The sequence below is a fragment of the Anguilla anguilla genome, chromosome 15, assembly GCF_013347855.1.
Source record: "Anguilla anguilla isolate fAngAng1 chromosome 15, fAngAng1.pri, whole genome shotgun sequence".
NCBI lineage: Eukaryota > Metazoa > Chordata > Actinopteri > Anguilliformes > Anguillidae > Anguilla > Anguilla anguilla.
In genome coordinates this window covers 19,985,538-20,057,626 of record NC_049215.1, presented here as the reverse complement: position 1 = coordinate 20,057,626, position 72,089 = coordinate 19,985,538, and the positions used below count along the sequence as shown (strand labels likewise).

Here is a 72,089-nt window from a genome sequence, read left to right as displayed (position 1 = left end):
TGTAAAGAACAGAAAGAAAAACACAAACTTTCAGTGCAGGACTAAAACCCTTAAATGTTTAATATGTGTGCTCTTTAATAAAAAAAATAATAAAAAAACATAACTTAGTAATTATTATATATCTCCTGTATCTACCTTTTCAGTCGATAAAATGATGAAACTTTTTAATGGATTGATCATTGCAAATTGCCAGCTTTACTTGACAGGCAGACCAAATATGATGATTAATAACTAACCCTAACAATATTAATGGATTCATTTACCAAGTCATCGATTAATCACCGCAGGCCAAATAGTTTGTCATTTTATATGATTATGTGGGAACAATAACGACACAGCACAGTTAATGTGACCTGCTGGACCTGAATGGAATAACAATAACCTTGATGAAAAGGATAACGGCTCCTGACTGAAATTCTCCACAGTGGCTGGCCATATGGCCGTGCTTCGCTTCAGAATACATTAAACAGATGATGGCTTTCTCATCACTTTCTTTTCATTTAGGTCATTCCCAAAGTCACTCTTTGCACAAAAAAAAACAGATTGTGCAAAGGAGAAACAGCACTCCACTACTTCCCAATGAAGGGCAAGTTACTGAACCCTGATTAAAATTATAATTGTTGTGTAAAATAAAACTGGACGGTACAAAACTTGCTTTGTTTCACATGGCATTTGGGCTTACTGTTGCTTTTGCATGCGACTTAGAGAAGATAACCCATGTAACTTTCTCAGGGAAACAGACCCAGTTTTTTCTTTTTCACTCTTTTCGAGGAAGGTAATTTTATTTATTGATTATTATCGCACATTTTAGATTTATGGCATGCCTAAAGAATGAGTGTGAGAGTATAAACACGCAGAAGACAGACTTGTCTGTGTGATATATTGGGTTCCCGGGTATCATAATAAATAACAAATGTGGCCAGAGAAACGCAGGAGGATAATAAAGTTCCATTTGTGTGGCGACCGGGGTTGGGTTTCTGTGCGTCAGTCGCAGATGAGGGACCGGCGTGCCAGCTCCGAACGCCTCGCGCTCTCATCATCCTGCACCTGCCCCGGGAACTCTGCGTTTATGAAACACTTACTTCTGCCTTCCTCTTTAATTGAAACGTAGTGACATCTGGACGCAATCGGAGAAGAGAGACGTGCTATTCAATACATCCGTCAGGGCCTAATTTATGGCGAACGATGCACCTCAGACGTTGCGTTCAATAACGGTGGGGTCCTGCCCGTGCGTCATTCATCAAAGAGCGCATTTTGGAAACATCAAGCAATGTCGGTGCCTGAAACGTGACGGCTTTTGCATGCTTTCCATCAATCTCACTTCTTTGCACATTCTCAGCGTTCTTCAGAATGCAGGAGGGCACAGTGCTCACAGCAGCTGATTTCCATGCTTCATTCGTTCATACTCAGATAAACTTGAGCGCTCAAGTTCAAACTGAAGTCTCAGCTATTCAATGTTTGGACACCATGACTGCACACAGTCGGGCATCTCAGCTTTCCTTCCACCTGAAGAGTGTCGCTTATCGCATGTCAGTAAATCACACTGATAGATTCCTAGCTTGTGAGACAGTATCACATTATAAATAACAGACAAATTTTTTTGAAACTGTAAAAAATTATTCTTAGAGAAGGTCACCATCTGATTTTCTTTTTCTTCCTTTTGAACAGCAGCACAGGCAGGACTGCCCATTTGGTTTCCACCACAAATACTGATGATTAAAACATAAATCATTTGAATAAAAATCTAATTACCTGAATGAACGGAAAGATTGTGTCAAGCCACTTGAGTTAGCGAAGCCATTGTAGTTTTCATCAGGACAAATGAGGCACTAAACATCACTCAGTTGCAGGATGAACATTGTGCCAAGTAGAGCTCAAGCAGCTCATTTTAACCAAACTGGGCCTCTGGCTGCAGGAACATCAGTAGACTTACACGGTCACCAGCAAACAGGTTGAAAGTAAGGAGCATGCCTACTCTCACTGACATCACTCATGCTGAAATGTAGGGTTCTGGAAATGTAGGCTTGTGCATGGCAGTGTAGTTTTCAGATGGAAGTCTCCTATGAGTGTAGTACTGCACATAGCTGAGAGTCCAGACTGTGTTTTTTACTTTGTGCAATAAGAGTAATTTTGATGGTCCATTTCATAATAATGGACTGGTAGTGGACATTAATGATTAAACTCATGCATTCATCGTGCAAACATTACTGGATATGGGGATCGTATAGTATACTTTAAACTTGAGCCTGTGAACAAGCATTATATCTGGCAGCTAAAACATTCTACTTTGAGCAAAACAATCTGATCACACAAAGGTGAAAAAAAGAAAAGCATGTTCAAGGCCTTTATGGGGGACATGAAACACTCAGTAAAATGACTCTGGTTCATTTGCTTTTTACAATTGTGTAAGATCTGGCCTTGCATTCAGATCTAAAATCGACCCATAGTCGTCATGAATGGTAAGGACCAACTATCAGGTGATTGTTTGTAACCACATGTCTTAATTAAAGAAAAGGGCAACAAACAGCGTATTGCACATGTATATACTTCAGAATGGTATGTACTTTATTTAAGTACTTAAAAACCTACTGTTTTTATTCTTATAAGTCGATGTGTCATATACATCATATAACACATAAATGTCACAGTGACCTGAAAATAATGATGTGTGGAAATGCAGAAAATGGCACATGAAAACATCCAATAAAACCACAAAACATTCAACTATATAAACTGCAAAGCTCTCAATTGCAGTCCCAGACAAATGCACTTCAAACTGGCTAGCTAAACTAAGAGTTTGGCAAGGACCTTTGTGGTTGAAATTTTGAATGAAGTTTCAGGTTCTGAAAGCCTGACATCTAGGATGTTTATGTTTCTCTTTGAAAGTAAAAGACATTTTAAGGCTGCTCTCCTGTGGAAACATTGCCCAGTATGCATGTTGGTCTGCTACAGTATAAACCATGATGTAAAAGAAGGAGTCCTGCTTTGTGGCCAGGAAGGTTATGGGCACCGTCCCTCAGAATACGGTGTTCATATGGAGTAGATATGATGTACGATTAATGAATGCTCTCTAGTGTGTGCCACAGACAGCAGTTACACTATTTGAAATGTGATTACGAATGTATTTTCTGTTTCAGACACCAATAGTAATTTTAAAACAGCAATCCTTTCCAATCACGTTTTTGCCATGTTCATAAGCTTTACAGATGATGAATCATAGTGCTGCTAATGAATCCAGGACAGGGTGAACCCATTCAGACAATCCCATTTGTCCAACCATGTTATATGTCCAATAATACTTTAAAATTTCCATTTTTAGGGTCATGTCTTTTGAACAGCCATTGTTAAGCTCTTCAATCAAACCCAGCAGACTTTGGAAAGAAGCCCCAGATATGATGTATAAAAAAGGTTTGAATGATCACCGACACCGAGGCGACGATTCATTTATTTTAATTGCTCTCCACCTGCTATAATAACCAGAATTTAAATGGAGGAATTTCCATTTTCAATTACCCCTCTGGGTATGTGGAGGATAACACTGGCCTATGTTTGACAATGAGGGCAGTTTAATCTGAAATTAACAATTTGATTTCCCGTGTAGTGAAAGTGTATGAGGAGTGTAATTTCCCTCTTAACAATGATACCAGAGTCGAATTAAGTGTCCCTAAAACTTACATGAAAATCATTCCATTTTTTCCCCACCAATGAAGGCTCTTCTATTCCAATATCTTCCTACCAGCATGCATTTTGTTTCCAACAACTCACTCAGTTTGTATATAAACCATATACATGTTCTCTACATCCATGTAAACTGAACACTGAACAGTGAAATTGACTTTTAAGCATCTGTTAACAAACCTCAATGTCCTGTCATTAAGGATAACATTGTTGTTATTACCTCATAAAAAAACAACTGTGTTCTGAACAAAAACCATCACTAGAAATAAATTATATTCCCTCACCTATTGAAGGCCACCCAGAAGGGGTGTGGGTGGGGTGGGGGGTGGTGTGTTCCTTCTTGACGTAATTCACAGGTTATCGCAGCTCAAGTCAATAAATCTCCTGCTGTTTGTATTCATTCCACTTTTGTTGTCACCCATGAACCTTGCCTATTACTTGTGGATGACAATCCTGGGACTAGCCAATCGGCAAAATAAGTAAAATGACACAATACCCAGGAGCTGTAGATTATGAACAGCTTTGGGGTATATTGATTTTGGGGCCACAGCTGTTGCTATGTCAACAGATAGGTATGCCTTTTCCCATTAATACAGAAGACATGGACACGAGTGTGGAATAGTTTGTTCCATCACATTTTAGTAGACTGGGGAAAAGAAATAAGATCTGAAATGAATACGAGATTAAAATGTTTTTAATTTAATTAAAAAAAGTATCATTTATTATTTCTGGAAAAAATTGCATGGAATTAGATGTTTTAAATAATAAACACATTTGTATTGGAAGCTCATGATCAAAACTTGGATCATAAGTGGACTTACAATATGAACAAACAACAGTCTGGGAAGAACGTTGCAAATATGATATCTATTATCTGAACTATTTAATAACTATATAAGAAGCTCATTTCCCTTGTATGGTAACACAGATTAGCCTAGATAAGTTCTTAGAGGTTCACTGTTGCTCATGTTATTTTTCTCAGAGCTGAAGGACATTTTGATGTAGAAGCACACAGTCAGTCAGTCTAGCAGTAGTCTCCACAGCCTCCACTGCAGTTATGGCTAACAGCCCAATCTTTATTCAGAGTGGGAGATTAGTCAATTATGCACTCTAATGTCCCTCTCACTCACGGTAAATGAGCTGACCATACTGATGCACAGACCGATTGAGCTCACATCCTGTAAAGAGAGTATTCATCATCAGGTTGCATTTCAAATGTTTTCTATCCATGTAAAAAAGGAAACATATGACCTCAGAGGACTTAGAATAACACATAGACAAGGAGCTAACTGGGTGATTTAACCATTAAGTTTTCTCCTGTTGTAATTTTTGTGATTAAGGATGTATTACCCATCTTCCATCATTAATTTTGCTGTTTTTAAATCCATCAAGAGATGACATACGGGCCAGGAGTAGGGATTATTCCATTAAGCACTAAGACAAAATAAACATAAAATCTCTTTGTAAATGGTATATATACATGTGCAATGGAGAGAAAAATGCCATATTAGGGGTATGAAGCTTGTGACATAAACCAATGCTGAGAACACTCAAGAACAATACCAAATTTTTGAGTGCAGTAAAGCAGGTAATTTAAAGAAAATGTTTCTTCGTGTGATATTTGCTGCCTGAACTTACTGGGAGCAAATATCACAATATCACACTATTAAACTCAAACACCTTGTTTAAAAAGACACCTAATGTAAAAATCAGACTTTTGTGCTTGGATACTCTGTAGCCTATATTATACATGCTTTGATGGCATTCATCAGTTCATGTGCAATGGTGTGTTTTACTGTCATTGTTGCATCCAATAAAATAAATTGATTGAAATAGTTGATATTCAAATATAGGATCTGATAACATCATACAAAGAAATACATGGCAGGCTCATGAGTACATATGTATTCTACATATAAGGTTTAGAAATCTAATATGTGTGAGTCCTGCTGTGTATTCGATTGTATGATGCTATCAGTGTAGTCAGATTTGCTTGCCTTGACGCTGAAATTTTATGCAGCCTTCATATGCACAACACATTTGTTTCTTTCTGCTCTTAACAGAGAAATTAATGAAGAATGAATACTTTCTGTTGTACTTTTTAACAGATTTCTGGTTGGGAAAACAGCTTGCAGACGCTGCAAATTGTTTCAGAAACCAATCTTAACAGAGAGAGGTCCTGCAGTTAAATTTACAGTGTTTTTACCAAGTACAAGTGCAGACAAAAGCTTTAATGCCTGCATGCTGAGGCTTTTATGGAAACACTTTTCTCAAAAAAAAAAACATTCCTTTTTGATTCTTAAATAAATAATGTCTCACATCATTAAAACAGTCAGTGTAGAAAAACAGGTTTATTTTAGTAGAGGACTTAAAAACTGTGAGGTGACCTAATGGAAAACAACATAAAAATATAAAACTCCGAAAGATCATAGAAAAGTGTGGCACAATGTAAGCATGCTTCCATCCTAAATCACTACCATCTCTCTCAGAAAAAAACTGAACAATGCTCCCCCTCAAAAAACATACAAATCCTCTCTTACATCAATTCTTGTCTACGTCAATTTTAAGTCATCGTGTATTGTTTTTCTATATTCTGCGGTGTATTTTTATATACCGTGATAAATACTTGGCTATGGACATTGGTGTTTTTGCTTAGGCTGACTTTGTTATTTAGTCTCATATCTCAGAGAGCACAAAAAAACTCTAAGCTGGGCCTACTTTTGCACCCTTTTCTGCACTGGGTGACCACTGCTCCACATGTGCCATTGTTTTGAAGTCTGCCATGGAAACCTGAATGCAATTATTCCCCATCATTTGGTCTGAATAATGACTGATTTATGCATGGGTTGTGTTTTCAATTGAACGAACGTAATTCAAATAATGCAGGCGAAAGAAAAAGAATAAAATCCCATGACCAACAAATCAGCTTTACCCTACATTTTCACTAATTATAAATTAGATTTGGTTTGCTAAGAACAAACATGATGAATGACTTCTGGTCTAATGAAGAAAAAGCACGAAATAGAATTTCATGGTCCTTTAAACGGAAAAGAATGTTACACAAAACATGAAAAAGATAAAAATGCTTACTTTTGGTGATGTTTTTTCAGTTAGCTAAGAGGAAATTCCTGTGATAATATATCTAATTAAACTCAAATGAAACCTAAAACAAATGCAATTTTATTATTAGCAGAAGGTTCCCAACAATTTCTTTTCTACAAAGGAAGGAATTGAGAGCCATTACATAAATGATCAAATAACTGTTAAATTCAGCATGTTTGATGGAAGCTATTAAATACATATGTCATCAGGTTTGATGTTTTTAATTCAATAATTTACCAATGAGCAAAAGTTAGAGCAGAAATATAACCAGAAATTTCTTAAATTAGTGGTTTTACCTAATTACCTAAACATTTGTCCCAGCCACATTAAACAAGACCCAGTGGGAGGGAAACTCTTGCCCGTCAAAGAAAAAGGCGGGTCCTCAGTGGTAGAGAAAATAAAGACATAAAATGTTTAATCTGCCGGTGCCGCAGGTCGTTAAACGCGCTGGCTGCTTGGCGTTCGGCGCTCTGCTGTGCCGGATAACAGCCTTGCGCGGGAGCAGCGGGTCTCGCCTCCTGACGAGACAAGCAGCTGCGGTCTCTCGCCAGCTCGAGTTTTCAGATTAGCATTACGTGACTTCGGCTCATATCGGGGAAAATAATTAATGGGGTCATAAATAAATGATTGTGTCAAGTTAGAACTGTTTGAGTTTGATACGTAACACCATGTGAATGATTTGAACATGGCTTGGTGGCTGATCAGTGTTTGCACGACGACTGCAGGCAAACAGTCAGCAGAGGAGAGCGAACGGATGACCGCGTGAGAGTGCAGCCGCAGGGCTCCAGGTGGCGACGTTGTCGCGGCGGTCCTGTCGACCCCAACCACCCCCCCCTCCCCCATGATTGTTCCTGCATGGAGACAACAATGGCTCCAGAGAAGTGGAGAGACAGGCTGGTTGGTACAGTAAGCTTTGGGGAATTCAGCCTCAGCACGGGCTGGCTGTTTGACTTGGTCAATCTCCCTTTCTCTTTCTCTCAGTAAAAACCAGTAAAAACTGCCTGTCCATCTCTCTCTCTCTCTCTCTCTCTTTTTTGAGGGTGGATACCATTTGAGACTAGCACCTGGCAATTTAATAAATCCAATCTGTTGCACAACACATTTCCACATTTCACAATAAACCATAAGAATAACACACTTAGAATATTAACTACTATATAATAAGAACCAAAATGATTGCACACCCACTTCAGAGCATATTGATTTTCTTTGGCCTTACGTATTACTTCAATTCTATTTCAAGGTAAGGCTGAAAGAGAAAAAAAAAGAAAGAAAAAAACTCAAAATGGACACCAGTTTCACTGGTGTGAATTCTAGTTTTAGCATTAAGGCTTGGCGGGAGCCACAGCTTACATGTCATAGTAATGGTGGGTAACAGTGGCCTCAGGCATTCTGACACCTGCCTGGCTCCGCCTCTCTCCAGTCTGAGGGTGTTGATGGGACAGTGGTGGTGTGAAGCCAGCAATGACACCTTCCCCACCTCCCTGCACCTTTGTCATGTAGCCCTGGGGATGACCTGGTTTCCATACTGTACAAATGGGGACCCTGGTAACATTTGTCGAAAAAAAAGTACAATGGGAAGATTTTAAAATAACTTAAAAATTAAATTTTAAATAACTGTCGATCTCATTTTCTCCACTGTTTGATTTATTGTACATAGTTATAAATTATGATGAAAGGTTTTGAAAACAAGATTGAAAAGGAGGTTAAATGTAATGATTACTTTGAGTATTATGCTTCTAATACATTTGGTGATATTTTGATTTACTTATTTTTTATTTGTTTTTTGTGTGACAGACACAGTTTCAGAGTCCTATCTGTCACCCAGCAGGATGGAGATCATTCCAGATCATTCCAGATTCCACATCTTTCTTCTCCATGCTTGAGACCTTTTCCCTTGGACCTCGCTGTCGGAAGATGGTCTCTGGACCAAAACATTTGGGGGAAAATGTCACTGCATTGGAAAAACAGCTGCCTGAGTGTAAAAGAGTCAAGGCATTATTTATGGGAGTCACTTCAATGGGAAATCCAAGATGAACAACTGTGGCAGCTGTGACATCAAAATGTCACAGCCGTGGGCTTCTTCGGCTGCAACTCGGAATTCTCTGGGATCGGTTTCCCCTCGCGGAAGCCAGCCCCCATCCGTCTCCAAAACGCGGACAGACGTAACAGCACCCTTGTGCATCCAGTGTTGGACAGGGGACCCCAGGAGGGGTGCGGTGCACTTTACCAGATTCCCGATCTCATCCTGGAGGAGGCGGGAGGTTGGCTGCCCACAGAGGGAGGAGAAGAGCAAGCCAAGGGCACAGTGGGGGGTTGGGGTCAGAACACGAATACAGAGAAACCCAATCACATCCGTTGATCGAAGCTGTGCAGATCATTCCCAGCTACTGACCGATTCACAGAAGCATTACATTTTTCCACTCATAAAGATAGCGAGCCCTTGGAATACTGAAATGATTTGTGATCAAAAATAATAAGCAGATACGGTCATTCTCAGTAATCATTATTTTCATTTTTTATTATGCACATCGGTTTGCAGATAATGTTCGGAGACATTCCAATTGATTGGTTTACCAAGACTGTGTCAGAAGCTTTGGGAGGTCATATGACATGTTGGCGTCAGCATTGTAGTCATTGTCAGGGCACTGCATTGGCCCTCAGTGTTGGCATGGCAGAAACCCTGGGGTGTCCTGCATGTCTCCCAGGGATGTATTGAGGGTCCTCTGAGCCTCTGCAAACCCATCAAGCACTGCTCAGCAAGCATTGTTATTCCCCTCACTCTCTTCTGGCTGAGAAAGTTGTCAAATTGTTGTGTCACTTCCGAATTGTCTTTCCCTTCCCTGTTAGGCGCAGTGGAAGCAATCCGTCATTTCTCAGCTCCCTGGAACACAAGCTGATCCCATCGTTTTCTTCTTTATTCCCCTCAGAACCCACCGCACTTGTGTTATTCCTCTTGGAAAAGGAATGTCTAACATACAGATTCTTCACCCTGTCCTGTTTTCCTACTTCTACTGCAAAAACCAAAAAAGATCTTTTTTATCCTCCAGACTCCATTTCAAAGGGCGTTCACAAGAAAGGTATTTGACATTTCATTCACCAAAAGTAGGATGTAAGCCGATTGCATATAAATTGCCTTCAGTATGTAGATGGAGTGTATCTCTTTTCATGCAATTATCACTGAGTAAGTAATGTGGTGTGGAGGGTTTGTCCTCATGATTGATGCTCAGCCCTGCCACTCATGCTATGATCTCTCACCTCATGGCTTTGCTGGCATGAGGGCCATTTTGCATCAAGAAAATATGTCCACAAAGTCCACAAAATCATGTGAAAAATGAATATGAAAATTATGAGGATAAAAACACATTAATAAAACTTGGTTAGGGAGGAGCACCTTTCTCAAATAGACTTTGTCATTTGAGAGTTCAACAGGGCTTAATGAAAAGTTTTTTTTTCCATCTCTTCATAAATAATACAATATCCTTGCATGGGTATCTTTTCTCATCATGTTAGTTATTAGCAACTTTAACAGGGTGGCTTTCGATACAGATGTGGGACTGGGGTCATTTACCCCACCCCATTTACATGTGGTGGATGTTGCAGCTGGAAAAACCGTCAGTCCAGCGATATCTAGAAACTGAGTCACAGCTGAGTTCCCAACTTCTCTTTAGTGGGACATCCTGTACTAGTACTGCACCCTCCTTATGCTTGTCCTGGGAACCAGGTCCTGCTAATGACGACTGGAAATAAATCAATATTAAGGAAACAGGATTTCCGAAATGATGAGGTTCAGATACTGTGTCATTGTTAACAGTAAATCATGCGATCCAAGTGATTACAACAGAGAAGCTGAAGGATTTTTTAAATTTTATTATTTATTTATTTGTTTTGCAGTTTATGGGCCTGTTTCCTGTGTGAGGGGAAAATAATCATTTCTGTAAGGTACACCTTGTACATGCCTTGCAGTCGTTTTTACACATGGAATTCTGTACAAAAGAGACAATTTTATCCAGGAACAAATCCTGGATTGGAAAAATGATTGTATCTCTGATGTAACTTGCTGTTTGTGCCATGGAAACCAATGCGCTTTGCTATTCTCCTCCCAAAAATTGTTTTACTCACTTTCATTCTCACATCAGAAATCCTGTGAAAAATATCTGTGCTTTTGTCCTGGATAGTTTCCTTGTATCATATACACAACCTTAAAAAGCAATATACCTGAGTTATTCATAATTTGATAGCTGAAAACTGCATTGAATGCACTTAGTCCTCAGGAATAAAGGTTCTTCTTCTGTGAAGGTTAAGACTCATTTAAGCAAATTTGCAAATTGTATTTTAAAAAAAGCATATTTCTACAAATTGTGTTTCTAGGCATTAATAGTTGCTTATAGTTGAATTCCCACTGAAATAGCTTTTGCTCAGAACCGGGACACATGAGAATGCCATTAAATGTTTCTTGTTTCTTTTTTGATTTTCAGTTTTGTCAAGCAGTCCAATGATTCAAGAGGGATACAGTATGTTTTTGCAAGACACATATAAACTTAATTTCTATCATTGACAATGATACGTAAAATGTATTTTAAAGTTTGAAATATTGCTTCAAAACAAGAAAAACAATTATTCATAAGCTGAAATCATTGCTTTGTTAATTATTAATCATAGATTTTATTAATATTCTTTGGATGCCAAAGCCATTTGTAATTTTGAATGAATATGAATATTTTCATAAAATCATGTTCAGTATGAGTTAGGTTTACGATACATTGCAATACTTGCTGTTCATATATGTGCACACACTAGAAACTAGCAATTCACTAACAGAAGCTCAAAATTTCTAGGACATTGCATTTGAATTGCATTACATTACATTTGTTTAGCAAATGCTCTGATCCAGAGAGTTGTGTAAAACCAAGTACATCACAGAGTGTAGTAGTACTATAGAGGGATAATAATGGCCATAACTTTGTATAATACATGCTGAGTAGGCCTATGGTAAATTAAACTGGAAAACATTCTAATTGTTCAAAGTATTTAATGTATTTAACCAATCCATATTCAAACTGTTCTACACATTTTTCAGGGGGATCTGGGCCAGGTGGCTGGTTTATAGATAACATCTTTCTTGGAATTGGACATATCATTCTCCCGCAGCTCCATCTGCTGTTGCATCTTGGTAACAATTTTCATTTTATATTGTCAGAGAGACAGTACTCTCAGATTTTTAGAAGATATACTGCATTTCTGGGGTTCAAACAGCATAGTCTTATTGCCAGAAATTATTTTTCAATATGTGTAGAACAACACAATTCATGCAGTGAAGTTTAACAATGCATTTGGCAGTCAGACATCACACAAAAAAGAGACAAATATGTAATTCATTAAACTGAAGTTTGACGAGGTGTTTTGATCTGTATGACAGATTTGGATGTATGCAGAATTGTTTGCATTCTGAGAAGTGTACGGACGTTTTACTTAACTTAGCAGTCCAAGACAAATTTCCCCATGGGGACAATAAAATTGATCTTATAGCCTATGAACCTATGGAACATGCAGCTAACCTATTGTACTTTATTATCATTATTAATATACTAGCTAATATGTAATGGACATTCAGAGAACAATCTACAATATGGATTATTCTTCGCTTTATTTAGAAGTTATTTTAATTAATAATCATAACCATGCACAACGACAGATCCAGTCTGTAAATGTCTTATATTGAGCCACAATGTATTTTATTTATTGTATGAATAGGTCAGTGCATGGAAATTCCTTACGAAATACCGTGTGTAATTCTGCATCAGACCACAGACAGCGCAGTCCATTTTGATACACTGTTTCCAAGAGCGTCTTGTCTTTGTCCACTACCGCTGACGCAATCACGGCTGCAGCCATAGCAGCAAGCTGGGACGGTGTAAACAAAGCGATAATATTTAGCTAGCTTGGCTAGCTAGCTTCATTGGTAGAATCCTGTCCAATACTTTAAATATGTTTTTACTGAACAAACATAATTAACGGATTTCTTGTATTTTTATTGATCCGATTTTATCTACATTTGCCGATTTTTTGGGAATATAACAAAATGACATGGTCGCTATGTGTTTAGATAGATAAGGTTATCTGGCAAATAAATCACAGCGAGATGTGCTAGATAATTAGCCAGCGAGCTGCATTACCAGGGGACTTTTCTAGCTAAGTTACCGAATAACGGTAGCGTGGATTATTTACGTTGTCCTCAAACACGGAGTGCATAATGTATAGTTCTGAAATTAAACATATCTACTTTTAGCCTGTTGATTAATGAGTGTTTGGTTCTAGCTAACGGTTGCTAGCTAGCTAACATTACTTAAGCTTTCTAGCTAGCTAACGGTTTCTGTAATGTAGCCATAGACTATATATGCTTCCAGAAGGCGTTGACAAATGTATTCTTTTAATGTTACTGTGTAACCTCGCCGTTTTGTTTATTTAAGAAAAATAAGCTTTTTTTTTTTTTTTTTTTTTTGCTTCTAGACTATCTAGTTTATGACTTATGAATTTATTCTGCCAGTTAACTAACTCGGTAACGTTCGCTTGATAGCAAGGCTAACATGCATGGGGACAGAGTGGGAATGTCAAAACCTGCTGGGAAGCAGATAGTATAACTTAGCTGGGTAGTTGCTTTGCCTATGATCAATCTCCTAACATATGAGTTTGAAGTGCAATGTTCAGCCTGATGGCGAACTGCTGCAACTGGTTGAAACGTTGGCGAGAGCCTTCAAGGTGAGTTTTATTATTATTACATTCATTGTTATTATGTTGTTTTTGTTGAAAACATAAATTGTCAAACTTACTATCTTAACCATTTTTAGTTTTTTTTTTTTTTTTGGGGGGGGGGGGGGGGGGGGGGGACTAAATACTGTGGGATGTAAGTGATTTCATTTCAGCATACCTGTCATAGTTATCTGCAATCCCATCTGTGTTGCCCCTGCAGATTAACTGCTGTTTAAATTAATAATCAGCCTTATCTTATTAAACACCCACATGGTTCAGTGCCCTCCTTACATTTTGTGTGGTTCTTTTTAATTATTGAACTTGTTGTTAGCAGTGTATTGAATGCTATTTGAGGTTCTTGCTGAACAATTGTTGTAACAATATGATGTGACAAAGGAATTGAGTTCTGTGTTTCTGTGGTAGACAGGTGTCAGTGCAGGATGACAGGGTTACAGTTAATTTACCAAATATTGCTGCATGATTATGATAATCATAATGTAGAGTGTCGGATAGATTATGCTGTTATGATGACGGCATGTGCAAGTTTGCGTTGTGTCAGACTGGAGTGGTGTGATTGTGACAGACAGTATAAAAGTCATGTGATGTGCATAGTTAAGTAGTCAAGCCAGGCTCAGCTAAGCTGTGTCATGGTAGACATGGTCACTGTGCTGATGTGACTGTGATGATGGGCTGGTAATAAGATGAGGAAGAAAAGCTGATGGTAATGGTGGCCTGCATTGCTGCTGCACGGCTGCCTCAGCTGCTTCAACTGCAGCGGTAATCTGCAGTCATCCGCAGCTGTCGCTCCATATGTCCCTGGCATCCTGAGCACAGAGAGGCAGGCCTGAGGCTCTCCTGCACAGAGCAATGCCTTGCAAGACCGTAAATGTCCCGCGAGTCACAATGCACTGTGGAGCTCCTGCGTGGTTCTAACCGCTCGCTCAGCCAGTAAATTTGGCTTGATAACGTGTGAAAATGATGCTGATATTCATCCTTCCAATGAATGAGGGGGGAAAGAAACGGTGTGATTACATCGAGCCCTGATTTACAGGAGCTTTTTAGAAATCCCCGCTAATCCAGGATGAAGGGCAGGGCCTGTGGTGCAGGTGTGGCTGGGGGTAGGTGGACGCCGCGGTCTGGTTGAGGCTAGCGATAGAGCAGCAGGGTCGGTTAGCATCGCAGCCCTCCTCCAGCTCTGATGAAGACCTCCTGGCTCCAGAGAACCGTCACCTGGATCGTGCGGTTAATGTCACTGCGGCGGAAATGCCGGAGTTAAGTATCATTTCTTCTGAGGCCATTTTGTTTGTGTGCCTTTCTGTTTGTGTGTGTGTGTGTGTGTGTGTGTGTGTGCGTCGGCCTGGTAATTGGATGGAGTGTTATTTTTCCCATTAAGCTCAAATTCAGTAAGGAAGTGCTTCTAGTGTGTGCTCTGATTTTGCAGTTTGAAGGGCTGTGTTGACCTTATCTCACTGTGTACCTTATGTAGGCTTATTTCATTAAGCCTTGCCCCAATGCTGATAAGAGTTTTCATCCTGAACAGCCACGCTACTTGGTGATGGACGTCCAGATTCTAACTGATTCAACTTTGTTATTTTGTTTTAGAGACATATACTATTGCAATAATATTTGCAGCAGCTGTTGCTTGAAGATGTATTTTATTTAACTCCCCCTCCCCACCACCACACACTAGACACACTGTGGGACGAGTAGTTTTGACAGCTATTTGCAACATTACAAATAGAATCAATGCAACAGACACTAGTACATCATCCACACACCATGGTTCCTAAGGGTTTCCCCCTGTGAGATATGATTCAGAGAGACAATTCAATACTTGTAGGTGTTTAAGGACATGTGCTGAATGTCACTAGGCCGTGTAAGATTTTTAATGAATTCAAGTCAGAATGGAAGATAAAATGATTGCCTCACAGTTATACAGTAACCTATATTGTTTCATCAGTAATAATTGACCAACAAACAGCTTTCATATCTTGCCAGAACTGTTCTCAACTGCCCTCATTTTCCATCAGATTTTTATTAAAAATGTACAATAATGATGTATGATTACAACTCAAGTGGTTAACAAATAACAAATGGTTGTAGTTATTGTGTTTTTTAATTTTCTTTAAAGTGGGCTGATTTTTGGTACCACTTGTATGATCTATTTTGTGTATCTATATCATGTTTATTTCCCTCCCCCATCTGTATACTATGTAATTTAAAATAACATGTCTGATTTGTTCCTGTAAGTGAGATAGTATTTGTTTCAAATTCAAATGAACTATACCAGATAATTGAACTCTAAATAGGCTACCTTGTAATGAACTGCTATTTGTTGCGCAAAGAATTGGGCATTAATTCACCCCAGGCCCCAGTACGATAGAAAGGAAATGGGCTGACAGACATAATGTTTTTAGAGTTTAAAGTCATTAGGCTGCTCTTTCAGTCTGCGTGGCTTATTCATTTTAAGGACTGCTTGTACAAAATGTTTATTTTTGGTTTCTTCTCAAGCTCCCTTTGAGCCAGTTTCTGGGTTCATGCCTCGCCACACTTATAAACTCATTTTCACCGATCCTGGCTGACTGAAAAGACCACAGAGAAACACTTTTCAGACATTATCGGAACAATACCGTGAAAAATAGTGGCTATTTTCTGGATAATTCAGTGAGGTCATGACTCAAAAGTTTTGTATTAAATACATTTTAAATGTAATTGGCTATAAGCTGACTCATTGCAGCTCTGTTAACAACCAAAGACTAGCATCATGTTTACCTGTTTTGTAGAATTTTATGCATATATCATAATATAGCCAAGAGGTACAAATCTTTGGTGCCAAAATCTAGTAGGTCTGCTCTAGTAGTTCTCAGAATACTAATTAAGGAAGTCCAAATTGGTGCTTATGATTATTTTCTTGTACTACTTAATTTTGGGACATGAGAGAACATGTAAATGCTCTGGGTTGGTGTAGCTCCATAACAGGTGAGACTGAAAAGATCTTCTAGGAGCTGCAGGAGCTGCAGGTGTGTGAGCTGGCAGGCAGGGACACACTCCAGCTGCACAATCTCAGTACCTGGAAGCAGATCATTCTCAGCTGTACCAGTTGGAACTGAAACAGCACTGAGGACCTGAACACCTGTGTTGGACTGTTATCGGAGTGTGTACGGAGTTTTGGGTCAATTAACAGATGCTGACTGTGGCTGAGTCTCACAGTCTGTGTGTATCCTGTGTATTGGCCAGCCAGGAGCAGCCTTTTCCTTGACTGAGCCGCTCTTCCTGCTAATAGAGCAGTGTCTATTGTGAGGGCAGCCCAACTACATATGTAGGCCTCAGTAATCTGCACAGTTACATTAGTGCATATTATGTACACATTGTTTATCTACTTCTGTAAAATATCAGGCTATATATGTGCATAGTATGTATCCAATTCCTCATGGACACATATGTTTCTAGCTTTGTAAGCTTCTCTTGAGTTGTAAGGACCCATACACCTCTAGAGAAACCTTCAAAGCTACATACTTACTATCCACATACATAGCCTGATATTTTACTGAAGCAGATTTCAAACTTTGCTAGAATGGCAGTACCCCATCTGGGATTTGAATCTACAGGCCAAGTTCTTCTACGATGATACTACACCATCCTCAAGAGAGACCCTAACTGTTTTTTCTCCTCTTAACTGGCACACAGATCAAATCCGAAGTTTGATCAGATGATGAAAACATCTGTGCCATATCGGTGGCAGTGATGGATGCAGTCCAATATTGCTTTTCCACTAGAGTGCAGTTTATGTTTAAATTCCTGCCGATTAAATAAAAGCAAATGTTTTATGACATTTGGAGTACCCAACGGAAACGGTTCTGCACTGATCAGCACACAATCTGCGGCAGTATTTGGATCAGGGATGAAATCAAAAACAAAGAAGGGGAATCTTGAATTCTGATGTGCCAGCAATTGTAACTCATTTTCACAACATTGGTATATTTCCTGAGTTTTAATGCAGCTGTATTATAGTTTGCATTGGTGTTACCTTATTTTGTCTTAGTTCTTATGTTCTTTTTTTTTTTTTTTTTTTTTTTTTTTGCATTTTTAGGAAAGTAACTCTGGTGATGGTGGGACTGGACAACGCAGGGAAAAGCGCCACAGTCAGAGGGATTCAGGGAGGTGAGCTTTTCCCCACTCTCAGCTCTGCATGTCAGCTGCAGCTGCATTAACCTGCATGAAGCATGCACACACAGCGTTACTGTCAGAAAGGCTTGCTACACGGGGCTCCATTCCTCCATTTCAGCCAGTGTCTTATGGGAGGGATGGGGGATGCTTTGAATCGCATTCAAGGACTTTTAAACAGTGGGAAACTGTTAAACTACAGAAAAATATATAGCTACATATTTTTTGTGTGCGTGCGTGCGCATCCATTTGTGTTTGTGTGTGTGTTATTTTGAAGGCTTAATTTGATTTAGTTGTCAATTCAATAAAATAACTTTGTAACGCTGCCTGTGAGATAAGTGGTCCAGCTAACAAGCTTATGCCTCCAGGCAGCTGAAGGTCTAATCTGTAAAGTGGTAATCAGTAAATGTTTGCATTTGAGTTGTTTTTAGCAGGCGGCAGTAACATTTTCTCGTTATCATTTTTAATATATAATAAAGCAAGGGCAACTTCTCAGACATTTTCAAACATTCATTGGTTGATTTGTTTGCAGGCCAGCAGACTAGTTTGTATGGCTTTCACCCATTAAAATTACTCTGGAATATACCTGTTATCATGAAATTTGATAACTTTTAAGAACCATTCTTGTAAAACTTATTTTATATTATTTGATGGGATATTTATATTTTTTGGTTTTATGAAGTATACACATCCTATCTCTTACTAAATTTTTTGGTTAACAATTTTTTTTAATGCATCTAGAAAACCCAGAGGATGTGGCCCCCACTGTTGGATTTTCCAAGGTGGACCTGAAGCAGGGGAAGTTCGAGGTGACCATCTTCGACCTGGGCGGGGGGAAAAAGATCCGGGGCATCTGGAAGAACTACTACTCCGAGTCGTACGGTGTGGTGTTTGTGGTGGACTCGAGCGACGTGCAGCGAATCCAGGAGACCAAGGACATCATGGCCGAGGTCCTGCGCCACCCCCGCATTGCCGGGAAGCCCGTGTTGGTGTGAGTAGCAGAACAGGCCCTGTGCCCGTGCTCAAACTGCACCGCTGTGGCCATTATTACCACATCTCTACTGAACCTGGGGTTAATGTGGCACATCATTGTTAAAAATAAAAAATACCTATTTCTCTCTGTTATTTGATCTAAATATTTTGCTTGGAGAAAGGGAACAGATTAACAGAATGGTTCGTAAGGGGACAGTGTATAGTTCCTGTGTACTCCCTTTTTAATACACTGGGTGGTGTTATTGCCTCTTGGAACAGCTGCAGTTGAACTTTGTTTGAATTGCACATTTAGTGGGGAGAACAGAAATATGAGCAGAAGTTGGATGAAGTTTCTGGTTGGTATATCATCTTTCTTTTTTATCCGTGTTCCATTCGCCATGTTCCTTTCTTTCTGTCCTGGCATAGCATTATTTTCTTTAGGACCATAGGAAAATGAACCAATGTAGTTATGAGTAAGTCAATGTCTGAAACCATTTCCTGTACTTCTGGGGAATGGAATGTGCTGTATAATATAATTTGCTTGAATATGCTGTAGCTAAATCTGATAGCTATTTGTTTGCTAATAGTTTCAGGTTATAAAAGGGTCAGACAAAGTGTGGAGCAGTAGATCTGGGTAGGCACTGTTGGCTTACTTACTCCACTCTACAATATTGTTGACCCACCCTTTGTTTGACTATAGATTCAGTACTTTGACCTGGAGCACATTCTCGGTCTCCATGATACTCACCACTCTTTCCTTTTTCCGTCAAACAAGTGTTTCCAGTGTCTGATGTGAACTCTCAGCCACACCCATGTCTTTGCACTGTTTGCTCTGACATCAGACGCCTGGTGACTCACTAACACACATCCTCAAACATGGGCTAAACGTCTCACTGGGCGTTAATGAGAGAACCTTCCTTGTTCTACCAGCATAACCCACTGTACAGCTTACAACTGTGTGTATTGGTGGGGAAGTTGGACAGTTATAGCTATGAATTGAACAGAAATTAAATCGGTATGCCTCTATATTTAATATGCTTCAGCTGTAGTAGTTACATTGCAAGTAGGGCACCTGAATAGATATTTTGTTGTTCCACTGCAATTTATGTAAGCACTGTAAGGGATGGCTCATTATTTTGTTACAGAAGTTGTTTTCTTAAAATAATTTGTTGAAATTTATGGCTTTAGGATCACTTGCACACAACGCTGAAGGCAAATTAATTCCTCATCTTGCTCAGTAACATGTTCTGTATTTTGATACTGAAAGGCTTCATATGGTACTACTCTTTAGAGCATTTTCTCTTCGTTCTGAGACAGAAACATATTGAACTCAGGAAAGTTAAAAATATATTAATAGCATTTATGTAAAAATGTTAGATTAAAAATAAATGAAGAGTTTACCACACTATACAGTTTACATCTTTTTAAGCATGCACTTATTTTCCAGCACAAATAAGCCTAATATCGACTGTCATTTTCAGGCAGTTTGCAGTAGAAGTTTTTCTCACTTCTTTCCAATTTAAAAACATTTACTTTATGATAAATAAATAAATACAGAATTTGAAGGGTGTGAAAGTACTTTTAAAAAATAAAAAAAATTAAAGAAAAAAGATTTGTTTTGATAGTTTTTTTTTGCTGTGAAGCACTTTGTAGCTTTTTTTTGGGTAAGTGCTATTTAAATAAAATGTATTGGTATTCTAAACAGTACACAGCTCACTGCAATTATCGTTATAATGTGAGGAAGTTAACGTGCAACCGTGAGATGGTTAGCGTGCTAACGTTAAGAAGCTAGCGCTCTCCTTCAGCATGGCTCAGTCAGCACGCTAACCCTCAGCTGCGCTACTCTATCGGGGCTTGCCGTGCCCTTGTCTCTTATCTGTGCCAGACTGATGTCCAGGCCCCTGCAGTATGTGGTGGGAGAAGAGCCCTCTCAGTGTCTCTCATTCTGTTGCCTGACCGCTGTGTCAACTCTGCGCCAAGCCTTACACAGCTCACTGTGCCAGAAAAAGATCATTATTTTTTTTTCTTTTCATGGCCACATCTTTTTTTTCCAAGGACAGCAACAGCAGCACAGTCTCCTGATGGGGTTCTTCCGCTTGTATCTGGCGGCCATTTTGAACTTCTCGCAGGTGACCGTCACGTAGTCCTGCGTCTTTTCCACGTTGGCCTGGATGTTCTCGATGTGCTTCCCCTGCTCCTCGACCATCATGTGGATTTCCAGGAACAGGTCCCGCAGGTCCTTCATGTTGCTCTCCAGGCTGAGGAGCTCCTTGTGCCGCTGCTCGATCTCGGACAGCTGGGCGCGCGTGATCTTGGCCTCGTGCAGCACGTTCTCGTTGAAGACCTCCCACTGGCCCTGCGCCATCATCTCGTCCACCTCCTCCTCGGACACCTCGCGGCCGGACACCTCCAGCTGGCGGATGATGAACTGCTTGCACTTGTCCTGCTTGCTGACCAGGGTGTCGTTGTACTGGCGCATGACCTGCTGGAAGTGGCGGAGGAGGGCGGTGTGCTGGGCACGCTGGATGCGGACGGCCGCCGCCGCCGGGCCGCCCCCGGCCTCGGCGCTCTTCACCTGCTTGGAGAGCGCCTCCAGCCGCTTGTGGATGCTCTCGGCCCGCAGCTTGATGTCGCGCGTGATGCTGCTGTCCTTCTTCATGACGCTGAAGCGCCGCATGGTGGCCACCAGGCTCTTCTGCTGCTGGCTGAACGCCCGCACCTCGTTTTCCAGCTCCTCGATGGCCTCGCGGATGCGCTGCACCTCCGACAGGAAGTTGTCCAGGACCGGCTCCTCCTCGAAGACCACGGCCTGCGGGAGCGCGAGGGCGTCGTCCTCCCCTCCATCCCCTTCCGTGCTTAAAGGGCCGCTGTGCGGTTCCTCGCTGGCCGCCTTCGCTCTCTGCCTCAGCTCCTCCAGTCGGTCTTTCATGGTCTCAGGCAGCTAAAGGGACGGGGACCCGTAGTCTCAGCAGGAAAGGTGACTGGCTCTCTTTCTTCCTTCAGCCACGTTTGAAATGGACACCGCTGCACTCCAATATATCCTGAGATAAAGTAAAGGTATCTTTAGCTCATAATTGAAGTAGAAAGCACACAGATTCAAATTACTTCAATGATTTCAGCCCTCTAATTTCATTACCCAATGATTTGTTACTTGTAAATCGAATCATACAGGTGAATGCATTGAGTTTGTGATCATAGCTGATCATTTTGGATGACTGATCACATGGCCCCATGGTCCCCGCCCCCGTTATTCATGTTGACAGTCTTATGTAAATATGTACTTTGGTGTGGTGGCTTGAAGTGACAACCTAGAAAACACTTACATTCAACAGCCTTATGCAAAACTATATCTATAAATATTTTCATAGTGAGTTAAAGACAGTATTTTCTTTTTTCTTTGAGCGTTTAGCAGTTTATTGTTTTCCCAGTCTGATTTATCAGTGGGTGTAATGTGAGATACAGTGAATTTCCTGAACATGAATGCATGTTTGTTCCCCCTTTGTTTACTTCCCTTGTTTGAGTTTTATGAACAGAAATAGATTTGTCAGGTTTTTCTGTTCTGCACAATGAACTGATTTCCATGGTGTGGTCCATTTCTCCCCACTCCTTTTTAATGATGGCTCATGCTGGTTCTGAATTACGAGCTGCCTTCATCATTTCACATTAAAGATTATACTTTATATTTGTTTAAACATTATAATTTCAGGATGGCTGGGAATTCAGTGTTCAAATAGACATTTTTACTGAAGATGAAGTTAAAATATGTAGAGGTGATTGTACTGCTGCCATCGTACATACAGAATTTCTGTGGGAATAACAACATTGAGATATTTTGGTGTAGCTAGAATGCTTACTCATTTAAATCTAGACTGAATGCAGATATGAGTTGAAAAGAATCATGTCCAAGTAAGGCAAAATGGAGCAAAGGGCTTAATGGAGACAGGCATCTTCTTTAATAGCCGGAAATGTAGACCAAAACAGGAAGGGTAGCGTACCATAGCATAGCGTCTGGGACTAGCAACGAGTTATGGCCCCTGAAAGATTTGCAGATGAATATCAGAGAAGCTAAATATTTATAGAAATTCCTTTTAAATACTTTTTGAATTTTCTGCCAACAGGAATCATTTATTGCCTGCCTGAAAATAGAGACTGCATGGTGTATAGAGAATGTTTGGTGTATAAGACTTGTCGGCATATATCACGTTTTCACTGTTGAAGGTAGTATGCTGATACATTTAAATCTTTAGGCTCATCATAACTTGAGAGAAAAAAAAAATGCACCGAGTGCATTGACTTCAAGATACAAAGGAACGATTTATTTTTTGACAGACAGGCACCACCTACAGCGTTGTGGGTGGATTCTAGCATGGAATCCAGCTTGCTTTTCATACATTTGTTTTTAACTGCCACTTGTTTCATGTTATTCTTGAGAATCGTTTTTCTGCACTGAACTCCAAAGTTTCAGTGTATTTTTTCTGTTAACACTGCCAGTGGGCTGAAATGCACTAAAGAATGTTGACTTGCCGTTTTGTCTAGAGCAGACAGCCAGTCTGGTGCTCAGAACCCTCAGCCTTTTTATTTCACTGACAAGAAGGAAGTTACTGACAAAAGGCTTTCCAGTAAAAGGTGTTTATCATGCATTCACTCTCAGTTTATATATTATTTCCATTTGCTTTTAGAATTTATACGTAGAATGATCTCACCTTTCTGTTCTGTTCTCCAATTTATTTATTTTTTTAAATAATCACATAAGACTCTTCATGGAGTGTTTCTTTTTCCTTCTATCTGACTTGCTGTTGGAAGCCCCATTAAAGATGTGCTGTTTCCCAAACACCCAGGGAAGGCTGGATTGCATGTGCTATAGGTATCGCTAAGCACAGTGTTTGTCGGTTGAAGTAGTGCTAATGTTTTAGCAGTCAGAGGTCTTTCTTTAGCCTCCGTGTTACACAGAAGAGCATGTTTATAAAGAATAGACCTAAATGTGATAACATCAGAGGCTAAATCCAACTTAAAACTCATCACTGCATAGTTCTAGTCTTAGGCAGCAGTAATTGTACAATGCATTAGCATCTAAACGTACACAGGGAGCACTGCAACTGAGCATGTGCACTCCACACAGTACTACAGGACAGATAGCACCATTTTGAAAAGACTCATCTCTCACTGATAACAATTTGTGACCTGTATACAGCTGCTGTGTTGTTGGGAACTTACGTAGCGGTAACCCAAGCAACCCGTCGGGATAGCGGTGGGAGGGGTTGCTAATTGCTAATCGTGTCCCACCACTGCAGGCTCTCAGTTACGGTTAGCCAATGACACAACAGAGGCCCAACTCTACAAGGAGCCTACTGTATAAGGGCCAGTCTATTTTCTGCGATGGGCGGCTTTTTTAGAACTAGCCAGTTGGGTGTCTGATGCTCATTATTAACTGCCGTTTTGTGTTCTCTTTTGCAGCCTGTGACCCAGTTTGGCATGTGTTCCATTGCTTCACAATGCATGTGTGGTTAGGTACATGCTAACATAACCTTTGGGAAATATGGGAGGAAGGATGGGATGTATTGTTCATGAAAGTTGTTTTTCTCTTCTAGAATCAAAGAAAGTGCAACAGATCTGTTAGATATTCAATTTCAGGAAGGGGATTCCAAATGGAAAGTACAGTGAAACTTTGTGTGTTCATATGGCTCTCTCAATCTTCTTAAAGGGAATGATTATTAGTTTATAGATTATTAATATGAATGGCTGTTGTTTACTGTCTGAGGGAAAGGCCTTCTTCAGCTGACCTGGATTAGGGTGGAAACATTTTCTGGCTCGGATCTGATTAAAACATTGCAGAAGCCGTTGTTCCATTTGCTTCCAATTTAAGATGACGTCAGCAGGCTCAAAATTAATGAATTTTTGCTGTTGGGAAGATTTTGCCTTGGTGCATCACCCTTTTCCTGACAGACGGGTTAAAGGAACACACCACTACTAAAGCACCCAAAATGCTAAATAACTTAGCCTGCTAGAGACTTCAGACATAGGGCAAAAAAATAGCCAATATGGTTTTCGACTTCATACAACATGTTGTCTGGAATTAACCTGTTGATATGTTGGGTAAATTCAAACAGCTATATCCACTTGCCTGATGAGAAGTAAATTATATTGAAACTGAAGGGACAGCAGTCCTGCCATTGTTAACTTTATACAATAGAAAATTGTGATCACTATAACCAAGTACAAATCCATGGCCATTCTCTGCAAGTTTTTGTGGTCATTGGACTTAGTGACCTGCAGTTCCTTTCATCATCCTTGGCCCTGTAAGGACAGCGACTGAAACTCAATTATGAAAAGTGTCATCTGCTTCATAAATTAGATTGTTTTTGGAAGGAACCCTATAAAATTTAGATTTTGGGGGGTAATGACCATTTTAGTACCAATTATTTTTAGATATGGAGCATTGCTTATCCTAAATGCTGTCAGGTAGACAATTCATGGACGTCATGTACTATTGAGTTTAACTACTGAGGCATTGAGTTTAAGGTGGGTGAAGATTATTAAAAGTAATTTTACTGGAGTCAGTATAATAATATTGACCTACACAGGAACTTAAAACATAAAAAACACATTCTTGCTGGCGAGTAGGAACAATATAATAAAAAGTATACTTCCTTTGTCTTCAGACTGCATTGTATATGCCTGTGTTCAAATAGTGGCACACTGACACATTCCAGCTTTCTATTTGAGCATAGATATCTTTACATTCACTTCACAATATGTGGGGTAGTTTGCCCTGCACTTGATTTATGTTTCTCTTTAGTGTTATAGTGGAACTCGTTAGGCATGCTGGAGTCCCCACAGGGCTTCAGTGGGAATTTGTGTCATTAGTTACGTCCTCTGTAAGCAGAGAGAGCAGAGGAGAGAGACGTATGCAGAGATTGAGCCATACCCCTGATTCTATCTGTTCATCTGAGGAAAACCTGTTCTGCGTCTCATTGCAGAGAACTTTGGAATAAATGGATTAGACAATAACATCTTATCTTGGAACACCAGAAGAATTTTCAGAAACTTCTCAGAACTGCTCTTCTTTCTTTAAAAATATTTGGTCAAAGTTTGAGAAGATTTTTACCTTGTGTCTTGTTTCATTCGGAGCCCAAAAAAACAACAGGTGTTAGTTTCCGGCCAAGCTTAGGCAGTGGATGTGGAAGCCCAGTTTCCAGCCTCGGTACATTTTGGCAGATCAGGACGAGCTTTTTCAGACGGGGGGGGGCTCAGAGGACCTCCTCAGCTTGACCTCCCCAATCCTGAGACTTCCACAGCGCGTTCCAGAGGAGCGAAGCAGGCAGCCTTTACGAGCGAGTTTCCCTCGGTGAACTCCTGCCAGCTATCCGAGAGAGAGAGGAACGGCTGAGGCTCCTGGGAAATCTGGTTCAGCCAGTCCTGGCCCCGCCTCCCCTCTCTCTCCGCAGAGAGGACTTTATCTGGCCAGAGCGGAGGGGGCCCGGCTCATTAGGCTATCTGAAGGCTCCAGGGTGTCGTGGTTGAAAGGACTGCGGGAAGGCCGCATGCAATGCCAGCTTTTGTCCTGGGCCCGTCGAGTTTGGGGGGCCACCATAGGAGCGCCCAGGCGCTTAGACTGATCGTTTCTGACATGCTCCTGAATTCCTGTGTGGTGAAAGGGGGAGCAAAGACGGATTATAAACTGTAAGCGCTTCAGAAATCAGATGCCTTTCTGAAATGCTTGCCATTCCAGAACTGGGGGAGCTGGGAGAAAAAATAGGTCTGTCGAAAAAGTCAAAAATGTAACTAGACTGCTAATATTTCTTCCTTAAGTTCCACGGGTTGCGAACTCCAGGCAGTGTTTCTTTGCCATCCGGCTGAAGTGTTGTCGCAGTGACGAGGTTTCACTGATGTGATGTTCCATTAACATTGCATAGCATTAACCTGTGGCTGCCCCCCCGTCCCCCCGTCCCCCCGTCCCCCCGTCCCCGTCCCCGTCCCTCGGAGTGCACTGCTGCGAGGGAAGGCTTTGTCGAGACTGTACTCTCTTCACAGCCAGCAGGAAATTACACACACAAGCAAAAAGCATCAAAGGGGAAACGCAATGCGTGTTTGCATTTGATAATGTTTCATTATGCGTCACATATTAGGCTAAGTGCTGTGCTACAAGTCTCTGAATTCTGAATGAATCTTCTCAATCTAAGGGTGTCCTGCCAGTTGAGGGATGTCTGCCAGCTAATGGAAGGGAAAAGCCACGGTCTTGTGCACATTCAGGCGTATTATAACCTCCAGGCCACAATTACTTCTCTGCATTCACAGCTGTTATTCAACCGTTTTATTATACAATATTGGTAAATGCGTCATACATCATAATTTGAAAAAAGCTGCATAATAGAATTGAGCTGAACTGTTAAAGGAGCTGACCTTGAATATGTATATTGTTTACCATGTGTACAAATGGTCCTGTCTCTAGCCACGAGGCATTCTACGCTGTAGACGTCTGCTCTGATACAGATTTCACCCTGAAGGAATGGCTTGGTACAGTGTACATAATTATGACACAGCGGTTAGAACTATACTTTTGTTTCTTTTTATTTTTCAATTTTCTTTTAGATGGCATGAACAAGAAACTGACACTGTAATGGGATGAAAAGCTATCAGCATTTGTTATTTACTGCTGCTTTTAAAAGTCAGTGTAAAACTGGTTATTATTTCTGATTATATTTGAAACCGTACAGAGCGGTATTTATATAGAATGTCAGCTGCAGCAGAAGACAATATTTTTTCTACCCGAAGGCCATTGTGTGCCATATTGAAACATCAGGAATGTTTGCGTGATACTGCCCAACCAGTTCCGTGGTTAATTCTGAACGGGACAAATTGAGAGAATGGCTAAACTTGTTTCAGAGATGCAGTATTCAGGTGTCCGACAATGAATTAGGTGACAAATATGTTAGTGACGCATTTTTCCATTGTAGTGAATCATCAGTGTGAGGTGTTGATGTTGATTGTGAAAACTTGTGTATGCTTCAATGGAATGAGAAACATCCATCCATTATGTAACCCGCTTATTCTTGGTCACGGTCACGGGGGGTGCTTGAGTCTGTCCCAGCATGCATTGGGCAAGAGGCAGGAATACACCCTGGCCAGGTCGCCAGTCTATCACAGGGCACACACACACCATTCACTCACACACTCATATCTAGGGACATTATAGAGTCTCTAATTAACCCAGCCTGCATGTCTTTGGACTGTGGGAGGAGTACCCAGAGGAAACCCATGCGGACACGGGGGAACACTCCACATAGAAAGGCCCCGGCCGTGATTTGACCTTCTTGATATCGCTATTCTGTTTAAAATTGTTACTCATGGTGTACTGATCAAATAATGTGATATGTTTTATCAAGGGACATGGTGTATTGAAAGACTAAACTACAGAAGAGGTTTTGTTTTTTAAGCCTAGTTTTACTTTGTGTTTTTGGATGGCCCAGGTGTATTCGCAGGCCTGTCCGATCACTGCAACTTCCTCCATCAGTTTGGGAGAGTGCAGAGATGCGTGTGCGTGTCCAGCTGGACGCTACTTCCTGCAGTTTTATCTGCACCATGCCGGCTGAGCTGTGAAGTCATTATGCTGGAGGACTATACCTCATGTGCAGCTGGCACCAGAGTCCGATCCGCCAGGGCCATCTCTATGGTCTGACTAGGTTGGGGAAACCCTGCCGACCAAAACCCTCCCACTCTGGGTGATGTTAGCATACTGCGTTTTACCTGGACACACTGCCGGGCAGCCCCCTCTGTAAAGCTTTATTGAGTCTGCTACCTGAGATCATCTGCAGAACTGACGTTAACGGTGTTTAAAGACATAACCGCACAAATGCACCCACGCACATTGCTTCCGGGGAGTTATAGCAGATTAACTGCCATGAGACATTTAATAAGCATTGGTATTCCAGCCAAAGCGATTAAAACAAGCAAAGAAAAACTGGCATTTGGTAAAAGGGCTTTTTAGCACAAATACGGCACATATGTCTTTTGCATGTTGCTGAAGGTGTGCCTTACTGTGCTAATCCAGGACCCAGCTATCTAACCATGACCTACTGCCGTTCCTAACAGGACTGTGCTGTTAGAGTCTCAGGGAGCTCTATGAACCCTCCATCAGTGACTGGAAAAATACAGCATACAGATCGCACTTCAGAGGTTGAAACCACTTTACCCATAATCCTTCTTTTCCTTTTCCCTCAGGCTTGCCAACAAACAGGATCAAGATGGGGCAATGCATGAGGCTGACATCATCGAGTACCTGTCCCTGGAGAAACTTGTGAATGAGAACAAATGTCTCTGTCAAATAGTGAGTATCTCTCTGTGGGCTGGAGGGGAGGTCTGGTTCCAAATATTGACCCATGTTGTTGAGCAGTAGAATCCTCCTGCGCCCTGAGTTACTCCCCAAATAGCAGATGACCAGAGACAGCAATAAGGGCCCCAACAATGCAAATTGCTCTAAACTTTGTAATGCATGAAACCGCATGACCTTTAGTGGCATTAAAGTGAATGTTTAGTAACAGGAACGACTTCACATCTGTAATAACTGTGGCAGGAGCCGTGCTCGGCTGTCCTTGGCTACGGGAAGAAGCTGGACAAGTCCATTAAGAACGGGCTCAGCTGGCTGCTGAGCAACATCGCCAAGGACTACGAAGCCCTCAACGAGCGTGTGCAGAAGGACACGGCGGAGCAGAGGGCTCAGGAGGAGCAGGAAAAGAAAGAGCGCGCCGAGAGAGTGCGTCGGGTCCGAGAGGAGAGGTGATGCTCTCTGTCAGGCGCACCCTAAAACATGGCTTTAATCTGAAAAGTTACTGCTTTAATCTGATCTTTGATGGTAGATTTCTTTGATTCATTTCCTGGTGGGATGACTTGCAAGAGTTTGGAGTTTTGACCAAAATTTTGAACAAAACTCAGTACTGACCTGTACGAATGCAATACGAGTAATGTTTCTACAAGTGAAGGCTGGTTAATATATACTCCTGTAGCCCTCCATACACAGCTTCCTTCCCATTCCTTGGCTTATCATAGCCTAAGTGCAGTGATAAAAATCAATGAAAGGAATGTCTGAGAGTGATGTGAGTTCATGGGGGTAAGACGTGTCTGCTGTGATGTTGTGTGTCCTCTGTCAGGGAGCAGAGGGAAAGAGAGGAGGCAGAGCGAGAGGGTAGGACCCTACAGGAGGAGGAGCCCGATGATGTCAACATGGCCAACCCCTTCCAGCCAATCAGCAATGTCATCACAGAGGTGAGAGTGCTGATCCATATTGACTCAGAAAGTGCATATGTGGCTTCATTGCACCAACAAATCTTCAGGGCCCAAATAAATGAGGTGCCTAGCTTTAAAATTATGTTGGTGTCTAATCATTAATATTGTAGGAATACGCTTCATTACTGTATTTACTTAAAGACCTTTTCCCTTACTGTGATGTATTGGTTATTTTGCGTGCAGTAGGCTTGCAGGAAATTCATGTAAAAAGCTACACGATTATATTTGTACCTTTTAAATATTATTCATGGGGACTAAGTTTTTTATTAAGGAAAAAGAAGAATGGTAATATCATACTTTGAAACTGATCTGCCTCCTTAAATACTTTGTTTGGATGGTTGGATGTTCCAAGGGCAGCACTGCTCAGGGGAACTTGTGTCTGAGGCTTTCCCTGTATATACAGTTTGTGTTGAGAGAATGGGACGCTACCAAACACTGCCCACAGTGCACCACTGATACTGCCTTTACCAACCCTCCTTACCATAATTCACTACTTTATGGCACAGGATTGAGGAACTGAAACTCAAAGAGCAAAGAATTGGCAGTTTTGCCAAAAAACATGTGCAGTGCAAGTCCCGTCAGGTTGCATTGGATGAAATGTGTTTGCGTGTGCATGTGTGCATTCATGTCTGTGTGTGTGTGTATGTGTGCACAGAATGAGGACAAGTTGAAAAAGGAGAAGGAGAGGAAGAGGCAGAGAGAGGCACAGGAGGAGCAGAACAGCCCCACCCTCACACAGCAGCCACAAGAGGAAGAGGAGGAGGAGGAAGGAGAGGAGGAGAGCGAACGACAGACCCCAGAGAGCGCAGAGTCAGGTGCGTGTCTGTACCTGTCACTCGCTCAGGTAAGAGTGAACCTTGAAAGGTTAAAAAAAAGTGGTTTTGTGATTTTTTTAAACCTGTCCCAGCAGACCAAGCCAAGAAGAAGACCAAGAAACTACGCCTGAAGAGAAAGCACAGAGTAGACCCCTTAAGAACAGAGGAGGTGGCCCAAGAGAGCCCCACCCCCCCACCACCTCCAAGTAAGGACATCACTGCAGATGAGAGCCCCGCCCCTCCCGGGCCTTGTAGGAGAAAGTTACACTGCTGTACCCCAGGTTGAAGCCCCACCCCTACTGTTCCCCATTAGGTGAAAGCCCCACTGGTTCAACGCACCCACTGCAGTGCTAGGGTACAGCCCTTAACTCCACACCCTGCCTCCCTCTCCCCCCACTAATTTAGAGTTATGGCCATAAGACTCAGCAAGACTGCCAACATTTCAGCATTAACATTTTCAAGAATATTAAAATCTGAGTTATTACTACTGTTTGCATTTAATGGATGAGATATTCAAATGAATGAAGATTTACTTTGTTTACCAGATAATTGAAGAACCAAATCAGTGTGCAGATATTAATATGTCAAATGTTTTGTTTTTTTAGTTGGATGGGCTACTCCCAAAGTTACTAGACTTCCCAAACTTGAGCCTCTTGGAGATACAAGACGTTCTGGTAACTTTTTAATGTCCATCAGCCTGTTAGCCTTTGTGCATGTCAACCATTAATTCTCTCTCAATTTGATGGATGTACCTTCATTTCAAAACGCGATCAGCTGTCATTTGTCAGCAGCGCATATTGTCTGCATTATTAATCTCATCACCCTTTCTGACACCCTCTTGTCTGTGCATGCCACTGTCCCCTTTCCTGGGTTAAGTATACTATGTGGTCATTTGAGAGATGGAGTTTTGAAGTACACTCAACTGGATGGCAACACCTATATAGCCCAACCTTTCACATGCCCATGTAACTGTGAGCCTAGTGTGGACTCCTCATCTAGGCTAGTCCAAAGGGTTTTCTCTGGCTCCTGACATTAGAGGTAATTGGTGATTAACCAGTGCCCTTTCAGAGAAACTATTCGTGGTAAATTTATGCAGGGATCCAGGGTTACTCTCAAGGTCGAGTGCCTTGTTAGCCTTTATAAGCAGTTACCTGCCAGTATTGTAGTATTGTAAGCATCACAGGTAATGTAATATGAGCTTCCTCTGGAGCTGTCTACAGCTGACATCATATTTAAAAAGACTGTGACTAAAGCAGCTTGTATTAGACAATGTGGTGTTGGGGTATTTTTTTAAATGCTCCAGATAGCAATAACTGGTCTCTCCTGAACATAGGAACTTAAGTTATTTCATGTGCTAGGATAAGCAGTGTTATTGTAAGCCATCATTGATTTGTGTTACTAACATGCTTGTCTAATGTTTTTCTGCTACTAATGTCCTTAAAATTCTTTTATGAAACGTATTTAGTTCAAAGACTGCCCATACTAATGCATGCCTATCTGTTTACAGCATTTTTTTTCAATTCCAGGTTTGCAATACATTGTGTGACTTTTTTTTTAATGTTAATTTGAGTCAACTTGTGTTGACGCGAGCGTTGACCTGTATTTGGATTCAAACACTGAACTGTGGTAGCTACTAATGAAATTATGCTCTCTCCCTTCCAGATTTCTATGGCAAACCCCTCCCTCCCGTCTCAGTTAGGCAAAGACCTAATAGTGACACTCATGATGTAATTTCCTAATCCTTCTGTGGCTGTCCCCTCCCCCCCACCACCACCAAAAAAAAAAAAAAAAATCATGTATCTTTCATTTTATTTATTTTCCCTTTCCAAGTACGTGGAGTATAGAAGTTTACAAGAACATTCTGCCCTGGATTAGAAAACTGACACCCAACCAACACTAACTGCACGGACAGCGACCCATTTCCAAGAGGACTAGGATGGACCCTTATCTCAACCCTGCTCTGGAGAATTTAATCTACCTTCAAACTGACAGTCTGAAGACTCAAGTTAGGAAATGCGGACAAGAACAGTTCAGTGTTTCCTTACGTGCTTCAAGAGAACATTATTTGTCTTCTTTCATTCTTCAGCATGCATTTGCTACTGGCTCTTAATGGACTTCAAAACCCTTTGACAAAGAAATCTGCAAACTTATTTTAATTTTTTAATATATTTTTTTCTATTGCTTAGTTATCAGTATTTGTACAGAGTTTGTAGGCTTTTTGTGGTCGCTGTTTTATTCTTTGCTCATTCCATTTCCAAAGCCTTGTATGACTTTCAGGCAAATTCTTCATTCTGCATTTTTTATGGGTATCTTTTCCATAAAATATTTTTTTTTTAAACCAATAATGATCTTAAGAAAAGTTTATGGGAAATAATGTTAATAGGTAATTTTCACTAAACTGCTACACCAATCAGATTTTCCAAGGTATTTAAAGCCATACTATGCAGGATTTTTAGCCTTGCTGTGGTCCTGTGTTTACAATCAAAGAAGTCTCCTGCTGCATCATCAACCCTGCCCACTCAACTTCTTTGAGGGCAAGAAACATCCTTGAACGCAGCAAGCGTAGCTGACTGGCTAGAGGTAATGTTACTTGCAGGTCCAACAGAAAACACGCGAAATTCACATCCCTTTTTTCATCCTCTTGGTGAACTTTCGTTGTGGCCATCAAGAAAAATCAATTCCGGGGTTGACTCTAGTTTTTGAACCCTGTCATTTTACTGTACTAGTAGCTAGCTACAAACGCTCTGCTGAAATCTGTTACCACTCCACTTGCTCTGTAGCCTGTCACCCCTCCCCACACAAAAAATAGCATAATTTCCAGAAACATCCTGAACATACTTTAGAAGAAAAACAGGCAGAGGAGCATGAATTAGATATGACTGAGCATGGTTACTTTATAATATTTTCAAGGTAAAACTCCTGCATAGTATGCATATCCTTCATATATAATGCACATTTAAAAAATATGAATGCGCAGGCAATACTGGCAATACTACCTGCACATTATGATGCTAGCATTGTTGACTGAAACGCATTTTTATTCCTCCTGGAGAAGTTGGATATTAGGACATTAGCGCAGTAAACTTTGTTGAATATACGTAAGATAAAATGTACCACTAAACCTGCCGCTTAAAAATGTTAAAAGCCCTGGGCTACAATGTGGCCAATGTGTTCACAAAAAAGGGATTGCAGCTTTATAGTTCCCTTTTAGGACGCCGCAACGAATAGAAATTAAGTGGGAAATTAGTGGCACATCCACAAATGGTTAAGGTATATTTCTGCAGTTTGTACATTGTTACATGGATCGGTATTACGCCTAATTTTACATTTGTACGCTTGTAAGGCGTTAAAAAAGCATAGTACATAAATGTCACACTTTTTGGATATCGTTACATGTTTATTGGATTTGTATACAGTCTTTTTTCTACCACGGGTTTGTTTCTTTATTACTATAACTAAAATGCATTGTACTCAGCTTTTTAATCTCATTAAATACATGCGTTATTTTCCAATCAAATTAAGTGTCATGTTTGTCATTTATCTCACCTATATATATATATTATATATATTTTTTTTTTTTTTCAGTGTACTTATATATTGGATATGTTCACCGTGGAAAGTGTCCTTAGGCTCACAATATATGCTATACATAATAGTATTATTTTACTACAATACTGTTATTTTCTGGATTGTGTTAATGGAAGCGGAACTTCGCATCGCAGTTATTTGGGAGCGGACATAAATATTAGACGGACAAGTGCTAGCATATGTAGCTAGCTGCATCGAAAACGTTAGTTCCATATGTAGTCGTGCAAAGAATGTTGGTTTAAATAGAAATCTTTAATTGTTTTGTATGAAATGATTAGAGTTTTGCGCTCGAACAGCACATGCATCTTAAGCAATAGTTTATTCGGCCCATATTATCTGAATCCACTAAGACTGGGAGGATGTCTCTGGTACAGCACAGCTGATCCAGACTTGGAAGTTGAATTTCCGAGGGTTTTACGTACTGGTCGAAGCAACCAGGTGAGGCAAGGGGCAACGAATGCAGCTAGATAAAAACAACAGTCCCCACACACTGTCGTTACGTACAGTCGTGTTAACTAGCTACGGTGTTAACGTTAGCTGGCTAGAGACATTTATAACGTTAACTATCTACAGTTTTACCAAGTAGCCAATTCTGTGTGATAGTCTACGGTTATAAGTTAAATGTATAAAATTTTAACCAAAAGGAGGTGCGCAAGCTAACATTGCAGTGAAATGCAAACTTGGTTATAGCTAGACACTTTAAATGCTTGCTTGTTAGCTGACGTTAATGTTGCCAATGGCAGTGGTTCTCAACCTCGGTACTGGGGGCCCACTGTGTATGCTGGTTTCGTTCCAACCACAATTGCAATCACGGAATTGTAACAAACTATTATTTTTCCTTAATTAGGTGCTTCTCATGTCCGAGGGATTATTTGCCCACTTAAGCCCCCTTGTGTCAGAAATAGCTATGCATGCCATAAAGAATAAAAGTCCCATATTCACACTGTGCTCTATTGAAGACGATTACGTAACGGTTAAAAAATCTAACGGTTAAATCTAAATATTTGATAGATAACGAGTCAAACCTGTATTGTGATAATTAGTTTAAGGGAAATATTCACTTAAAGCACTTAAACACGTGTTCAGCAACTTAATTAGGAGCCTATTAATTCCCCTCGTTAATTTGATGTGTTGAAAATGTTACCTCTTTTTAAGTGATTGTTTGCCATCACTTAAAAAGCAACACAATAACACAAAGGGATTTTATTATGCATGCCATCATGCATAGCAATTTCTGACACAATGTGGCTTAAGAGGGTAAATAATTCCTCTTAACATGAAAAACACCTAATTAAGAAAAATGAACAGCTTGTTAAAAATCTGAGATTGCAATTGTGGTTGTAACGAAAACCAACATACACAGTGGCCCCCCAGGACCGAGGTTGAGAACCACTGACCTATGGTACGCTACATACATAGCTCATTAAACTCGTATTGCAAATTGGCATGTGAAGTACTGATGTTAACACAGCCATCGGGATTATAATATATATTATTTTGCCTGCCAGAGAAGACAAAAGGATGATGTTACAGCTGTGATTATAGCATGTCATAAAGCTTTATTAAGACGTAATAGGGAGGGGGAAAAAAATAATTCAACCAGTGTGAAATCAGTGACACTGACTGGTCATCAACCATTTGATGACCACTTGTCTGACAAGATAATCGTGGTGGTCATCAACTGGTTTAATCGCCTCTCCTCCCTTCAGGTAAAGTCAGGACCACAGAGGCAGTTGTGCCAAGTTGTGCTGGACCACTTTGACAAGCAGTACAATGAAGAGCTCGGTGAGCTGTGGACCAAAGCAAGGTTGCCAAAATTATTTACAAATTTTAATCAAAACCTGTTCAAAATAAGGGACTTTCTCTCAACTTGTTTTGCTACATTTAAATACAATCATTTTAATCAAAGGTTCACATTTTATCCCGCTTCAACATGACAAAAGAGTAGTTCTCCCCCTGCTGTCACTCTTTGGAAATGAAGCTGAGATGAGTTTAATAACACTGTTGTGTGAATGTGTCTCAGGGCTGTGCTGCTGGATCCTCGGTGCTGGCAGTATGGATTAATGCTGAACCGTTTCACTGAGCTGGGTGAACTCAGCCAGGCCCTCCAGGCCCAAGGCTTCTCCAGCCTCCTGCCTGAGGACTGTGGATCTGGCTCCCTGCGCTGTTTGGTGCACCCTGCCCAGAATCGGTTTCCCTCCCAAAAGCACCGGCCTGGCCACCTCAAGCAGCTGTACCTGCTGAACGCCGCCTCACTGCTGCCTGTGCTGGCCCTCGGGGTGCGGGATGGGGACAGGGTGCTGGACTTGTGCTCTGCCCCAGGGGGCAAAGCCGTGGCTATCCTGCAGAGTGCCACCCCAGGTAATTAAAAAAATAGTTTTTTTTTTTTTACATTTATTTAACCAAGATAGTCACATTGAGATCTCTTTTGCAAGTAAGCCCTGGAGCCTACATGCTTTTGGACTGTGGGAGGAAACGCATGTGTAATGCTTTCAAACTCAGGGGTTCCCCTTTCTCTTTACTGCCAAAAGCCTTGCTGGCTGCAGATTACCCATTTGCCGTTAGTCACTTGTAGCCCGTGGGGATAGATAAAGCCTGTTTTCCTTTGATGTTTATTTCACCATTGTGTAAAAGGATCACATGTACAAGCACACAGAAACAGTCAGTAAAGCCTGTGTAATACCAGGCCCAAAGCCCCCTGTCCACTTCAGCTCCAGGCAAACAAACATTCAGAAGGGTAACGGCACACACACCATGCTCCGCTGTGAGCAGGTGGTAACACAGGCTCAGTTAGCTTTTTTTATTAGGCTTCCCGTGTGTTAGGATTGAGCGGGTTTCTAAGGCCTCTGGAAAGGAACGAGTGTCGCAGAGTGCAGGGAACCCCCGTCATGTGACGTGTGTCCCCAGCCTGTCTGTACACCTCAGTAGCCTGGGTGGAGTACAGTCAGGTTACTTGGCTAAAACATGCTTTGAACAGTGTGTGTAAGATTTGTGGAAAAACTGCAGAGTGCGTGAGTGTATTGGTGTTAGAGGGACAGGGGGCAGTATTGTGCTGTGTGAGTGTGTGAAGTAGTTCAGAGATGAGTGGGCATGTGCATGTTCACTGCACTATACACTATACACATGTACAAACACTACACACTTCCCCTGGAGCCTGTGTAAGAGTGCAGTCAGTTTCCTTGGCTTGGGACCCAGATCAGTGAGAAAACCTATACCAAAAAGAGCATGTGGGTGTGTGTCTGTCTGGCTATGGTATGAAAGGTTACACTTGACACCATACAGCCAAGTGACTGGTATCAGGTGAGTGAAAATGAAAGAAAGAACGAAAGGGTGTGTGTGGGAATTGTACCATATGCTGTGTGTGTGTGTGTGTGTGTGTGTGTGTGTGTGTGTGTGTGTGCGTGTTTGTGTGTGTGTGTGTGTGTTAGTGAAAGGGAAACTGGGTGCAGTGCAGTGTTTGGTTTGGCTATTGTACGGAAGGTTGCACTCTCAGCACGACACACACAGGTTTCAGGTATCAGGTATCTGCAACCAAGGTAACCGAGACCCTTATATTTACAAGCAGAAGCCATGCCCCATCTGAATGATACCACTGTACTCTCTCTTAGCTTCTGCTACTGTATACAATCCATTACAGTACCTCCTGCATTCAACAGTACGGTAACATCCACCGCTGTTTAACCAGACAAGTGTACATTTTCCAAATGATAAATTCCTCAAGCGTCCACAAGTGTTTATTAATGCAAAATTGTAATCCATTTATAAATATTCATTGGGGATTCATACATTAGTTATGTTTAAGGGAAATTGGCTCACTACATTTTTGTGAAATACTTAACAGAGACTATTTTACCAAATTGTAATAGATACACTCTGTTCTTTTTTTGTAGATACCGTGCTGGCAGCTAACACCATTTAATTCTATCCACCCGCGGTGGACTGTTAAATGTCTATGATAAAGGTATAATTGCCATAAAGGCAGTCCTGCTTATAAAACTGTATTATCTCTTCACAAGCAGCCATTAGCGGTAATTAGAGTTGTACAGCGTGTTCAGATGAATGGCCCTGGGATGGCTGAGCGCGGCTCTGTTTCAGGACTGCTGCACTGTAACGAATGGGACGGCGAGAGGTGGAGATGGCTGCGGGACACCCTGCAGTCCTTCGTCCCGCCCGCCCTAATGGAGGCCGTCGGGGTGCTTAATCTGGACGGGAGAGTCTTGGGGCGCCGCGAGGCGGGCGCGTATGACAAGGTGGGGACAAACTGCCTCCCGTGCCCTTCCCGTGTGCCTCGTAAAGCACCGGGACAGGTCCCCTCACCCGCACGCGCGTCACAGTCCTTTACCCCCCCGCCACCCCATCCCACCCCGGCCGGCTCGCAGTAAATAACGAACTGATAATGACCTGACTCTTTTGTTGGGGGGGTTATGGGAGGGGGGGGGAGGGTGCTAGATGTAATTTCTGCATTTCCTGTTACGGTTCTGTGGTTTAACCTCAGTGCGCTCATCGGACCGGGCTGTCTGGCGGCCCTGGGGCTGGTGAAGAGCGTAGCGCTGTGGTGGTGGTAGCACCCAGAACACCCACAGCGCTGGCGTTTCAGCTGCTGCCGCAGGCCACCTGGGTCCATTCAGGAAATGCATCAAAACTCAGTTCACAGATTGAAAAAATGTCCATAACATTCTACCAGGCTTTTCAGCTCATGAGTTGTGTTTCCGTTCATTTCTGAATGGGCTGCAGTGAAACTGGATTGACCCCTTCCCTGGCCACCAGTGCAGTTGGTGCACCTAACAGGCATGGTGTGACAGTGAGTTTCCATTAAAATGAATTTCAAAATACAGATTTTAATCTGGGTTTCTATTCTAGGTTAAAGTGTATTTTTTGGATGTGCAGCCCATGTCTTTATCAGGAGAGCGTCGGGTTCGAGCAGGTCAGGCCTGTCCTCGGAGCGGTGATGTTGTCAGCAGATTAATAATCTCATTTTAGCATTATGCTATCAGGTAAACCCACACAGGTGCCCAGCCCAGACCTTTATTTGTAATTTTGTTTCCAATTTTGGTTTCCACACAAGAGGCATTTGAAGGTCATCAATTTTCATCACTCCTGTTTTTTTTTTTTTTTTTGACCAGCAGGTGGGGCTGAAGTGTAAGATTTTACTGTAAATGTATTAAATGTATTTGTTTTCTCCCTGAAGTTTTTCAGCCCCCGTTTGTGACAGTTTCGTTTTATTCCGTGCTCTTGAGCGGATTTGTTTGGTCGCAGTGATTGAAGCGCTGGACTCGGGGTCTAATCCCTGATGAGACACTGCTTTGATAGATAGTCTTTTTACTAGAGAAATCCAGGTAAAGGTTCCTCGGCTCCCCCAGTAAAACCTGGCGGTGTAAAACGCGGTGAAATAAAAATAAGTGCAGTCGGTGACCTGTGCGGGGGTTCCTGCTGCACAAGCGCGTCGTTTCATCGCTGTAACAGAAAATCCGTCTCAGATTCAGCGCCACGGCCCGGTGATACTGTTTGCTTTGCGGTAGTTTGTTGTTTTTGTGTCTTTACTGTAGGCCTAATTGTTTTTGCCAGCTGACAGCTGTGAGGGTATCAGCATGTGTTGCCTGCATTGTCGCAGCTCTTAATTTTAGTCCTCCTGAAAGTTTTCCTCCGGCGTGCGAAAAGAAAAAAAAATTGTCGCCTTTCGATTTGGCAACGCGCAGCGTGTGCGGCGGACTGACTGCTAAACGTCCCTTAAACTGAGGTGAGTGTCTGTGTGCGCGAACCTCAGGCCGTAATCCCCATAATGAGAGGACCTGGCGGGCCCGGGCGGCGCCGAATTTGATTTAATCCGTGGAGGGGGAAGCCCTCGCGCCCCGTCGTGACAGGACGGTTATCTCCGGCGGTTCCCTCTCTGCCTGCGTCGCCGGGCTCGTTTTCCACCTGCGCGCTTCGGCTGCGCTAACGCGCGGCGAGCGGCGGGCCCCCCTCACGCACACACCGCCGCCAAGCCAATCTGCCCGCTAATGGGGAGAAAGCAAACACAATTAAGACACAAAAAGGAGCAATATACGATTGCCTATTCAGAGAAGATACTCCAATTAAGTGTAGTGCGCGTGGTCTAATGAGCTCCTCTGTGGGGGCCCTACAGTAATCCTGGCCTCGGCCCGGGGAGAGAAGCTTTGTGCGGTAAAAGCACAGGAGAGTCCCACATTCACTCAGCGAGAGAGAGAGAGAGAGGCACCGATGGAGGTAAAGATAATGAGAGGAATGAGGAGAGAGAATGCACCTTTATGTACTGTACGTAGTGCTTTGGCTGTGTTTGTAGTGTGTATTTTATGTCAAAGCATTTAGAGAGTGGCCATACTTTCATCTGGAGAGTGTATGTTCAAAACGCTAAGCGTAGACAGACAGTGTATGTGTGCCCATTTTAATGTGTGTCCCTGTGCTTGTTAAGCACCATTAGCATTTTTAGTATACCAGAGGTAACCGAACTCAAGTATTTTAGAAGTTTCTCTGGATAATTTACAAGAGCAACAGTGCGTACACACAAACAAAAGACATTTACCTCATTTAAATTGTAGTTTCATCACTGTTGTGATTGCCTTTGTAATTGTTTACAAGACAATGGTTACCATGTCAGAATTACTTGTCATTATGTTGTTGGCTTCTGACCAGAAAAAAAAAAACAAAAAAAAAAACTTTGAGCTTTTGAAGTTGTTGTGAAATATCTAGCTTGAGTTGTGTCAGGGACCGGTATCTCTCAGTTTAAACTCAAGTATATGGTATTTTCATCTTTCATATAAAATTCTGGTGAGTGCTATTCAGATGTGTGGTGTTCTGTGTGTGTCTCAGGTTCGTTTCAGGTGAGTGTTATCTGTATAACTCTCAGACTAAGCCCAGGTGTGTACTGTTCTGTTTGTCTCAGGTGCTGGTAGACGCTCCATGCTCAAATGACCGCAGTTGGCTGTACACGTCCCAGCCTAAGCAGGGTGCGCTGTGGCTGCAGGAGAGAGCCAAACTCCCCGAGCTACAGAAAGAGCTGCTGAGGTGAGTCACAGGAAATGCAGGAGAAATGTTGTAGCGTGGTTGTGTTGGGGCCGAACCGGGGCAGGTTCAGCAAAAGTACGCCCCCTAGGGGATGCTGTTTTACCCCAGTCACTTCAGTAAATGCCTAGCAGGGTAAGTGGACTGCGGTAAATATGAGGCTCTGTACGGATAAATAGGGGGCCATTGTGCAAATGGTGTGGCTATGCTGCTCAGTGGTGAAGTGCTTAAAACTGTGGAGGCACAGGGAGCAGACTGTGCCGTCCAGCGTCTCCAGACCAGACGGACCAGACGCATGCCTCTACAGCCACGCAGGCGGACAGTCTGCCCTGAGCTTCCTCTGAGGGCAACCAGCCTTTAAAAAATAAATAAATAAAAAAAATTAATCTGATCTGAAACACCACTCAGGTCCCGGAGTGATGCTTTCCCTTTATAAAAGCACATGCTGTGCGGTTCCAGGGCTTCTATGGTCTTGAGCAGGAAATCGGTGTACAGCGAAGAGCAGGGTGAGACTCTCAGAGGGCATAAAGAAGCGCCAGCAAATGTACCTCAGCAGACCCGCCATTATGGCTCTGAGCCTTCCCGCGAGTCCCTTCAGGTTCTGCATGAGCTTAAGGCAACAGAAACTAGGAACGCATACGGCCTGGGACAGTGGGATTCTGATCCCATAAGACGCACTGTCGTTTGTTCTGCTCACGCTCGTACTGATACATACTGATACACTCGTGTGTGTGTGTGTGTGTGTGTGTGTGTGTTTCCCTATCATTTTCCTTTTTTCCAGCCGTTTGTTATGGAAAATGACACAGTCAAAATTTTATTGTTGAAAATGTGCATCTTATATAGCATTAAGAAGTATTTAATTCCCTTTTTTAAAACGCATTTTCAGCCTGGTCTCATCCCTCTCTCAGGCTCTTTAGATGTTTTCCCCTGTAAGATGATGTCCTTTATTTTCTCTCTCAAGGTCCCGCGCTTTGGGCTGGCACATAAATTGCTGAGCGCGGAGGCCAGTTTCCAGTCTGTTTCACCGCCCACCATCGCTCTCCGGGCCCCGCGCGTTTGCTCGCGGCCCGGGATGCGTTTAGCCGGAAAAGCGCTCCCCGCTCCACGCCCGCCCCGCCCCGCCCTGCCCCGCGCCGTACATACATCACGCAAAAAGGCCTGCGCAAGGTCGCACGACCGCATTTCCATTCCGCACAGCTGATGCTTGGCTAGGAGACCACGCATTAAAAATGGCACCCGCTAAAGACAATGTGTATCTTTCCTGACAATTTGTCCTCCAATGGCCTGCTAATGGGGGAGTTTGTGAGCGGCCTCTACCTTTTAAAAATATTCCTGATGGATAGATTTCAGTTTGCCTTTACTGTATTAATGCGTGCGTTTATTAATCTGGAAAATCCACAGTATATCCATAGCTGATCTTACCAAAGTGATGTTTACTGAAACTAGAGAATCGTTTCGCACCATTTGTGTTCAGGCGAATTCATCACCTTTGACAGTGCCTGTGTGACCTTGCCGAGATCACGCCTTGTCAGAATAGCCGTGTTATACGCCGGCGCTCTGTGCCCTGGCAGTCACATAGGTGTTGATGAACGGTTAGCGCTTCAGCGCGTCCATGTACACAATGAGGAAACACCTTTTCCATTTGACTGTTATTGTCAAAACAATTTAAGGTGCGAGTGAGACTAAATGAATCCGCCCCTTTGAATCCCCCCCCAAAGCCGATTTAGCCCTCCCGGCACACGAGGTGTGAGGAGTACTTAGAGGTTCAGTCGAAGCGCACTGACTGCAGTGCCATCGAGTTCAGCAGAGCGTCTTTCTTCCCCTGAAGACGCGCCCCCCTCGTCCTGCTCCGCGCGCCACGCCTGAACGACGCCAGCCCGAAGGCCGGAAGCCCGCCTCGCTGTGGCTCCGCGGCGCCGCGCAGCGTTCCACCCGCTCCTTTTCCGGCAATGCGAGCGCTGCTCTGCGCTCCGCCTTAATCCTGACTGGTGCAAGTGTGCAGCTCAGAAAGAACCCATTAAGAGAGGAGTCAGAGCTCCCACCATAGAGATTAGGAGGCCTCGACTATAACCCACTCCCCCCGCTGGCCCCACAGCACAATTAGCCAAATAATATTAGCATGTAGTCCCGCAGTGTCTTGAACATGCTGGACTGCTCGTTCACCTCGGTGGGAGAAACATGATTCCTCCTTAAAGCGGGAAGTAAGGTATATTTTCCCCTGGATCTAAAAATAATAGCGGCCGGTGGTGTGGGCCCGCCATTCCGGCTCTGTGGAGCCGCGGCGGGACGCCTTGGCGACGCTAGCTGCTCAGGAGCAAGCATCCGTGTAGAAACAGCCCTGCTGCAGGCCCTCCCCCTCCCACAGGATAACCACCGCTGCTGCTCTGGGCCCTAAAGATACACCAACTGCTGCTGCTTCTGCTGTTTATCAAAACATCATTTCTCATTTTCCTAATTATGAACTTTCTCTGTCTCAGACTAATTAACGGTCCTTCTTAAAGTATCGGGGTAATGGCTTGACCCTCTGGGCTGTTGAAAGCAACTTTGTGCAACTGCTAAAGCACTGCGATCGGTTCTATTTAATGTGTAACACGCGCTTTCGAATCGTTCAACTGCTTGAAGGCACACTCTCTACGATTCATTTGCATTTGTCTGATGTCCTGCTGTTTCGGTGGTATATGAAATCGGGACATTGGAGAATACTGGTCCCAGAGAAATGCTTTCACTTCGGCAGGTTTATATGAAGGACAGGCCCAGCCTTGGGTCCCCCCACAATCGTACGATACGAACAATTTCACAGTCAAGGTTTAGACCGTCATTTGCGATTGAGAAGCCAGTTCACTTGGGGCTAGTTTTCCCAAACATTTCAATCAGACAAAAGTGATGCATTGTTATGAGCATGTAGAATGTACTTGTTATGCTGTATATAAGTAGTGATTATATAGGAGAGAAGAAATTGGAAACTATATTTTATAAATTGACATTAATATTTAATTTGGCCTGTTTGAAATTTCAGTTGTAATGTGACTCCAGTTCTTTATTCTCAGCATCTTATTAGTGTGAATAAAAACAAGCCTAACTAATATTTTATCGCTGTTGATATTTTATCACATAATATTTGAATCCACATTCTGGGGAAAAAAAAAAAAAAACTTAATGATTTGGATCAACATAATCTTGGTTTTTATTCCTTTATAAACTGACTACAACCTTTGTTTGCAAATAATGATCTCATTTAATTTACAGAATTCAAAGCTCAGAATAATCTTAGTCTTTTTCTTTTTCAGTTTCATAACATCATGATTATCGGGTTGTGGAACCTTCATAGCTTTTAAAAATATGCCACTGGTAACTGACAGGCATTCAATAACCAATCAGAGATTCATTTGAATACTACCCTTTACTTCTGCATAATCAATGTACCCTGTTCAGCAGTGATAAAGTGGGAAGATCCATATTGTAGGACAAAGATAATGTGTTGTATAACAGTTTTTTCTTTTTCTGTCAGCCTGCTGTATTACTAGGTGCATGACTGTCTTGCTGTTAGGGGACTTAAAGGTGACCTCCTGGTCTGATTTGATTAAGAGTGGTATAGCACACACACAGGTAATTTTATTTTTTACACGGTCACCGAGGAACTGAAACCTCAAATGAGATATAATGACATTACACGGTAAATGTTTCATTTTCTCCTTAACAGCTTATCATATTGCGGACATGGGATCATGACCCCCCTCCCCCCCCCCATCCTCCACAAAAAAAAAAAAAACATCCAAGTGATTGTATATAGTGTATATGATACAGTTAGAGCTTCCATTAGACTTGGATCAAAGCTCATGAGATTACTGGAGATTGAAAGAACTAATTGCCTTTCTATAAATATATTCTCTTATAGCTGAATGGAGTATGCACTGAAAATTCTAGCTCTTATACATGCATGCTTTTATTGTGCTGCAGTATGTGCAGTGCATTCCAGTATCCATGACTGTATTCAGTCATAATGGAATATATGAGCAGTTTTATGAAGGTAGCAGCACCTTTAGGCACAGATGCTGCCCCTTCATTAGGGACAGATGCTGCCCATCAGTAGGGCATTAGTAACAAGGCAGTGGACAGAAAAGGGAACGTTGTTAACTGGAGACAGGAGGACGGGGAAAAGCTCTCAGTTTTTTGAGGAAAAGGCTACAGCAGTTTTGCGTGTTCGATGCAAGAGCAAGCAGTATTTTGAAACATAAACACCTGAGCTGACTTTAACCTTTGCTTACAAGACATTTGATTAATGTAAACAGATAATATTGCAGTCATTGATACAACTGCCTGCTAGTTGAGACACAGGGTCTTGGTGTCAGAGTACAAATGTGCAATAACATGAAAATGAGCATTGTGCGGATTCTAAATGTTGCTCCCTGGTCTGTTTTGACACCCCCCCCCCCCCCCCCCCCGGGCCCTCCAGCTCAGCGTTGGCGGCGGCGCGTCCCGGAGGTTCGGTGGTGTACTCCACCTGCACGCTGTCCCGCGCGGAGAACGGCGCGGTAGTGGAGGCGGTCCTGGCATCCTGTCCGGACGCACAGCCACAGGACCTGGGGTGGCTGGCCCACGCCCTGTCCCACCGCTTCACCTTCGCCCCCAACTCCCCCCACGGGCTCCTGGTGGTCCCGGACCAGGGCAGGACCTGGGGGCCCATGTTCCTGGCCAAACTGAAAAAACTGTGACTGCTCTGTGCCTTATCTGAGGAGTACGGTATGTATTGTGTGATATGTGATGTTATGAAAGGCAGGTTTTACCACCCCCAACGCTGGATGCAGTCACCTTTAGAACAAACCAGAGTAAAACAGTATGGTAATGTAACTTTGTAAACAGAAACATGAATGTTGATATTTCCCCATCCTTTTATAAAAATGTGTATCATTTCGGTCCCACTGTAATGTGTGAGCAATTTGGTTTTGATGTCATTTAAATGGTTTGGTTTTTAAGTCATTTTGTAAAAACTTTGTTCATAATGTGAAGAGCCTTGACCAGTTTCATTGTGCCATTCTCTCGACACCAAATATACTGTACATCATTGGCATGTTATTCATAGACACTGTTGTCTGTCCCAAACAGGTTCTTAATAAATATTGATTGGTTAATATGTGCCAGCCGAAATTGTGGGACCAGTACAATAAGTAAAATTCCGAGGCTATTTTCTGGAAGAATCTCTGATAACAGGTCTGCATTTCTGGTAGTTATCTGCACTCTGTGAACCTTACAGCCATACAGCTATCACACTGAATGAGCTACGATGCCTCTCAGTAATTCCCTTCTAAATTTCTCATAGATTAAAATAAAAATGAATCTAGTTCAGCTGTGTAATAGAATCAATGAATTGGAGGAAGTGTCCACGCTTTTAGCTCAAGGTGGCTGTAATTTTCCCCCCCTCTCTGCTCCTGAGGAGGGAAAAGGCAACAAATAAAGGATTCTTGTCAGGTAGTCTGCTGCTCTCTGTTTGAGAAGAATAGCAGGTGCGGCACCTTGCCCTTCAGGTTGCCAAGTTGGGCTGCGGTTGCCCTTTAAATCATAGTTCAATTCATTCGAGCAGGAAATGAATTGTCATCCTTCAGCAGTATGGTACCCCGGTAATGTGATCAAATGTGAATACCAGTTTTAAAGATTGCAAATAGTTTCTGGACTGACAAATGGTTTTGGCTGGTGAAACTAAAATAGCTGCTGACATTTTGACTCTCTTCCCGCAACCTCAGTATTTTATAATAACAGAGGCTGACAAGGACATCCTATGGTTCCTGGAGTTTTTAGCTAAGACAAGTTAAGAGCGGGTTGTCGACCTTCAGCTTTTGAGTGGAGCCATAGCCACACGTTGTGTGGTCGAAAACATATTTCTTATAGGGAGGCCTAATAACATCTTCTGCGAAGGTCAGATGTCCAAACTTGCAAATTGGCATCCGCATCTTATTCTGTCCAATTGAAATGTGTCAATCTCCTGTCACCTTATACAGATCCAGAGGTACATAGCAGAAGTAGTTTGGCCAAAATGACCAGTTGTCATGGGAGTGAGGTATTGGTTGGGGAGGAATAGAGGGCATTGGTTCCTTGTATCTATGGCAGAAACAAAACAACAACAAACACCTCTTAGCCAAGGCCTGTCCACTGCTTTTCCTGTCTCCATCGATCCTTGCAGATGGGTGTGTTTCTGAATCTGTGAAAACGAGCTTTGATAACCCGGGTGCGTGCCCAGTAGGAGGAGGTGGTTGGGAGGGGCTCAGACACAGTGATTCATGACGGGCTCCCCGTGCCACGTCTCCACTCTGCTGGAGTGCTTTCACCAGCTCGCTCCGCACTTATTTGTCAAACATATGACTAATAATTACATCTGAACTCATGTTTTTTCCCCTCATCCTTTTGCCCAGAATTAGCCGGGATCCATGTATAGCCAAACCTCTGTTGTTTTGATACGGGGCTTTTGCTGGTCACTTGATTGTAGTGTGACTTTAGTATGACCTCCATTTTTTTCTGCCTGCTGATGCAGATGGTTTTCATGACATCTTTCAGTTTTAAAAATAGCAGGGTTTAGATTGACATCATGTTACAGAGTGGCTTCAGATTATACACACGCACAAAAATGTGTGTGCTTGTTTGTGTGGGAAGGGGGGGGGTGTAAGATATGACTTGGTATTGATATATTTTGTTGACTAATGCATAAGGTTTTCCTTAACACCAAACAATAATAATGAAATCAGGGAATTCAAGAAGTTTTAAGGCCCATTGTCTTTGATTGAATTTTGCCCCCCCTGCATATAAATGTGTGTGCCAATAGATACGGCATGCAGTCATTCACCCATTTTCAACATTTGGATAAAATGCTTGAGGCCTGCAGTGGCGTTCTACTCCTTGTCTCTAAGTTAGTGCAGTTTTATTATTAGACTCGAATGAAGGACTGTTACAACAGGGAAGAAAAATGAATTTGGTGATAGCTTTGAGTTGAAGAGTTTAAAACTTATTGGAAAACTCCAGTGTTGAACATTGAGCAATATTACTTCTGTGGTTGAAGGTAGCTGTTACAAAGCTGACATTTAAAAATTCCAAAAGGGAAACTACGTGTTAAATCCATGTACTGTTACTTATTTTTAATGTGGTAGCAAATTTAACAAACTATAGACTGCCAAAGCTGGTCTTCGGGCATGGAATAGTAATAAAATTACATTGTCTGGACATTGTAGGCAATTTTATTTATTTTTTTTTTTTTAAAAGAGTATGTGGCATAGCTCTGCTTCTCCCTGTTTCAATAAAGTGAAAGAATGCACAAAGCAGACTGACTGCTGTCCTTTAAAAAAAGAAAAAGGGGGATAGGGGAAGATATCTCATTGACATGCAAAATGACTTGATTTATCGAGGGAAAAGACCCTGGAACTGTAATATGTTATTTCCAAATTGTAAAAATAAAGACAAGTAGTAGTGAGATGTGGATTGGAGTTCTTCCCACGTATGGCTTCAGGAATAATTAGCCTAAATCTTGGGGCTGTACAAATGTGTTACGGTAATGGAGGAATTCATAATTAAGATGGCAGCATCACATTGCCAGAAGGAAAAGCAGGAAGCATTTGTATCCCCTCAGAAAACCTTCTCCGTGTGAGCAGTCAGATTATAACTGGGGGGCTGGAGTGATAGTACTGCTGTTCATATAGAACAGAGCCTTTTGACAAGACAAAAACATACTCTGTACCTCTGTACTTCAGTCCCAGTTTTAGCCATGGTGAAAAAGTCTTCCAGCTTTTTACTGACTATGCCACTTCTTAAAATAAGCCAGTTAGTCGGGCCTACCTGTCTGTCTGTTCTGTGCTAGTTTTGGTAATGGCTTTGAGTTGCAATGTGTAGGACGTATTTCAGTATACTGTAGTGGATTTGGCACGTGGACTTCTGTGAACATTCAGCTAACAATGTGTGGTTTCTGGAACTTTACCAGAGAGTAAAGGGTGAGCCTTCCCGACATGCAAATTTGTTCAGTTTCCTGGATGTCCCATATACTGTAATTTGGCAGCGCAGATGATATTGATCATTATTCTGATAAAAATCATCAGAGTGATACTGTTAGTATCTCCGTTCTATTTTCCATGACAGCAGCATTAAAAGTCTTCATAAAGTTTCACATTACTCAAGTTGTTGTTTCTTATTACGGTGAAGAAATTGCTATTTCAAGCCCATTTCGAATGAACCTCTAGCATTAAATTAAATCCATTAGCCTCCACTTGTGCTGGGTCACAGAGCTAAAAGATGCGAATGTTGCATTTACTTACATAAACATTTCACTTCCTCGTGAATGACTCCAAATGAGCACAGCGCACCTCACAATCAAGGCTGTTTCAGATTTGTCGCCCACTGGTGCGAACCTTGTGTGTTGCCTTAATGTATATCAGCGTAGAGCCGGTTCCCAGAAATGATCCAGTGGAGGGGCCTCCTTGAACACAATGCACTGAAGAACACAGCACGGCGTTCAACACAGGAGCTGCCACTGGTCATTTCTGTGAAAGATTCAACAATGGCAATTTTCCAGCATGAGGTAATTGCACAGCGCTAGAGACCAGACCCCCACAGCATTATCTTTGCCTCTTCAACTGTGATAAAGAGCATTTAGCCAAAGAAGCCTATGTGCAGTGGTTCTAAAAAGATTTTATTTAACGGGCTGGGCACATTGTGAGGTAATGATGTGAAAAAAGAGGCTAGCAAAGGTGCTGGGATATAAGCTGTAATATTCAATGGAAAAATGAAAAAAAAACATCTGATGGAGGGGGCTAGAGTTGTAGCTGCTGGGATACTGACGTAGTTGCAGCTGCTATGATTTTATTTTGATATATATTGTATTACTTATTTTCACTTTTTTGAGTTAAAAGATTGTGCAAGATGTATAAAAAAGTAATAAAATATGGTTATGAGAAAGTCTGTGCAGAAACATTTTTGTGGCCATATGAAGTAAATATACTGTCAGCTCCATAATGTTTGAGACAAAGATCTTTTTCTTTGATTTCGCTTTGTACTCCACAATTTTAGGTTTGTAATCAAACAATTCTCACGTGATTAAAGTTCAGATTCTCAGCTTTTATTAAAGGGTGTTTCTATGCATTTTGGTTTCACCTTGTAGAAAATAAAGCACTTTTTATACATAGCTCCCCCATTTCAGGGCACTATCATTTTTGGGGCAAATAGCTCCATAGGTGTTTCTGATTAGTCAGGTGTGTTCAATTGCTTTGTGCAGGTTTTAGAAAACTTTCGATATCTAGTCTTGATTCTAGGCTTTTGATTGCCTTTGGAGTTTGTTATTAGTTTTTGTCAACAGGTGGGCCTGAGTTGTGCCAGTTAAATGCAAGCCATTATGAGGCTGAGAAATAAGAAAAAAACAGTTAGAGACATATACCATACCTTAGGCCTACCAAAATCAACAGTTTGGAACATCATTAAAAAAAGGGAGTGCTGGGGAGCTCAGTAATCTCAATCGGTCTGGTAGGAAGACCTCTACAGTTGATGACCGAAGAATTCTCAGCGTAAGGAAGAAAAACCCCCGAACACCTGTACAACAGCTAACAGCCCTGTATTGTAAAAGCACCTTTTCACAGAAACCGAAAGCATTGATAATGACACAACCCAGACTGGGGGCAATGCAGTGGAGGTCGACATGTCGCCTTTGGGTCAAAGCCCGCGGGAAGCTCAAAAGCCAACAGGTCCTACAGTAACTGCAAAACAAAGGACTACCACTGGATGTTGGAATGTGATGATTGTGGCAGAGACAGCAAGAGCAGCACAAGTGGCAGAATAAATGAGAGTGCAAAATTGAAGTGCTAGAAATAAGTGGGAGCAGGTGGAAGGGGAAATCGCTTGCAGTGTGAATGCGGGGTTAGTTTAAAGTCTTATCTAAGGCAGGGGTCAAGGATAGGTGGCTTGGTATAACCAACAAAACCTCAACTGAACTGGTGTCCAGTGTCAACTTTTCAATATTTAACACTTCCCCGAAGTTGTGTTTCAAGATCAATGTGTTACTGTTACAATTGCAAGCTAAACTGCTGATTGCTATTCAGGGAACAGTCCGAGCAGCCTTATTAAGTGTTAGCAAGACCCCGTGCATAGCTGTGTTGTCAAATGTATTGGCTGTGAGCTTCAAATTGCATGCTCAAATTGTATTTATTAGAAAGGAATTATCATAATTTGGATTGTGTTTGACATTTGCAAGCAATATAAATAAAGCGTCAGAATTTGTTAGCTGAAAACTGTTGTTGCATTTTGACACAAGAACGTTTTGTATTAACATTGTTTTACAAAGCAGCCTCCATTTTAACCTGCATTTGAACCCTAATTATTTTTTATAAATGCATCAGAGGTTCCAGATTTTCGTCACATTTTCCGCAGTTCAAAGGAAGTGCGTGGGACTGTTTTGCATAATCAAGTGCGCCATGCCTCTGCAGGAAGAGCAAGGCTTTATTTACGCTGTCGCCAAATCTCATTATCAGACCTGCTGGAGGACACGCTGCTAAACGACAAACCCAAGAGGAGGAGAGCGAGAGGGGGAACATCAGGAGATTTCTACAGAGATTGCGGAGTTAAAAGTAACTACTGTATACATTCTGTCAAGAGAAGTTTTGTCATTCCAAAATGAAGTGGGCTTGAGACACCCCATCAATGACGGCTGGGATTGTCCTTACCTTTTGCTTACAAATGTATGGCAGTGTTTTCATATTTTTTTAGAACAGTTTGGAGAATTCAGCAATCACCCAATTCAGATGCACCTGTGAACAGCATATCCAACAGATGGATTTAGTTTTGAGATGGAGATAAAGACAAATGTTGATTCAATACAGGCCACTATTTAAAACAAAGCAGGGCAACAAAAAACTCCTTCATTGACCCCAACATCCGTCATTGGTAACTAGCTTCAGCGTGTATTTAAAGAATGCATTTAGCTGTAGAGGAAGTGGCATGAAGTGGAGCGTGTCCTGTGCGGATAAATGGTCTTCAAATGGCATTGGCATCACACTAATATATCAACATGCTCTGTCATTTTTAGAGAAAGGTGTGGACATGGTCTTCAACTTGATGTAGAGCACTATTAAAACTATGAAACACACACCCACCTACACAAACTCACACACACACGACCACACACATACACACACACACACACACACACACACACACAAAGTGTAGCAGCAGCTATAACCACCGAGCTGCTGTCTGTGATGCAAAAGCCATGTTGGAACTCGATTTGTGGTTTCAGCCTGCAGAGGGCAGAATATCTTATACTCTACACAGAAGGACTGCACACAGACATATTTACAGACACATACTGTAGAGACAGACGGACATACAGGCAGACTAGAGACAGAATATGAACAGACAGATATGCAGCCTATACAGAGACAGCCTATACAGCCATACAGACAGTTGATTTAGAGATGTACAGACACCCTCTTCTCTACAGAGATCCTTCTCGGGCTGATGTACAGACAGAAAAGATGTACTGACATATGCTATACAGACCGACAATGCCAGAGCTAACTGCAGGACTGCCAGTGACAGACGGCACCGGCACAGTGCAGCTTGGAAAGCAGAACACCCATGGACTCATTCATGCACTACAACAGCGTCTTAATAGGATGAGTCTCCCAGCAGCCTCTTGCGGTGTTTTAATGCCCTGTGCCCCGCGACAGCTGGTCTCCGGTACAGCAGTTTGGCGGCGGCGCTGTCTCCTGGCCGTGTGCTGGCACGCAGGTAGGACTGCAGAGGCGGGGATTCAGCTCCTCTGATAGTTTCACCCTTTCCCGTAATCGGCATGTTTCCAGACAATTGATACGACGCAGGCTGCCATTATGATAATTCCGCGATTATATTTCAAAAGTAGGCACCAAGTGCGCTCGTATTTAGATAATCTCCTTCCCCTCCAGGGCCTGGAATCGCTCCATCTCAGGACTCATCTCCCATTCAGACTCGGCGCCAAGCCGGGCCACAGGAGTGGAATCCTAAGTGCCGGTAGCTGTGTGTGTGTGCGTATGTGCGTGTGTGTGTGTGTGTGTGCGTGCATGTGTGTGTGCGTGCGCATTTGTGTGTGCGCGCGGGTACGTAGCTGTGTTCGCTTGCGTGATTGACAAATGCCGTGTCAGAAAATGCATTTTAAGATGTACATCATAACCTTCTGTAAAGCAGAAAATGAGTTTCCTAAAAATACACAGGAGCGACAGGGCTGCTATTAATTATGTGTCTGAGCTGTCATCCGAAGAGTGATTACCATTCTGCTGAGAGACCCACGGAGACCCTTCCTCCCTTGGGTCCCTTGTCTCCCAGGTGTTTGGGGCTTTGACTGACCCCTAAATCCACTCTCTATCTCCCTACCGTTTATCTCATTTCCTCTTGTTTAAAGGGCACAGCTCGTTGAGTCGCGCACAGATGTGCGCCGCACACAGGGCAGCACCGTTTTCACGTCTCAATCCTCACACTTAACACAGGAGCTCTGAATTCAGCCCCTTTCCCCTAAAATACGATGTGTGATTTATTTAAATGGCCGGCAAGTGTACTGGATGTGTGTGACAGAGTGCAGTTCTGGCTACTGCAGATCTGTCGGGAGTTGGAGCTGCCAAAGCTAATGTGTGTCAGTAACTGAATATGTTGTCATCTCGGGATGTGCTGGTTATTAGTACATGTATCACCAAGTGTAATAGTTTTTAGTCTCCTTGTTAGCGTGTTTCCTAGTACAGCCTCCTTGGATGTACTAGGAGGTCTACCATTCCAGCCCAGCAACCCGGTTATACCTTTCTTATTATTGTGCTTCTGTTCTCAGTGAAGGTAGCTAGATCTCCACGGAATTGTCAGATAAAACTGCTTGTGTTCATGTTCTCGGGAAAGCTTAATATGATTCTCATCTCCTGCTCTTGTCTGACTTGGGAGTTTTGTTTTTTGTTGTCTTTTTTTCTTCTTGTTTCAGTTTTCTTCCTTTCTTCTCACTGGAAAAAAAACCCAGAGTCAAGAAAACCAAAAATAAAGAGTTTTACCATGTCTTTGTTCATAAGCACCTGGCACACTACAAAATCAAAACTATGTCAATATATAAATTCAGCATTCATATGCAAATCTTTTGATGAAAGTGATACCAAACTTGTTGGGTATTATCAGCACTGGACAAGGGCTAAACTGTATTAGTATGTTCTAGCCATGGAAGTAAATGCGTTAATGCTAAAAACTACCGCTGAATCAATGCATAAATGGCAGCAGTTCTGAGAACTTTTTTCAATGTTATATTGGGTTCAAAAATGCAAATGAGTTAACTCAAAGCAGATTTGTTTGATTGCTATAAAATAAACCACTATCATACTCCTCTCGTTCATTAAAACAATGTAATCAAAGCTTCAAATTAATTTACCTTCTTTAAAATGAGCAAAATGGCCCATTTGCAAAACTGCACTGTTTGCAAAATGCTTTCACAATATGTTTTCAAACATCTTTACGACCTTGTGTGTGCATTTTCCTACTCTGATGGGTACTTGAAATGCCATATTATGGATCGAGTGTTCACAAAGCAACCATATGAGTAAGTTATAAAATTTCTTTATTGCTAATTTTCAAAAATAAAAAATACAAAAGCTCAACAGTATAACAGTTCCCTATGAGTCCATCTCCCTCTCTGGAACCTGATTGGTTAGATGATGCAGTGTTGTGCGCTGAATGTGCTGTACTTCCCACTGCGCATTGGAACTCCCTACAGTGAGCACAGGGTGGATGCCGCGCTGATTCCAGGTTCTTTCTGCAGTCAGCTGCTGCACTAAACTGTCGGTTCTGAGGAATAAGACACTTGGGGAAGCCCCTGTTTGACCCCAGTGTGAACGATAGAGCAGACCCATTATTCATATGGTGTTTAATTGACAGATATGCAACCTGATTTTATATAAAACACCAAAAATTGCATAAAATGTGAAACTGCGTGCAACTTATGAGTGCATAACCTTGGTCAGTGGGCCCCCCTGTGTACGCTGGTTTTCTTTCCAACCGCAATCCCATAATTTTAACAAGCTGCTAATTCTTCTTAATTGGGTGCTTTTCACGTTTAGAGGGATTATTTACCCTCTTAAGTCATATTATGCCAGAAATGTCTTTGGAGGCTACAAAGAATAAAATTCCCACATTTATATTGTGCTACATTGATGCTTATCACACAATGCCACATTGCAAACAATGACATAAAAAGGTAACTTCTTTTGATCAAATGGAAGACAAAAAAGTATGCTCCTAAATAGGTTGTGGAACAGGGTTTCAATTTCTTTCATAACTTTTTCCTTAAACGTATTAACACAATGCAGGTTTGACTCATTATCATTTGCTTTGTCCTTGAATTCTTTGTTATCTTCCAGATGGTTAGTTTTAGCGATCAGGTGTCCAGACCAATTAGAAACCAGTTGCTTCACCACAATCTTTAATTTGAAGTTTTGTCTCTTTTTATGCAATTGTTTGCAATATAACACAATAAGCACAATATGAACAGGGGATTTTTTATTATTTCTGGCATGCATGGCTATTTCTGACATAATGTGGCTTAATAGGGTAAATAATTCCTCTAAAGGTGCCTAATCATGAAAAAATAACACCTTGTTAAAATTCTGGGACTGTGACTGAGTTTGAGAACCCCTGAACTAGGTGTATAAGCACTTGTAGTCTTCACACAATGTGGAATGTGCCCCCTAAAAAATGAATATATATATTTTTAAGCCCCTGTAGCCCAAATATTATGTATTGTTTTGTGGAATTAATTGCAGTGAATATACTGCTCTCAACTGGTTTCAGTATCAGAAAAATGTGCATTAAGAGTGCAGGTGTGCAAATTATCATCTGCATTAATTTTTTGCACTATACTTTCATTATGTTTATTTTCATTTGAATTTCACCTAGTTTCCAGTATTAAAAATGTTTATAGGTTTTTGTATGCTTTCTGTGGCTGAATTTAACTGATGGAGAATTAAAGCATTTAAGTAATGCATGTGTTTATTATCAGGTAGATGCACGTGTCTCACAGAACCTGCCTGGCTTTCTGGAGCCGCTATGAAGCAGACTGTGTTTTGAGACTGCCCTGAATGCAGATTATAAGTGTGCTAAATAGGTCAGATTGTCCTGAATGCAGTTTCGATGTGTTGAATGTATAAGATACAATGAGAGTGACCTGAATGCAGGCATTTATCTGTTAAATGGGGTCTGATATCACGAGAGAGACAGAGGAGAGTCCTACCAGGAATAAATGGAGACAGAGAGAGGGAGGGGGGAGAGGGGGAGAGAGAAAGAGGGCGAGAGATGCCAGCACTGGCTTCTATTGTTCAGCAAGAGTCAAACGCAGAGACTCTGAAGATATTCTGCCTTTCGACATGGCCAGATTGCGATCGGAGACGAGGCTCTCACCGTAGCCGAACAAACAAATGGAAGGCGGCATTGTAAGCCTGCCGACATCAGACAGGAAAATCTGACAGCAGGTTTCTGTTGTGTCGGAGAGCAATGCATACAACCTCGAGCAGCACCGTCTGTGGGAAACGCTAAACTGGGCTTGCCTGTGTTCAGTAGAACCTGTCATTCAACCACAGAAGGTGTGGCCTCACAGCACCTCTCACCTATTCAGTGAGCATAAAAGTGAGAGGTGAGAAGCACAGGTGTTTTTTTTCTTTTTGCTTCAGTTAAGCCTTTTATGTTGTATAATAGTAAAGAATAGGTAGTTAAACTGGATTAACGACTGGCCTTCATAATTAAGATGCTATGAAAGCACAGCATCCACAGCAGAGGCAACAGCACCGGACTGTGTAATATATGCACAATGGTATGTTGCTTAAATATATTTCATAACATTAATGGTGTTAGCATTACCTCAACATTCATATTTTCATCAGAAAAATATCGGTAAGTAATATAGTTTTGCTGAGTCCAGCGGGTCACAGGTGTGACACACCCCTGGGAAGGACAGAGTAGCTGGATTTTACTGCCGCATGTATATGTGCTGAGCAAGAAATAAAACTTTCCCATCAGCCCTCATAAGATACTGGTTGTTAAAAAATGAACTAAAAGGTGGTAAAAATGAATTGAAAGGTATTGGTCTTAGACACGTTGGCCCAGTTTCAATTCACTCCAAATCACTCTACACACCAACAATAATTTTGCACTCTTTGCGAGAGTCGCCATCTTGTGCCCCAGAATGGAGAGAGAGCCAGATTTCAGTGAGGCAGAGTGGCTGTTCAGGCCTCTGACGCTCCCTCAACAATTAAAGTGGTGGCTCAAAAGCTGACCCAGCAGGCATTGCATCGCTTAATGCTGTTACCAGAGTCAGGAAACAATGGCAGAGCTAACCATCTCATAACTTTTCAAAAGACAATTATCATAGTCATCACAATATTGTCTTGTTTGTGAACAAGTGTTGTCTCAACTAATGCAAATTCCATTGATTAAAGTACTGATAATGCCAATCTAAATTGCGGTAATCGTTATTTGTAATTCAAATGTTGTTCAAACTAGCCTACTGGGCACAACTGTTCAGTGATATTTGTTTAAGTGCCGATGATTTATTATTGATAATTAATTATTTGTAAATTTCGATCAGGGTTGCCAGAGCAGACAAAAAAAAGTGTCCCACACCTGCTGCTTTTTATGCTCCCTATCTCCTCGATACCAACCCTCGTTTGTGAGTGGAACTTACATCATTGACACTTATAATTAAGCGTGGCTCAGAACAGAGGGGGGGTGATTAAGAGGTGGATTGGGACCAGGGGGCTATTGTGAAACGAAGCACACTTACAGCCTTGATCTGATTAGGAAACACAGCCCAGGTGTGTGTGCCTACTTAACCAGCAGGCATGGGCTTGATTGCCCAGACCTCTCCCAGACCAAGCCCTGCCGCATAGTTACGTGCAGTTTTAATTTGGCCAGCTTTGTTGTCGACATGGAACACGGAGTTAGTGGGAGAGACGGGGCTGGGGTCTCGGCTTGTGTGATTGTTCTGGGGTTCTGTCACATCACACTGGGGATCCACAGAGGATTCATTTTAGCAATGACAGTTTTACGGGTCATGGGCAAGTCATGCCGTGTTTTACACTGACAAACCTCACACTTGAAACCGGAAATTTGCACGTTTGTTTGTATATGCAAGTTTGCTGTACCCTTGAAAAAGCGATTTGGTAAGGATGTGTCTGTATGAAGGGACACTGTGCAAATGATAGGCTTTGGAAGTTCCACTGGAGGAGAGCTCCTGCAAAGATACATGTTAATAATCTCCTGAAAGACAAGTATTGATCAGACTAAACTGGGTGAAGACAAGCATTGTTAGCAAGTATTTCACATAATTTCACTCAGAAACTGGGACAGTATGCAGATATATTTTAGGTGATCTTCCCAGCCATGCAGGAGACCAGAAATGCACATGAAATTAAATAAAATATTTAAAGTGAGCTCTGTCATTTTTCCTTTTGAAGGTCTCACTGCAGGAATCAGTGCCTGAAATGTCTTTTGGGGGAAAAAAAAAGTTTCATAATGAGAGTCAAACACTTCTCTGCCTGCTTTCCATAGAGCAGCCTGCAGGTAGAGTAATAGCATACCAGTCCACTCGTTGCAGCTAAACTCATATCCTCTAATGCAGAACAGTGCAAATGCATTGTGAAGAGCCATTCATCACAAAGTGTGTCCAGGGAGTGTAGAATTCTCATGTTCACATTTGCATTTTTCATATTATTGGTCTTCAAAATGCAGACATTGTTTTAATGCTGACACTATGTATTACAGTCAATGGGTTATTTGACAAACCCACCCTCATTTAAAAAGACAAATATGACATGAATTTCATAAAGAAAATGTAGATTCTTAAAAGCTGCTATTAATCATTGCTGGGCAGGAGAATTATTACTGGACATTAGTTCATTCGATAAATTAGACTCCTGTTCCAATATTTCAATTGATGGATACCAGTGGGAAAATAAGCTTTACATTTGCTTGTATTATTTAGCATGCATTTTGATCAATACTGGCTCTTCAGCAGAAAGGAAAAAACAAAGGCCTGCTGTGTTTCTAGATTTTTCTGTTTCCAGTTTCAAAGAAAATGATAATATCTCTTCTCTGTTCAATACTTAGCACAGAGTAGAACCTTCATCTCACTTTAAAGTATTCCACAGTTGTCTGGCAGATTCAGAGAATATCCCCCAAGTGTGTGGCAATGGTAAATGGTGATTTTAAAAATGGGGGAAGTAGTATTAAAGTTATATGGTTGTTCACTGAAGAGGGAGACCTTTTGAAGGATATTCTTGAGGGGGTGGGGGGTGGACAAAACACAAACAATGTGGCAACACTAGCACAACTCACCGACTTTGTACTCTGGTCCCATTTATTTGGACCAGATGAGTAATGCATTCGGGAGAGAGCCAATATTTTGAGGTTTGAGATGAGTTGAGGGGACATCTTGACGTGATTATTAAAGACAGTCCTCTCAGCTCACCTCAAACCTCAAAACACTGGCACTGCCTCCAACTTGTTATTAGATCCAACCACTCCACCAGTCACAGGAAAAAAACAGTGGTGCAATTCAATAATCAGCACTGAAACAGACATTGAAAGGAGCCATGGTGTGCACTTAAAATGAAAATATTACTATGAAAGAGCTGTACAACACCTGCATAAGCACTACATAGACCTCCAAAAGCTCAAGAATTGTATTATAGTTATTGGTTTAAAAAGTATAGATTCTGAGAAATTACCTTGCAATAAGTATATAAACTAGTTCACATCTTGTGGAAAGTGAATTTTTAAAACCTTGAGCAAGCGTGGCCCAAGATTGCTGAGAGAGAGAGAGAGAGAGCATGTTACATTCTATTATTCCAGTATGTCCAAGTTTTTTTTTGTCCTGTCTTTCTTTCAGAATTCTAGCAGCACAAAAGCCCAGAGAATTGAATGCTGACTCTTTGGAGGAAGCAGGAAATGGTTGCACAGAATTACTGGCAGCTTGCAAAAGCCCAGTCAATCCAGGTCTGGATGCTCCATGACGTGACCACATCTGACCGCCCCCTAGTGTCAGCACCCCTCCGCTCTTAGCGATTAGTTCCCCCTGAGCGACGCCATGAGCAAATGGCCTCATTAACAACAACTTGAGCTACAGTCTGCGCAATTTGACTCTGTCACCGATTAGCCGCACACAGGACCCTAATCTCTCCAGCGAATGATGGACGCGGCCTTAGAAATTGAAACCCTCCACGACAAAATTGCCTGTGTTATAATAACATAAAGAACCATTATTAAACTGTCTGGAGGATGGTGGGCTTCATCTTAATAAGCCTGAAAGACTGTTACATTTTTGCCGGGACAGGCTAAGCACATAAAATGATTTTACTGCCGTTGTGCCCTTCCCCGACAGGAAAAAAAGGGACAAACTGTTTGTTTCATATGTCTTTATATGAGACAGGCTCATTTAAAAAAGGGTTTAGGAGGGTGGAGGGGGCTGGGAAAGTGAGGGGTGCGGGGGGTGTAGGTGGTAGATTTGGGTTATTTTTGAGATCTCATCTACAATAATTGCCTCCTGAGAACTTAAATGATGAGGACTAATGTCTAACCATCTAATTGATTGTATTCATGTTGCATAAACCCCACACATAATTTCACCCATAAATATGATGGCCATGGTAATTTCTTAGGACCAATTTCATGATAATTTCTGCTGAGTTGGTTATAGCTGTGTTGTGAACGGTGCTGGTGCATTGCTCATTAAGAGCGCGAGGACCAGCTCGTTAACGAGACACATGCCCAGTCACTCTTATTAGCTACCCATAACAACAGTTAATGATCACGACTTTTGAATTTTTGGTCACTACAGGGAACAGCTTGTGGTCGATAGAACCTGTCAGTTCAGCCCTTTTCGGTCTTTTCAAACATTAGCATGAGCATTAGCGCCCCCGCAGTGTGGCTGAATCAGAAAATGAAGAAGACTGCATAAATGGTAGATGGTATGGATGAAAAATAGTCGTCCACCTGCTCTGTCGCCATAATATTACATGAATCCCTGCCAATATCTAGCTCACATTATATGAAGGGCTGTCAGTTGTCTTTTAACTAGTTATGAAGATTCTATGTCATTTATGTGAAGTATTCTGAGACAAAAACATCCGATATAAATATTTATCTATCATCCATCTGATAATTTCTGTCATGCTGCACTAATATAGGGGTCCCAAACCCTAGTCCTGGAAGGCTGCAGTCCCTGCTGGTTTTTGTTATTACCATTCAATGAGCAGTCGGTTTAGGCCTTGAAAACAAGGTGTGCAGACTCTTTAGACAATCAGTGACTTAAACTGAGCTCTAAAGTACAGGAATACGTCAAAAGCCTAATAACATAGCAGCCCTCCAGCATTTGAGTTTGAGGTCCCTGCTCTAATACATAGTATGTTTATAGTATATTTACTGCTTTACAGTTAGTTAAGGGGTCTTACTTTCATTGGTCTTAGTTAGTCTTTTTTTACGACTGCAGAAGTTTTGTCAGGAATATCTTGTACTTAGAGTCTAAAAGTAGGCAGGTATAATCTACAGTATATAAATGTCATTACATAGTATTTACAATATCACTAAACCAAATGAATTGCCAGTGTACCTTTTTAAAATTGATATAGTGCATATCGGTAGAAAAGAGGGAAACACAGCAGGTAATAGTTTCATTCTTCTAGTATTGAAAGCAGGATTTGTGCTGATGTATAGATGTTCAAAGCCTCAACACTTCACAATGAGGCTCTCCCAGATTCAGCTTGGACAGGACAGGTGTCCAGCTGCAGCCTGCTGTCCCACCAATCAGAACCTTCACAGCAGGGGAGCACGGAGGCTCCTGGTTGATAAAGGTCCAGAGCGTGTGTCAGAAAGCTCAGACCAGAGCTAAAATGGAGGAGTGGCATTAAACTTAAAACTAAGCATGTGTGTGTGTGTGTGTGTGTGTGTATGTGTGTGCGCGCATGCTCTCATACACATTACATTACATTACATTACATTACATTCATTTGGCAGACGCTTTTATCCAAAGCGACGTACAAAAAAGTGCATATCATGGTCGTAGACAACTGCTGAACACGGGTTCAGTAATTTTGTTTGTGAATGTATGCGAGTGCATGTGGTGATGTCTGTGTACACATTAATGTGTGCTTGAGTATGCATAGGTATGAGGTGTTAACATGAGCTGTTTTCACTAAGTGTTATTCACTCCCAAAGCTCTATTTTGGAAATGGTGTGTAGAGTTGTGAGCGTGTACAAAAACAATAAGCAGAGCTCATTAAGATGGATGAGTGCGGCTCGTTCTGTTGTAAATGTCCCCAGTTGCAGTACAAATGGGCACCCTCAGAAAATCTACTTAGACCAGATTGCTGACAAACATATTAAAGCTGTTTTCATCGCTCCCCTTTAGATGGATAATGCGCTCATATTAGCATGAGCTCTATCTTTTCCAAACTGTTGAATTAGTTTTAGTTTGCAGCAGTATGCAGTATTTCCTGTGGACTTAGCTTTAAGCTCACTATCCTTCTGGCTGTGAGATGTGTCTCTTTCAAGTTGTAATCAGCAGTTTCTGTTCGGTCTTCAAACTCCTCAAACGTAATCCAAGGACACCAACGTAATCCAAGAGATGCCAAGTGCTGTTTTTCATGATGAGCAGGCCTTGTGAAAGGCAAAAAGTTTAAAACCTCAAAGCTGTAAAATACTCATTTTGAGTAAGTATTGCTGTCTGTCACAGTACTTTCATTAATTATGGGGATGCATAGTGTTATTTTAGCATCTGTACATTATTTGACATTTTTTGATACCATACAAAGAGGCTACCTTTTAAGTAAGGCCTGCGAAAACATTCAGATTGGTTAGATTTTCTGTAAATTGTATTGTAACTGTGTATTTCCAAATCTGCAGTATAATATGTTTTGATAAGTTGACATTTATCAACAAACAAAAAAAAAAAGCTATCATAGCCTCACTGGCTGTCGGGGTTGCCGGATCATAGCACGCACTAAGATTACAACCCTCACCTCATCAAAGGTAAGGGCTCAGCAGATACGGCTCTCTGATGTTTAACAAGGTGTCAACGTTCTCAAGCTCAGACTTCGAGAACAAACAAGCACGCGTACTCTGGACCGTCTGAGGTAACAACGTTTCTCTCAGCCCGCTATGCTATTAGCAAGCTGCTCAGGGCTTTTTGTCTGAAAGTTGACCTTTTAAAAAATAATGTTTGTATGATTATCCCAGCTTTTGAACGGATGACTACTTAGGGACTACTGTATGTGTGGGCAAGGAGAAAAGGTGAATGTTGTTTTAGCATTTGTAAATGTAATAGAGATTGATTACTGTCTTCCTTGCAGTGTTGTCATTTGTCACGGCTTGAAGGGCTCGTGGCGAAGAAAGGCCCCAGTCTTGTAGGCGTGATTTATCGAGGTCTCTCCTGCGCTTCTGCACGCACACGCCACATGTGTTCAAACACCAATCAATACATTTCTCTCACATTATTAAAATGAAATGAAAGAGCTGTTTGGCAAAGAGGGGAAACCCCAAGTGGGCAAGGTGCATTTAATCACTTTGCTAAGGAATAAAAAAAACAAAATGGTAATGCGCAGCTAGCTGCATCTGCCTGAGGATTAAATGCTAATGTTTCCACGGGATGCACTCCCGCATCCGCGGCGCTCACCAGGAGGAGCGCGGTGAAGAATTGCAGGTGCCTAAGTTTCTTTCGGTCTGACCTTCAGGGGACACGGAGCATTATCAGCCGCGCTTCGAAATGAGCCGGGCTCGGAATCGCTCCAGCTGTGCTGTAATTGAGTGCCGACTCTCTCCCCACTGATGCGGCGAGGGGAATGATTGGCGTTTTTGTTGCGAACATCCACCACTGAAGGGCAGAACAAGACCTCTTTGCAGCGCCTGCACTGGCTCACACATGTGTCTGCCCTTCACCGAGCCCTGAACTGGGTCCACACATGTGTCATGTGTCAACAGAATTACACGACCGAGTTCTGAACTGTGGGGGAACCGAGAGGGAGATGTGATCTGAGCAACATCCACTTTTCAGAAACCAGTCACAAGACACATTTTTCACTCAATTTCTACTTTCATAGCCTGCCCCCCCCCCATATACTACTACTACTACTATTATTATTATTATTATTATTATTATTATTTCAAAATGTATGCCAAAGGAGTCAAAGGAATCACTACCCTCTGAAAAGCAAAACAAGCTCAAAATTAGTTCCTCTCCTACTTTCTCTTATCAACCTATATTATTTCTTTTTCATTTAGTGTTGATATCTTCTCTTCATCTTTTATCCATTGACTGTGAGAATGCGCCTCCTTTCCGTGTGGTGCTATTGCCCGTGAGAACATGGTTTCCCGTTCCTTTGCTCACCTAAACACACATGAGACCCACCCCCTCCTCACCATTGCCTTCTCACAGAAAAGGATGAATGCAGTAAATACATCCCCAGTTAAGCACATAAAAACATAGAGCTACCTATAATCTACAAGCAGCTGCAGATATCATTTCCCTGGAGGGAGTGCAAATCTTTGAAAATACTGAAACAATGACTTTGAAGCAATAACGACCTACTCCTTGATCAACCGCGACTTTCTTTTTTTCAAAACAAGGATATATAAGAAGATGAAAACGCTCTCCATCTTTCTCCCAGCTGCCGTCTGGGGTGCGTCCTTCCATCTGGAAACCAACTAGAGGTAAGATTACGGTGTAATTTCCATCAGTTTGTCTTAGGGGTGAGAGGTTGACAGTTCAGCTGTGCGGTGAGACACAGATTTATCTGAGTGATAAATTGAAGCCTTTTTAGGATGGTGGCAGTGAGACAGCATCACTGTTTGGGGCCTGGCTTTGTTCCACTCCAGGCTGGCAGGATCATCCTTCTGGCTGCAGCTGCTCTTGGGGGACAGGAAGAAGAATTGAGGGGAACAAGACAAGAAATCTTTGGGGTCAGAACCAAGAATCATGGGAGACAGGAAGAGGGATCATTAGGAACAGGAAGAGGAAGTATGGAGACAGGAAGATAAATCATGGGGGAAAGGACAAGAAGTAGAGGAATATCAGGAAAGAGAATTATGGGGAAGCAGGAAGAAGCATGGAGGAAAAGAAGAGGAAACAAGGGAACAACAAGGTAAATCAGTTTTTTTTGTAAAAAAATAAAAAATACATTTGATACTGTTGAAATAAAACTACATTTCTTTTTGTTGTTTTCTATATTTACTTTTTTCCAATTTCTTATTGATTCCTATGTTATCAGACTGCAGCGTGTTAGCCATGAATATATTTACAGGGTCAATTTTGCTTAATTTAATTTTCAGTCCTTCCTGTGAGTGATGACAAGCCAAACCAAAAGATATACACCATATTACATTTATGCACTCGGCACCATTCTGCTTATCAATGCAGTATTCTCAAACTGCAACTGCTGCACTGACCTTGGGCAGCCCTGTGCTCAATTGACACGAAATTGCCTGCAATATTACTTGCGAAACATTGACAAGTGCAAATTAGAAGAATTGCCAGCAATTCATTGCTAGCAATTACTGTCAGCAGGCATTTCTGGCGGTAATGGTCATATGTGGAACAATCGCGCGATGCAGGTGGTTGCAGGGCTTCTCTGTCTCCCTCTCCGATTTCTGCTCATCACGGAGGAACAGCTGCAAGCTCACGCGAGTCTCCTTTATCAGCTTACAAACAGAGAGCGCCAAATTGATTCATCTTTACGGGCACAGGATGGAGACATTTTTCGGAAACCAGACATCCTATCTTGCTCATTTGTGAGTTTGGTCAGCTCGGTCACCGTGAGACTTACTTATTTATATATTTATTGGGAGGGGGCAGACATTTATATGTTGTAGCATTGTCTATTGAACTTTGATCTGTAATAAAATATGAATCTTAAATTAAATATAGATTATCCTAACATAATGAAAATTTATCTTTGGCTCAAAATTTTCCTTCAGCTTTCAATATAAAAAAAATAGTAATACACAGATCAAAAATCAAAAGATATATATGAGATCAAGCACACATTACATGTTCCTGCTAGCACCTGACTCAAAGGTCCTTTATAGAAGTGCACACATTTTAGTATTTTCGCTATTTAACAGTATTTTTTACATCCATCTTGGTATTGTATATTATAGTTTCTGACGGCACTGACTGGTTTTTACGCAGGATCTACTTGGTGACACAGAGCATGTGAGAGTGGAAAGTTTTGGATATTTCCATTGAGATATGATGGCTGACTGTTCAGTACCTCACCTGCACATTTACACAGGGCTGCTGATGAACCAAAGGCCACTGTTCTAAGCAAGAAGGAAATAGATCCTTGTTCCTTGCACCATTAGATCAATCACTGAGTAATTGAATCGGTCCGGCACAACAAAATTTAACCTCTGTGTCTCGGCAGTACATGCTAATTCAGAGACCTTATTACATTTCTGGGCCTCAAACACAATCTGACTATGAAATTAAAAAAAAAAAAATATTATATATAATATTATATATTTATATATTATAAAATAAAATAAAAATGATAGAAATTATGCCTTTATCCAGGCAGTTACGAATGAAAAGGCCATCTCTGTGCAGCAACGAACATGACAGATTTTTCGTTGTTCAAATTACAATGTGACAACTGTTTCTGGCTCTCGGCATTCCAAAGGTAAGCTTGAATTCAGACCAGAACTTCCTTCTGATATCACATGTGCCCTCCTGATTTCCAGTGTTACCCTCCAGCTGTCTGCTGGAGAACTCGGCCTAGCATTGCATTTCGCTCCCTCGTCACGTACTGTAATGTGCAGATATGTGTAGAATTCATGAATCACTCAGTTGGTGGTTGCACTTCCTGTGGCAAAAATGAATGTCAAGCTTACTGAGCCGAGAGCCTTTCATTAGATTACCTCTTGTTCATGCTTCAAGAGTGTAACCGGCAATAAAGAACCGTAACGCTGTATCGGAAATCTGGGCTGGCATGAAAGGGAAATCAAACAACAGGCCAAAGCACATCACGCTGGAGGTAAGATTTGTGAGGGCTGCTCATTCCCCATAACCTTTTCAGCTGGTATAGATTCACACAGACCGAGGTTCTGACAAACTGACCTACATGCTCTGGGTGAACTATCATGATTCCCCATGCTGACCTTATGGTCATAAAATGTGTGCTATGCCTTAGACTGAGCCACCTTTGTTGAAATGTACAAGAGAGCTAGGCCATTGTGATACATTACACTGTAATTGTTATTGAGAAGTTAACTGAAATATAACTACTGGTAACCGTTAAAATACAAGGTGCTGACGTTTTCCCTAAAATTAAAATCCGTTATGACTAGGAGGCTATAGCCAAGAACAGCATCACATTAGAAAAATGTTGCTTTTAAAAGATTCCATATATTTTTTTCCCCGTAATCTGGACTATTGAGAAATAAATCATTTGTCATGTGACAAATGCAAGACCCCCGACATTAGCTAGCTTGCTAGCGAGCTAGTACTGCAGATACTAATGGAAACAGACACCAAGGTGAATAACTTTAAGACGCATGTGCAATCTGAGTAGGAGGGTAGATTGTCAGAACACCCCAGGCAAACTCTGCTTCTCTGCTGATGTTCCCTTTCTCTTATCGGAGCTATAATAGGCGCTCTTGTTCTTTGAGGGTGGTTGAGCCGTTTTTGTCTCCAAGAGCTCCAAAAAGCCCTTGTCTCAGAACCCAGTTTTGTGTTTGCCGAGTCATCAAAGACAGGGTCTGGTTTTCTCCAGGGGAACTCGGTGAAGGGATGATGTACTCAGAAAACAATCCCAGAATGCTGTGCCCAACATTTTGTGGGCTACAGTTGCTTGAAGGAAACCTCTGAGGGTTTGAGATGTCAGGTTTCACAGCTAGCCTGACTAACACCTGGAGGCTTCAGCTATGTTCCATTGTGCAGTCTGTTTGCTCGCCAATACTCTTCATTTTGCCTCATGTTTGAATTGTCCTCCTTTCTGTTCTGGTCTCCCTAAAGCTTGAGCATGCTGTACATGCCCAGTAAATTGGTATAGATTAAGCATATCTATTTAACAAGATGGGCTTACAATGAAAACAGTTTACAAAACCAGGTTGTTCAAGGGGATTGCTGTGCTCACCTTGGTTAGATTTGTTTAAGTGTATTGAGCATTTCACTTTTTTTCAACACTCTTGTTTTGTTGCCAAGTTGCTCTTTGATATTTTTTGATGTACAGTCTCAAACAGAATGAGACCAGAATAAAGACAGGATATATTAGTGTATTCGGTTTCAGACCCAGTGAATATGTAAAGCATTTGAAGACTTTCTATTTTAAAAACAGCCTTTTAAAGTTGGAATTGAATTATTTTTTTGAAGGTGTAAAGTTAATGCATTTTTGTCATGATCAGACACTAAAATAACATTTGTATGCTGTGGGTTAAGTACAGTTCACTTGTGTAACTGTTCTGAGACCTTAAAACACAAGAGATTTGAACCCACCCTTGCTAATTGCTCCTCCACATCCACACATCCACACTGCATCAGGTGCTGTAGTTCCAAAAATAATTATAAGAGGTTAACATTGTTACTTTCGCACAATAGCTATTACCAAGAGAACAGCCGTGTAGCAGCGATTCGGTGGGCAGCACTCATGGTAATAAGTGATTTTATATTTCATTACCTAACAGACTCTTCGGCGGAGTGGGTGGACACCGAATGGTTTGCCGGTCGGATCTCGGGGACCAAGTCGTGATGAATGTCGGACATAGCTGTGGCCGATTTCCTGTGCTGTGGCCTCAGTTGCTGAGGACGGAAGTATAAATCCACTGATTTACTGCGGCGTATTGAGACCGCAAGCACGCGGCGGCATCAGCGAGCATAAGAAACATATTCCCCCTGTGTGGCTACATAATTAATCACATAATCCTCCGACAGCGTTACAGCCCTGAATGAAGGCTTTATGTTGTTGCCTGCCTGTTGCTTTGTAGAGGCTTTATATTTTGTTGTAAATTAAAAATCTCGTTGTTCCTTGCCCACTTCCCACAGTGCTTACGCGCGGGGTGTTCTGAAAGATCTGTGTCATACCTTTAAAGCATTTTTACTGCCGCATAAATACACTGAAAGATTTCGTCACACAGCGTTACCGCCGGAGATTTCGACTGCTTTGTGCCACCAGTAGAACCAGTCGTCACATGCCTGTATTTTCATAATGCTGCAGTGTAAAGAAAACGAGAGCTAGCTCGTAAAGATGGAGTCGCATGTTTCAGTACATCTCTCGCAGAGCTTGCTTTCTTTCATCATCAGAGTGGAGGGCCACCTGCCGCCCCTGGAGCTGCGGGCTACACAGACGTTGAGCAGAAATTTTGACTTAGGTCTCGGAGCAATGGGCGGAACACAGATTTACTTTTGCAAGACCGTAGAAATTTTGCCCGTGGAAGAAAAAAAGTTGCTTCTACTCCTGCACGTGCTCGGGAAGACGTTGAAGCGTTTATACTTTCAATCAAAGTCGAGGTTGATGCACAGGAAGCGTTTGTTGCAGCCTGTGGCTAAGCAAAGGTAAACCTCATCTGCATTCTGCCTGTTCAGTCAAGTTAGAGACAGGAGGCTCAAACAGGATTAAATTTGACTGTGCCTCTGAGACAAAAGGAAGGTAAACAAGTATCTCAGCATTGTGCGTACAGCAATTTAAAACAGCTTGCAGGCTCAGAAAAAAGGACTATGGTAATTTATAGAGTTTCTCTCTCCTGGGCGTTATGTCAGCGCTTCAAGAGGACGATGCATGACGGATGCAAAACAGGAATCTGTTTTTTGTTTTTAAAATCTAACCACATGCATGCATTCCATCCATCAGCCACATTGAGTGTATTATAGATACGCGTAAAAAATAAATCATCTAACGGCATGCTTGTGACCCGCAGCTCATGTGCACCACTAAACGCAAATATGTTTAGCTGACACATCACTGAGGTATAGACCTCTCTTCAAACTTAGAAAGACTTTATTGTGAATGTATAGTAATTATTTGTTTATAAGCAGCAAGTGTCTACATCCTTCATGAGGTCTTTTATTCAGTTCCATCATAGATATTTGAAGACGTCTGTAAACTGGTGTACACTGTTTTGTACCAATAGAAGTAGAGAAATCATGGGTATCGCCTATCATATGCCTGCACTCATACCCTTATAAGGCCAATCGATCATCATAATTGATCCACTGCTCCTGATATAAAGCTATTTTATTCCTGCAGAGGGATGTTTTTCAAGATTACAATGTCCTTTGTCCACATTGAACAAGTAGTTGCCCAAAGGTTTGCAGACACTGTAATCCATATGTAATGATCCTCTCACTCACCAGATTTGAAATTAAGTGAGCATTTATAGAATATTCTGGAACAGGGAAGTTTCTAATAATTACAGGTGAGCTGTAGTATGTGCACAACCTATGGGAGTGTATGTTTCACACAACTGAAACTCGCCCCCTCCCCACTTCAGCTGATGAGCATTCTGGCACAAAATGGCTGTGTGTATCACCCACATGGCTGCTGCACTGGTGGGGTTTGAAGTGAGTGTCCAACCCTTCAGTGTAAATCATTTTTAAATCATGACATGGAGGAAACAAAGTTAGAAGAATAAGTCAATGAGAATAAATGCCATTTTGAAATGGATAAAATAACTGAATTGATATGCCTCAGGTACTGATTTATTGAATCCATTGGAATGTTTTACAATGCTGATTACCTTTGTCACTGTAGTAAGTTCAGAGGAGTGACAACAGAATATATGTGTTTCCCTCTTTGAGAGCGAAAAGCCAGCTCAAACAGCCTATTTTCATTCATAGGCCATACACACAGGTAGCCAAATATCTAAAAGGGCCAGGGTATCAGATTGCTCATCTTGTTTCAAAGCAGTCAGACTCAGAGTCACTGCTGTTCTGTGTGAGTTGAAGCAAGATCAATTTTGTCTATGCACAAAAAGATCCACAGAGAAGCTCTGGTTTACAAGCGTAGAATTAAGATCTTTGGGATGTGGTTATTTCCCAGAAAGCACGAAAGCTCAAATATTGTGAGATTAGACTTGCTCTTCCCTGAAATGGCAAGCAAGAACTGTGTTTGCTGAAGTACAGCTGACCAAAGTAAAATATATATATATATAGCTGATGTATTATAGCATGTTACCCCAGATAAGGACGCATGCATTAATGCATTAAATAACTGTGCAGCCATATCACATGCAGTTAATCCAGGTTAATGGAAATGTGATGAGAACCAAATTCATAATCATCTTGTAGTTTAGGATTAAAAATTAAAAATGGCTTGTTATGAAAGGAAGGGTATGTTTCCCCTCCACCCCCCCCCCCCCCCCCCCCCCCCCCCTCCACCCCCCGGTCTGCAGCATGCAAAGTATGTCCGCTCCTCATCTTCATGCCCAACAATTACCCCCCTCCCCCCACCCCCCAGCATGCATCAGGCTTGGTTTAGGTGCTGAGAGTCGGCAGCAGCCATAACAGATTGAATTGTTCCGTACCACGGGGCATCCACATCACTCTTTGCGCAGAGGAAAGCGTGACAGCCGGAACAAACAGACATCCACCATCATTTTCAATACAGATCCTATCTGTGATTGTTGACTTCTGCAGGCATACAGCAAAAGCACATGTTAAGGGCTTTTTCGCTTGATGTGTTAACACATTTACTGAACCTAATTCCTGAGGTCAGCGAGAGGGCTCACAAC

The 72,089-nt window shown here is 41.9% G+C and overlaps 3 protein-coding genes across 7 annotated transcripts; 2 read left to right on the top strand and 1 right to left on the bottom strand.

The window, feature by feature from the left end:
• The first annotated feature begins 12,664 nt into the window (after positions 1-12,664).
• arl13b (ADP-ribosylation factor-like 13b) lies at positions 12,665-33,609 on the top strand. 5 transcript variants are annotated; one of them, XM_035393355.1, is made up of 10 exons: positions 12,665-13,539; positions 17,621-17,691; positions 18,436-18,685; positions 28,885-28,990; positions 29,237-29,439; positions 29,811-29,925; positions 30,602-30,761; positions 30,854-30,967; positions 31,367-31,435; positions 32,592-33,609. In XM_035393355.1, the coding sequence occupies exons 1-10, from the start codon at positions 13,481-13,483 to the stop codon at positions 32,603-32,605; spliced, it is 1,161 nt and encodes a 386-aa protein (XP_035249246.1). In that variant the 5' UTR covers positions 12,665-13,480; the 3' UTR covers positions 32,606-33,609. The 5 variants fall into 5 exon arrangements, with proteins under 5 accessions (XP_035249246.1, XP_035249248.1, XP_035249244.1 ...); XM_035393353.1 differs by having other exon boundaries at positions 12,666-13,539; positions 32,424-33,609; XM_035393354.1 differs by having other exon boundaries at positions 12,669-13,539; positions 30,857-30,967; positions 32,424-33,609.
• On the bottom strand, positions 20,711-21,595 carry stx19 (syntaxin 19; the record flags this gene model as incomplete). The annotated part of the gene is made up of 1 exon (XM_035393359.1): positions 20,711-21,595. A coding segment is annotated over exon 1 (885 nt), but the record flags the coding sequence as incomplete, so codon positions are not given.
• Positions 33,610-34,498: 889 nt separating the features above from the next.
• Positions 34,499-50,119, top strand: nsun3 (NOP2/Sun RNA methyltransferase 3). Its single transcript, XM_035393358.1, has 6 exons — positions 34,499-34,787; positions 36,059-36,156; positions 36,373-36,710; positions 38,445-38,599; positions 41,251-41,372; positions 45,823-50,119. Exons 1-6 carry the CDS (start codon positions 34,620-34,622, stop codon positions 46,079-46,081), a joined length of 1,140 nt encoding a protein of 379 aa, XP_035249249.1. The 5' UTR covers positions 34,499-34,619; the 3' UTR covers positions 46,082-50,119.
• The last annotated feature ends 21,970 nt before the right edge of the window (positions 50,120-72,089 follow it).

Excerpts from the sequence above, each read along its gene's own strand:
- arl13b (XM_035393353.1), top strand. The coding sequence starts at position 13,481 with ATGTTCAGCCTGATGGCGAACTGCTGCAACTGGTTGAAACGTTGGCGA. Across the intron at positions 13,540-17,620 it reads CGTTGGCGAGAGCCTTCAAG|GAAAGTAACTCTGGTGATGG; the intron begins GTGAGTTTTATT and ends TTGCATTTTTAG. Across the intron at positions 29,440-29,810 it reads CGTCGGGTCCGAGAGGAGAG|GGAGCAGAGGGAAAGAGAGG; the intron begins GTGATGCTCTCT and ends GTCCTCTGTCAG.
- nsun3 (XM_035393358.1), top strand. The coding sequence starts at position 34,620 with ATGATTAGAGTTTTGCGCTCGAACAGCACATGCATCTTAAGCAATAGT. Across the intron at positions 36,157-36,372 it reads GAGCTGTGGACCAAAGCAAG|GGCTGTGCTGCTGGATCCTC; the intron begins GTTGCCAAAATT and ends AATGTGTCTCAG. Across the intron at positions 36,711-38,444 it reads CCTGCAGAGTGCCACCCCAG|GACTGCTGCACTGTAACGAA; the intron begins GTAATTAAAAAA and ends GCTCTGTTTCAG.